General features: G+C 38.2%; 1 protein-coding gene across 2 annotated transcripts; it reads left to right on the forward strand.

Annotated features, from left to right (window-relative positions):
- Positions 1-5,860: 5,860 nt before the first annotated feature.
- On the forward strand, positions 5,861-34,488 carry LOC129921700 (uncharacterized). 2 transcript variants are annotated; one of them, XM_056004185.1, is made up of 5 exons: positions 5,861-6,317; positions 24,599-24,790; positions 26,352-26,523; positions 28,426-28,530; positions 28,789-34,488. In XM_056004185.1, exons 1-5 carry the CDS (start codon positions 6,302-6,304, stop codon positions 28,946-28,948), a joined length of 645 nt encoding a protein of 214 aa, XP_055860160.1. In that variant the 5' UTR covers positions 5,861-6,301; the 3' UTR covers positions 28,949-34,488. The 2 variants fall into 2 exon arrangements, with proteins under 2 accessions (XP_055860160.1, XP_055860150.1); XM_056004175.1 differs by lacking the exon at positions 5,861-6,317 and adding an exon at positions 18,571-18,968.
- The last annotated feature ends 31,532 nt before the right edge of the window (positions 34,489-66,020 follow it).

Here is a 66,020-nt window from a genome sequence, read left to right on the forward strand (position 1 = left end):
AGAGAGGATGTTATTGGAGAGGTTGTTTAGAGAGTTGATGTTGGTGGAGAAGTTGTTTGGCAGAGAGGTTGTTGGGAGAGAGGTTGTTGGGAGAGAGATTGTTGGCAGAGAGGTTGTTTGGCAGAGAGGTAGTTGGCAGAGAGGTTGTTTGGAGAGAGTTTGTTGGGAGAGAGGTTTTTGGCAGAAATGTTGTTGGGAGAGAGGTTGTTTGGCAGAGAGGTTGTTGGGAGAGAGGTTGTTTGGCAGAGAGGTTGTTGGCAGAGAGGTTGTTTGGCAGAGAGGTTGTTTGGCAGAGAGGTTGTTAGGCAGAGAGGTTGTTTGGCAGAGAGGTTGTTGGTAGAGAGGTTGTTTGGCAGAGAGGTAGTTGGCAGAGAGGTTGTTTGGCAGAGAGGTTGTTTGGCAGAGAGGTTGTTTGGCAGAGAGGTTTTTTGGCAGAGAGGTTGTTTGGAGAGAGGTAGTTGGCAGAGAGGTTGTTTGGCAGAGAGGTTTTTTGGCAGAGAGGTTGTTTGGCAGAGAGGTTTTTTGGCAGAGAGGTAGTTGGCAGAGAGGTTGTTTGGCAGAGAGGAAGTTGGCAGAGAGGTTGTTTGGCAGAGAGGTAGTTGGCAGAGAGGTAGTTGGCAGAGAGGTAGTTGGCAGAGAGGTTGTTTGGCAGAGAGGTTGTTTGGCAGAGAGGTAGTTGGCAGAGAGGCTGTTTGGCAGAGAGGTAGTTGGCAGAGAGGTTGTTTGGCAGAGAGGTTGTTTGGCAGAGAGGTTGTTGGCAGAGAGGTTGTTGGCAGAGAGGTTGTTTGGCAGAGAGGTTGTTTGGCAGAGAGGTTGTTAGGCAGAGAGGTTGTTTGGCAGAGAGGTTGTTGGCAGAGAGGTTGTTTGGCAGAGAGGTTGTTTGGCAGAGAGGTTGTTTGGCAGAGAGGTTGTTTGGCAGAGAGGTTTTTTGGCAGAGAGGTTGTTGGGAGAGAGGTTGTTTGGCAGAGAGGTTGTTGGCAGAGAGGTTGTTTGGCAGAGAGGTTGTTTGGCAGAGAGGTTGTTTGGCAGAGAGGTAGTTGGCAGAGAGGCTGTTTGGCAGAGAGGTAGTTGGCAGAGAGGTTGTTTGGCAGAGAGGTTGTTTGGCAGAGAGGTAGTTGGCAGAGAGGTTGTTTGGCAGAGAGGTTGTTTGGCAGAGAGGTAGTTGGCAGAGAGGCTGTTTGGCAGAGAGGTAGTTGGCAGAGAGGTTGTTTGGCAGAGAGGTTGTTTGGCAGAGAGGTTGTTGGCAGAGAGGTTGTTGGCAGAGAGGTTGTTTGGCAGAGAGGTTGTTTGGCAGAGAGGTTGTTAGGCAGAGAGGTTGTTTGGCAGAGAGGTTGTTGGCAGAGAGGTTGTTTGGCAGAGAGGTTGTTTGGCAGAGAGGTTGTTTGGCAGAGAGGTTGTTTGGCAGAGAGGTTTTTTGGCAGAGAGGTTGTTGGGAGAGAGGTTGTTTGGCAGAGAGGTTGTTGGCAGAGAGGTTGTTTGGCAGAGAGGTTGTTTGGCAGAGAGGTTGTTAGGCAGAGAGGTTGTTTGGCAGAGAGGTTGTTGGCAGAGAGGTTGTTTGGCAGAGAGGTAGTTGGCAGAGAGGTTGTTTGGCAGAGAGGTAGTTGGCAGAGAGGTTGTTTGGCAGAGAGGTTGTTTGGCAGAGAGGTTGTTTGGCAGAGAGGTTTTTTAGCAGAGAGGTTGTTGGGAGAGAGGTTGTTTGGCAGAGAGGTTGTTGGCAGAGAGGTTGTTTGGCAGAGAGGTTGTTTGGCAGAGAGGTTGTTAGGCAGAGAGGTTGTTTGGCAGAGAGGTTGTTGGCAGAGAGGTTGTTTGGCAGAGAGGTTGTTGGCAGAGAGGTTGTTTGGCAGAGAGGTAGTTGGCAGAGAGGTTGTTTGGCAGAGAGGTTGTTTGGCAGAGAGGTTGTTTGGCAGAGAGGTTGTTTGGCAGAGAGGTTTTTTGGCAGAGAGGTTGTTGGGAGAGAGGTTGTTTGGCAGAGAGGTTTTTTGGCAGAGAGGTTGTTTGGCAGAGAGGTTTTTTGGCAGTGAGGTAGTTGGCAGAGAGGTTGTTTGGCAGAGAGGAAGTTGGCAGAGAGGTTGTTTGGCAGAGAGGTAGTTGGCAGAGAGGTAGTTGGCAGAGAGGTTGTTTGGCAGAGAGGTTGTTTGGCAGAGAGGTAGTTGGCAGAGAGGTTGTTTGGCAGAGAGGTAGTTGGCAGAGAGGTAGTTGGCAGAGAGGTTGTTTGGCAGAGAGGTTGTTTGGCAGAGAGGTTGTTTGGCAAAGAGGTAGTTGGCAGAGAGGTTGTTTGGCAGAGAGGTTGTTTGGCAGAGAGGTAGTTGGCAGAGAGGTTGTTTGGCAGAGAGGTAGTTGGCAGAGAGGTTGTTTGGCAGAGAGGTTGTTTGGCAGAGAGGTTGTTTGGCAGAGAGGTTGTTTGGCAGAGAGGTAGTTGGCAGAGAGGTTGTTGGCAGAGAGGTTGTTGGCAGAGAGGTTGTTTGGCAGAGAGGTTGTTTGGCAGAGAGGTTGTTAGGCAGAGAGGTTGTTTGGCAGAGAGGTTGTTGGCAGAGAGGTTGTTTGGCAGAGAGGTTGTTTGGCAGAGAGGTTGTTTGGCAGAGAGGTTGTTTGGCAGAGAGGTTTTTTGGCAGAGAGGTTGTTGGGAGAGAGGTTGTTTGGCAGAGAGGTTGTTAGGCAGAGAGGTTGTTTGGCAGAGAGGTTGTTGGCAGAGAGGTTGTTTGGCAGAGAGGTAGTTGGCAGAGAGGTTGTTTGGCAGAGAGGTAGTTGGCAGAGAGGTTGTTTGGCAGAGAGGTTGTTTGGCAGAGAGGTTGTTAGGCAGAGAGGTTGTTTGGCAGAGAGGTTGTTGGCAGAGAGGTTGTTTGGCAGAGAGGTTGTTGGCAGAGAGGTTGTTTGGCAGAGAGGTAGTTGGCAGAGAGGTTGTTTGGCAGAGAAGTTGTTTGGCAGAGAGGTTGTTTGGCAGAGAGGTTGTTGGGAGAGAGGTTGTTTGGCAGAGAGGTTTTTTGGCAGAGAGGTTGTTTGGCAGAGAGGTTTTTTGGCAGTGAGGTAGTTGGCAGAGAGGTTGTTTGGCAGAGAGGAAGTTGGCAGAGAGGTTGTTTGGCAGAGAGGTAGTTGGCAGAGAGGTAGTTGGCAGAGAGGTTGTTTGGCAGAGAGGTTGTTTGGCAGAGAGGTAGTTGGCAGAGAGGTTGTTTGGCAGAGAGGTAGTTGGCAGAGAGGTAGTTGGCAGAGAGGTTGTTTGGCAGAGAGGTTGTTTGGCAGAGAGGTTGTTTGGCAGAGAGGTAGTTGGCAGAGAGGTAGTTTGGCAGAGAGGTTGTTTGGCAGAGAGGTAGTTGGCAGAGAGGTTGTTTGGCAGAGAGGTAGTTGGCAGAGAGGTTGTTTGGCAGAGAGGTTGTTTGGCAGAGAGGTAGTTGGCAGAGAGGTTGTTTGGCAGAGAGGTAGTTGGCAGAGAGGTTGTTTGGCAGAGAGGTTGTTTGGCAGAGAGGTTGTTTGGCAGAGAGGTTGTTTGGCAGAGAGGTAGTTGGCAGAGAGGTTGTTGGCAGAGAGGTTGTTGGCAGAGAGGTTGTTTGGCAGAGAGGTTGTTTGGCAGAGAGGTTGTTAGGCAGAGAGGTTGTTTGGCAGAGAGGTTGTTGGCAGAGAGGTTGTTTGGCAGAGAGGTTGTTTGGCAGAGAGGTTGTTTGGCAGAGAGGTTGTTTGGCAGAGAGGTTTTTTGGCAGAGAGGTTGTTGGGAGAGAGGTTGTTTGGCAGAGAGGTTGTTAGGCAGAGAGGTTGTTTGGCAGAGAGGTTGTTGGCAGAGAGGTTGTTTGGCAGAGAGGTAGTTGGCAGAGAGGTTGTTTGGCAGAGAGGTAGTTGGCAGAGAGGTTGTTTGGCAGAGAGGTTGTTTGGCAGAGAGGTTGTTTGGCAGAGAGGTTTTTTAGCAGAGAGGTTGTTGGGAGAGAGGTTGTTTGGCAGAGAGGTTGTTGGCAGAGAGGTTGTTTGGCAGAGAGGTTGTTTTGCAGAGAGGTTGTTAGGCAGAGAGGTTGTTTGGCAGAGAGGTTGTTGGCAGAGAGGTTGTTTGGCAGAGAGGTTGTTGGCAGAGAGGTTGTTTGGCAGAGAGGTAGTTGGCAGAGAGGTTGTTTGGCAGAGAGGTTGTTTGGCAGAGAGGTTGTTTGGCAGAGAGGTTGTTGGGAGAGAGGTTGTTTGGCAGAGAGGTTTTTTGGCAGAGAGGTTGTTTGGCAGAGAGGTTTTTTGGCAGTGAGGTAGTTGGCAGAGAGGTTGTTTGGCAGAGAGGAAGTTGGCAGAGAGGTTGTTTGGCAGAGAGGTAGTTGGCAGAGAGGTAGTTGGCAGAGAGGTTGTTTGGCAGAGAGGTTGTTTGGCAGAGAGGTAGTTGGCAGAGAGGTTGTTTGGCAGAGAGGTAGTTGGCAGAGAGGTAGTTGGCAGAGAGGTTGTTTGGCAGAGAGGTTGTTTGGCAGAGAGGTTGTTTGGCAGAGAGGTAGTTGGCAGAGAGGTTGTTTGGCAGAGAGGTTGTTTGGCAGAGAGGTAGTTGGCAGAGAGGTTGTTTGGCAGAGAGGTAGTTGGCAGAAAGGTTGTTTGGCAGAGAGGTTGTTTGGCAGAGAGGTTGTTTGGCAGAGAGGTTGTTTGGCAGAGAGGTTGTTGGGAGAGAGGTTGTTTGGCAGAGAGGTTGTTGGCAGAGAGGTTGTTTGGCAGAGAGGTAGTTGGCAGAGAGGTTGTTTAGCAGAGAGGTTGTTTGGCAGAGAGGTTGTTTGGCAGAGAGGTTGTTTGGCAGAGAGGTTTTTTGGCAGAGAGGTTGTTGGGAGAGAGGTTGTTTGGCAGAGAGGTTTTTTGGCAGAGAGGTTGTTTGGCAGAGAGGTTGTTTGGCAGAGAGGTTGTTGGCAGAGAGGTAGTTGGCAGAGAGGTTGTTGGGAGAGAGGTTGTTTGGTAGAGAGGTTGTTGGCAGAGAGGTTGTTTGGCAGAGAGGTAGTTGGCAGAGAGGTTGTTGGGAGAGAGGTTGTTTGGCAGAGAGGATGTTTGGCAGAGAGGTTGTTTGGCAGAGAGGTTGTTGGCAGAGAGGATGTTTGGTAGAGAGGTTGTTGGCAGAGATGTGTTTAATATAAAAGTAGTACGTCTCTTGTGTGTGTGGTGGAGGCAGGCAGAAGAGAAGATTACAAGAAGTGTTTTTTCATACACTATATTAGGGGGCTTCAACCGTAGCGAATCTCTCGTATTTGCTCGTGATATATTGACATTTTAAAACATTGTAACTTGATCCGTATTTATTTATGAATGTATAAACACGGCACATTTTGTAACCTTTAAACAACATCACCAACGTCTTCGCGCCCATGGCCTACATGTTGCGCCCCACTCCGTTCAGAATGACTGGTTAACATTGAACAAGGATAATACTAATTAGCATAGAGCCCGAGATCTTGTTGATTGTGTAATGAATTCTTTCAGGTCTAGCTCTCTCTCATTATGTTTAGACTGTCATGAAGGTAGCAGCAGAGAGAATCATTAATGGATATTTAATTACTTGTTGTTTTTTTCGTTATGAGATTGGGATTCCTCGTGAAGCTCTATGCTATAGATATCTCTCCATTCATCTCTCTCTCTCTCTCTCTCTCTCTCTCATTAAATAATCAGTTTATGTGTACAGACAATTAACAAATAATGGATTGACATGCATACAGAGTGATAGATAGATTGATTGAGAGATAGATAGCAGATCGACAGGCGGACAGACAGACAGAAAGATAGATAGATAGATAGATAGATAGATAGATAGATAGATAGATAGATAGATAGATAGATAGATAGATAGTTAGATAGATAGATAGGTAGAACGGTATTTCATTCTGTTTCATGTATCCTCGATTAGCAATTTTTAACTAAATAATTACTCTAAAACTGTCTCTTAACCAGGACAGTGTCCATCCCAGGCAAGCAGAAGTGAATCAGGTTCTTACAGAAACCTCACAACTAGCAAACGACCCCCCTCGTCACAGCTGATCACAGATTGGTTCAATCACCCCTCTATCCCCTCCCCCCTCTACTCACTGCCCTACCCTACTCTGCTGACTCCCATCGTTGACGCCGTGTGCGCTTCTATTGCGCAAGTGCCCCTCCCTCCCCTCAGACGTCTGATAGAGGTAAGACAGAGAGGTTATTTAAAGACCAGGTCCACTATCCAGGAGAGGACAATCGCAGAGCAAAAGAGACGTTTCGATTTTTTAAAATGGTGTCTACACATGTCGTGGACAATGCATCTCAATTCTGAAACAATCTTTGGGATACTCGGGTCCATTAGCTACACGGAGTTAGCAGTGGATACTTAGGTGCTGCAATCATGCCTTCCGTAACTGGTAAGCACATTTTAGTTTGATAAGAAGTATAACTCTTGTCTGCTGGTATGTCAGATCAGCCAAAAGAGAACAATGTTTATCATATTACTAGAAATAGTATTTAGAAGTCGAAGTGTTGACATTACGTATCCTGTTTCCAATAGGACATTTACAATTTGATTTTATCACTGGACGTATTCAAATAAGCACAACTGTTTCTAATATCGTTTTAATATGGACTCTCTCTCTCTCTCTCTCTCTGCAGTTTTGAAGTCAAATCCACAAATGTCACATGCATTTGTGTGAGAATAATTTTTAAAATAAGATTTAAAAAGCAGCTAGCGTTAAGTAAAAGTTATGTAATAGTCAGGAGATGGTCAACTATACAATATCCTCAACCTTTAATGCTTATAGGTTGTTTTTTTAAAAATCAAATCTGTATATGTTTAGTGAAAAGTTTCTGTACGGCCAGACCACATGTGCCACCTACGAGTTTATGCGCAAGACAAACTCCCTTTATAAATAAAAGCTAATAAAATACTTTGAATGAAACAAAGAGGCACATTTCTTATTCCATATGCTAGGACTAATTCGCACAAGTGCTCCTTATTCCCTAGTGCAATTGGAAAATGGAATAGGTTGCCTGAATCAGCCAGGAAAACCAACGACGTAGCAGATTTTAAGCATGACACATGATTGCGTAGAACCTAATTGTCATCTCTTTTGAAGTAACCTCTGTATATATATGCATGTATGTATATATATATATATATATATATATATATATAAAGAACATGATTTTGCATTTTATTCCTTAATTTTATTTATTATTACAAATCTCTTATTTCAACTCACTCTGTCTGTCTGTCTGTCTGGTAAAAAGTTTGCACACGTTACATCCAATCTCGGATCAAGCTGAAATTTTGCAAAATGTGTGTTTACATGTCAACACAAGAATCAATAAAAAAAAATTAAACAATTAGTTAATTAACTATAGCTAATTAGTTATTTTGTTTGGTATCTTGACTGATAAAGTGGTATAAGTTGAATTAGTCCCATTTATTGTTTGTAGAAAAAACTTTTTCCAATAACTATAAATAACTATAAAACACAATTTCATAAGTTCCCTGTCAACGTGGTTAATGCATTAGCAGAGGAAGCCTTAGCACTCGAGTTCGAGTTTAGGTCGTTTACTTTTAGTTTTTCCTAAATACATTTAAAAAGCGATGACCCAGATACCCCCTTCTTTCTACACCCACCCCAAACAAGTTATTGAATCATGGTGTATTGAAAACGCTAAAAGCATGTAATTGCGCTCAACAGAATCAATAGATCAAAAAATTTTCTAATTTCACCGATTTATTTTGTTGTTAGTTTAAGAGACGTCGTTTCATCTTCTAATATGAGCTTTGTAAAATGTAGAGCGGAGAGGCGCTTGTAGCATAGATTAACTCAAAACTTTGTTTTTTTCAACAAACGTCTCCTATATTTTTTAAATTTATTTTTTAAGTCTTTTTGTTTTGTCAGATTGGTCGAAAGTCTTTTTGTTTTGTCAGATTGGTTGAAAGTCTTTTTGTTTTGTCAGATTGGTCGAAAGTCTTTTTGTTTTGTCAGATTGGTTGAAAGTCTTTTTGTTTTGTCAGATTGGTTGAAAGTCTTTTTGTTTTGTCAGATTGGTTGAAAGTCTTTTTGTTTTGTCAGATTGGTTGAAAGTCTTTTTGTTTTGTCAGATTGGTTGAAAGTCTTTTTGTTTTGTCAGATTGGTCGAAAGTCTTTTTGTTTTGTCAGATTGGTTGAAAGTCTTTTTGTTTTGTCAGATTGGTTGAAAGTCTATTTGTTTTGTCAGATTGGTCGAAAGTCTTTTTGTTTTGTCAGATTGGTTAAAAGTCTTTTTGTTTTGTCAGATTGGTTGAAAGTCTTTTTGTTTTGTCAGATTGGTCGAAAGTCTTTTTGTTTTGTCAGATTGGTTGAAAGTCTTTTTGTTTTGTCAGATTGGTTGAAAGTCTATTTGTTTTGTCAGATTGGTTGAAAGTCTTTTTGTTTTGTCAGATTGGTTGAAAGTCTTTTTGTTTTGTCAGATTGGTTGAAAGTCTTTTTGTTTTGTCAGATTGGTTGAATGTCTTTTTGTTTGTCAGATTGGTTGAAAGTCTATTTGTTTTGTCAGATTGGTTGAATGTCTTTTTGTTTTGTCAGATTGGTTGAATGTCTTTTTGTTTTGTCAGATTGGTTGAAAGTCTTTTTGTTTTGTCAGATTGGTTGAATGTCTTTTTGTTTTGTCAGATTGGTTGAAAGTCTATTTGTTTTGTCAGATTGGTTGAATGTCTTTTTGTTTTGTCAGATTGGTTGAAAGTCTTTTTGTTTTGTCAGATTGGTTGAAAGTCTTTTTGTTTTGTCAGATTGGTTGAAAGTCTATTTGTTTTGTCAGATTGGTTGAAAGTCTTTTTGTTTTGTCAGACTGGTTGAAAGTCTTTTTGTTTTGTCAGACTGGTTGAAAGTCTTTTTGTTTTGTCAGACTGGTTGAAAGTCTTTTTGTTTTGTCAGACTGGTTGAAAGTCTTTTTGTTTTGTCAGATTGGTTGAAAGTCTTTTTGTTTTGTCAGACTGGTTGAAAGTCTTTTTGTTTTGTCAGATTGGTTGAATGTCTTTTTGTTTGTCAGATTGGTTGAAAGTCTATTTGTTTTGTCAGATTGGTTGAATGTCTTTTTGTTTTGTCAGATTGGTTGAAAGTCTATTTGTTTTGTCAGATTGGTTGAAAGTCTTTTTGTTTTGTCAGATTGGTTGAAAGTCTTTTTGTTTTGTCAGATTGGTTGAATGTCTTTTTGTTTTGTCAGATTGGTTGAAAGTCTTTTTGTTTTGTCAGATTGGTTGAAAGTCTTTTTGTTTTGTCAGATTGGTTGAAAGTCTTTTTGTTTTGTCAGATTGGTCGAAAGTCTTTTTGTTTTGTCAGATTGGTTGAAAGTCTTTTTGTTTTGTCAGATTGGTTGAAAGTCTTTTTGTTTTGTCAGATTGGTTGAAAGTCTTTTTGTTTTGTCAGATTGGTTGAAAGTCTTTTTGTTTTGTCAGATTGGTTGAAAGTCTTTTTGTTTTGTCAGATTGGTTGAAAGTCTTTTTGTTTTGTCAGATTGGTTGAATGTCTTTTTGTTTTGTCAGATTGGTTGAAAGTCTTTTTGTTTTGTCAGATTGGTTGAATGTCTTTTTGTTTTGTCAGATTGGTTGAAAGTCTTTTTGTTTTGTCAGATTGGTTGAAAGTCTTTTTGTTTTGTCAGATTGGTTGAATGTCTTTTTGTTTTGTCAGATTGGTTGAAAGTCTTTTTGTTTTGTCAGATTGGTTGAAAGTCTTTTTGTTTTGTCAGATTGGTTGAAAGTCTTTTTGTTTTGTCAGATTGGTTGAAAGTCTTTTTGTTTTGTCAGACTGGTTGAAAGTCTATTTGTTTTGTCAGATTGGTTGAAAGTCTATTTGTTTTGTCAGACTGGTTGAAAGTCTATTTGTTTTGTCAGATTGGTTGAAAGTCTATTTGACCTTGTTACGTTAACGACGCACGACTAGACGTCTGACTTAACACAAAGATCATCTTATGGCGATCACGACCATTGCAGACGTTCTCTACTTGCAATGAGTATGTCCAAAACAGAATATTATTGGCTAGTGCTGCTTCCGAATTTGACCCGAAACTTTTTTTTTTTACTAGGATGAATCGTGCGCCCTGATTTGCCAGAAAATGCACCAACATTTGGCCTTTTTTTTTAGCATTCTCTCTTCTTGCTTCGAGAATAGGCGTTGTGGGCGAAAGAATTGCTGAGACTCGGAACGCCGTAATACATTTAACGCCGGGGCTCCACTCCGGACCCCAAACCCCCTACGGAGGGGAAACTTTCTTCATCTATTTCTCCAGGAAGATTATTTTAGTATTGAAAACACTTTAAAATACTGCAGAAAAGAAAAAAAAAACTTTTTCCGAAATAAACTAAACGGACTAGGTTTTGAGAATAATTTTGTTTTACGTAAGTTGTCATTCTAAATATAGTGTTTGTCTATGTTAATTACGTACCCGTGGCTGCTTAGTGTCACTACTAAAAATGAACAAACGGTAAATGTACGCGCCAAATCTAATCTTATCTCCTAACAGTTCGGAGCAGGTAAGTGTTGTGTTCACTTGTTCACTCAGTTTGTTTGGTAACTTTAGTGTAGTGTAGCTCTCTCCCTTAATTAAACACCGTCGCTTACACTAGGCATGTCTAGAACGTCCTAATAATAGCACTAGACCCATATACTTAGAAATACTATGAATAGCCGAATCTTATCCAAAATTAGAATCTTAGTTTTTGGTTTTAGCAGGGCCTATATAAATATTTTTTTTTTCTTAAAGAGTGTTGAAATATTTGCACTTTGTTTTAATGATTTTTTCACACGTCTGATTTAGTTACGAGACTAAAAGTGCACGCTCTGCTTCTTCTCTTCTCTCTCTCCTCTGACGAGAGTTGTGCGTGAGTGTGGAGGCAGAACGTTAAGAAGATTTATTTCTTGTCCACAATGAGTTCCGGTCAAAGGCTCGAGGCCCTCGAGGGTGTGTATCTAGTTGGGCCTTGAAGGCAAAGAAGAAAAGGGGAGCCGGGGGTCTGAGTGTAGGCAAAAAGTTTTATATACTCGCTTTTCAATGATTTTAACCCATTTATTGTTGAGAGCTCTTTATAAAATACATTTCATGGAAAACTCAGTTCAATTAAAAAAAACAAAAAAACTGCTTGTTACAATGGAATAGTGTGGTGAATACGTCTTGGTATTTTCAGAAGCTAAATCTATGTAGAATCTTAAATCTTCGAGAAGCTTGTGTGTAAGTAAACATCCTGTTTACACTTCTCTTGGCGCGTGCACCACGTGACACTGCCCAAACCCACATTACAATCAAGCAACTCTAGATCTGAATGGAGAGCTCTGTTTCTCTTGCTCAGGGCTTAACATTGAAGATACCAAATATGTGTTTCTATTAGTTTACAGCCATGTTCTCACCAGGTGCACACAAAGATCAACCATGTTCTCACCAGGTGCACACACAGATCAACCATGTTCTCACCAGGTGCACACACAGATCAACCATGTTCTCACCAAGTGCACACACAGATCAACCATGTTACCACCAAGTGCACACAAAGAGTAACCATTTTACCACCAGGTGCACACAAAGATCAACCATGTTCTCACCAGGTGCACACAAAGATCAACCATGTTACCACCAAATGCACACAAAGAGTAACCATTTTACCACCAGGTGCTCACAAAGAGTAACAATTTTACCACCAAGTGCACGCTAAGAGTAACCATGTTACCACCAAGTGCACGCTAAGAGTAACCATGTTACCACCAAGTGCACGCTCTAAGAGTAACCAGTTTACCACCAAGTACACACTCTAAGAGTAACCATGTTACCACCAAGTGCACGCTAAGAGTAACCATGTTACCACCAAGTGCACGCTCTAAGAGTAACCATGTTACCACCAAGTGCACGCTAAGAGTAACCATGTTACCACCAAGTGCACGCTATAAGAGTAACCATGTTACCACCAAGTGCACGCTAAGAGTAACCATGTTACCACCAAGTGCACGCTAAGAGTAACCATGTTACCACCAAGTGCACGCTAAGAGTAACCATGTTACCACCAAGTGCATGCTAAGAGTAACCATGTTACCACCAAGTGCATGCTAAGAGTAACCATGTTACCACCAAGTGCACGCTAAGAGTAACCATATTACCACCAAGTGCACGCTAAGAGTAACCATGTTACCACCAAGTGCACGCTCTAAGAGTAACCAGTTTACCACCAAGTACACACTCTAAGAGTAACCATGTTACCACCAAGTGCACGCTAAGAGTAACCATGTTACCACCAAGTGCACGCTCTAAGAGTAACCATGTTACCACCAAGTGCACGCTAAGAGTAACCATGTTACCACCAAGTGCACGCTATAAGAGTAACCATGTTACCACCAAGTGCACGCTAAGAGTAACCATGTTACCACCAAGTGCACGCTAAGAGTAACCATGTTACCACCAAGTGCACGCTCTAAGAGTAACCAGTTTACCACCAAGTGCACGCTAAGAGTGACCATATTACCACCAAGTGCACGCTAAGAGTAACCATGTTACCACCAAGTGCACGCTAAGATTAACCATGTTACAACCAAGTGCATGCTAAGAGTAACCATGTTACCACCAAGTGCACGCTAAGAGTAACCGTGTTACCACCAAGTGCACGCTAAGAGTAACCATGTTACCACCAAGTGCACGCTAAGAGTAACCATGTTACCACCAAGTGCACTCTAAGAGTAACCATGTTACAACCAAGTGCACGCTAAGAGTGACCATGTTACCACCAAGTGGACGCTAAGAGTAGCCATGTTACCACCAAGTGCACGCTAAGAGTAACCATGTTACCACCAAGTGCACTCTAAGAGTAACCATGTTACAACCAAGTGCACGCTAAGAGTGACCATGTTACCACCAAGTGGACGCTAAGAGTAGCCATGTTACCACCAAGTGCACGCTAAGAGTAACCATGTTACCACCAAGTGCACGCTAAGAGTAACCAGTTTACCATCAAGTGTACGCTCTAAGAGTAACCATGTTACCACCAAGTGCACTCTAAGAGTAACCATGTTACCACCAAGTGCACGCTAAGAGTAATCATGTTACCACCAAGTGCACGCTCTAAGAGTGACCATGTTACCACCAAGTGGACGCTAAGAGTAGCCATGTTACCACCAAGTGCACGCTAAGAGTAACCATGTTACCACCAAGTGCACTCTAAGAGTAACCATGTTACAACCAAGTGCACGCTAAGAGTGACCATGTTACCACCAAGTGGACGCTAAGAGTAGCCATGTTACCACCAAGTGCACGCTAAGAGTAACCATGTTACCACCAAGTGCACGCTAAGAGTAACCAGTTTACCATCAAGTGTACGCTCTAAGAGTAACCAGTTTACCACCAAGTGTACGCTCTAAGAGTAACCAGTTTACCACCAAGTGCACGCTAAGAGTAACCATGTTACCACCAAGTGCACGCTCTAAGAGTAACCAGTTTACCACCAAGTGTACGCTCTAAGAGTAACCAGTTTACCACCAAGTGTACGCTCTAAGAGTAACCAGTTTACCACCAAGTGCACGCTAAGAGTAACCATGTTACCACCAAGTGCACGCTCTAAGAGTAACCATGTTACCACCAAGTGCACGCTAAGAGTGACCATGTTACCACCAAGTGCACGCTAAGAGTAACCATATTACCACCAAGTGCACGCTAAGAGTAACCATGATACCACCAAGTGCACGCTAAGAGTAACCATGTTACCACCAAGTGCACGCTCTAAGAGTAACCAGTTTACCACCAAGTGCACGCTAAGAGTAACCATGTTACCACCAAGTGCACGCTCTAAGAGTAACCATGTTACCACCAAGTGCACACTAAGAGTAACCATGCTACCACCAAGTGCACGCTAAGAGTAACCATGTTACCACCAAGTGCACGCTCTAAGAGTAACCATGTTACCACCAAGTGCACGCTCTAAGAGTAACCATGTTACCACCAAGTGCACGCTCTAAGAGTAACCATGCTACCACCAAGTGCACACTAAGAGTAACCATGTTACCACCAAGTGCACACTAAGAGTAACCATGTTACCACCAAGTGCACGCTCTAAGAGTAACCATGTTACCACCAAGTGCACGCTCTAAGAGTAACCATGCTACCACCAAGTGCACACTAAGAGTAACCATGTTACCACCAAGTGCACACTAAGAGTAACCATGTTACCACCAAGTGCACACTAAGAGTAACCATGTTACCACCAAGTGCACACTAAGAGTAACCATGTTACCACCAAGTGCACACTAAGAGTAACCAGTTTACCACCAAGTGCACGCTCTAAGAGTAACCATGTTACCACCAAGTGCACGCTAAGAGTAACCATGTTACCACCAAGTGCACGCTCTAAGAGTAACCATGTTACCACCAAGTGCACGCTCTAAGAGTAACCATGTTACCACCAAGTGCACGCTCTAAGAGTAACCATGTTACCACCAAGTGCACGCTCTAAGAGTAACCATGCTACCACCAAGTGCACACTAAGAGTAACCATGTTACCACCAAGTGCACGCTCTAAGAGTAACCATGTTACCACCAAGTGCACACTAAGAGTAACCAGTTTACCACCAAGTGCACGCTCTAAGAGTAACCATGTTACCACCAAGTGCACACTAAGAGTAACCATGCTACCACCAAGTGCACACTAAGAGTAACCATGTTACCACCAAGTGCACACTAAGAGTAACCAGTTTACCACCAAGTGCACACTTAGAGTGACCGTGTTACCACCAATCGCACTCACAGACCAACATGTTCCCACGAAGTACACACAAACATCAATCCTGTTCTCCTCAAATGCACAAATAGATCAACCATGTTCCCGCCAAGTGTAAACAAAGTGATACGTAAATGTCCAACCTCGTTCTAAAAACGAAGCTTGAATTTCATTGTTAATATTTAATTTTGTTTTTGGCTACACTTTTGATAAGCTCCAATCACCTGATCTCCTTGTCCACCAACTAATGCATACATTCTATTTTCTCTCGGTCTCAAAGTGAACTGGTACATGAGGCGTCTTTTTTAAACACGTGATAGCTTCTTCTACTTACATATGCTGACAATGCTTAAAGTGACTTTTTTCTTAGACGGCAATGGGTTAACTTGGTTTTCTTTTTTTCTCCTTCTTCGACATTATCACCCAGCGAAATGAAAACATATTAACACGCGTCTCTTAATGACACTATTTCTGTTTACCTTCAATTGCTAGAGCCATACAACTGCTGCTCTTTTCAAAGATTGGGTAGAGTTACTAGATACATTGTCTTGTTGTAGTATACAGCTGCCTTAGACTCGATTGACAGGATAGAAACCTGGCCGAGACTAATGATTACTTTGTCCTCCCACCCCCCCCCCTCCCGCCTTCCCTCACATCTAGCGGTCAAACCACTGCCAAGAAATAACTCCGCCGCTGTTTATCACGTTCCTGTTTGTTTGGGATCCCTTTGATTATAACTGTCGCCTAATTGTCTCAACACATTTCACCAGCTGGTGAAGGGCTTCAAAATTTCCACCAGTATTGAACTTTTGAACGCGAGATCCGGATTTATCTATCCGCGCGTGAAACATTCAAGCTCCGCCAGTCCGATGAATCGAGTTCGAACCTTTTCAAAGACAATCCGAGATAAAATTCACATTGGACTGTTTGACTCGGGATCAATAAAAATATGGCGACGCCTATAAGAATTGTCTACATTACAGTGTTACACCTAACAAGTAATTAAACAATGATATTAGTCTTCTTCCTCGGAGGGGGGGGGGGGGGAAGGTACCACCTCCTACCAAGCAAGATTGAAAAATTGATAGATAGATAGATAGATAGATAGACATACAGACAGACAGACAGATAGATAGATTAGATAGATAGATAGATAGATAGATAGATAGATAGATAGATAGATAGATAGATAGATAGATAGATAGATAGACATACAGACAGACAGACAGATAGATAGATTAGATAGATAGATAGATAGATAGATAGATAGATAGATAGATAGATAGATAGATAGATAGATAGATAGATAGATAGATAGATAGATAGATAGATAGATAAATAGATATTCTCTAAAGTTTATGCAGTGAATATTCAGCCAGTGAAGTTCAACTCATCCCATTTCCTCTGTCCCCTGACTTTCGTAGCAGCAGTGCTGTGACAGCTCACATAACCAAATCCCTCCACTTTTCCCGGCCAGCAGCAGTGCTGTGACAGCTCACATAACCAAATCCCTCCACTTTTCCCGGACAGCAGCAGTGCTGTGACAGCTCACATAACCAAATCCCTCCACTTTTCCAGGCCAGCAGCAGTGCTGTGACAGCTCATATAACCAAATCCCTCCACTTTTCCCGGACAGCAGCAGTGCTGTGACAGCTCACATAACCAAATCCCTCCACTTTTCGCGGACAGCAGCAGTGCTGTGACAGCTCACATAACCAAATCCCTCCACTTTTCCCGGACAGCAGCAGTGCTGTGACAGCTCACATAACCAAATCCCTCCACTTTTCCAGGCCAGCAGCAGTGCTGTGACAGCTCATATAACCAAATCCCTCCACTTTTCCCGGACAGCAGCAGTGCTGTGACAGCTCACATAACCAAATCCCTCCACTTTTCCCGGACAGCAGCAGTGCTGTGACAGCTCACATAACCAAATCCCTCCACTTTTCCCGGACAGCAGCAGTGCTGTGACAGCTCACATAACCAAATCCCTCCACTTTTCCCGGCCAGCAGCAGTGCTGTGACAGCTCACATAACCAAATCCCTCCACTTTTCCCGGACAGCAGTAGTGCTGTGACAGCTCACATAACCAAATCCCTCCACTTTTCCCGGACAGCAGCAGTGCTGTGACAGCTCACATAACCAAATCCCTCCACTTTTCCCGGCCAGCAGCAGTGCTGTGACAGCTCACATAACCAAATCCCTCCACTTTTCGCGGACAGCAGCAGTGCTGTGACAGCTCACATAACCAAATCCCTCCACTTTTCCCGGCCAGCAGTAGTGCTGTGACAGCTCACATAACCAAATCCCTCCACTTTTCCCGGACAGCAGCAGTGCTGTGACAGCTCATATAACCAAATCCCTCCACTTTTCCCGGCCAGCAGCAGTGCTGTGACAGCTCACATAACCAAATCCCTCCACTTTTCCCGGCCAGCAGTAGTGCTGTGACAGCTCACATAACCAAATCCCTCCACTTTTCCCGGCCAGCAGCTGTTCTTATCAAGATATCAAGAGAGAGGTCGGTCCATTGTTTTAAATTGTCCACTCAACTTTTCATTGGAAGACTCCTTCTTACTGCTTCCTCCACTGTACCTTAAAGAATTACTTTGGACAATATGACCAAACCAGCTCAGTTTTCGAATCTTCACAGTATTGAGGAATTTCTCTGCCAGCCAGAGTGTTGACTTGTAACTGTACAGACTTATTTGTCTTCTTTTCCTGGTATCTGAAACCAAAAGCATTTTTCTGTAATGTAATTATGTAAGCACAATTGTATGAACTCGTATTTAAATACAGTAAATAATGAATTTTCTGAAATAGTACGTATCATTTCCATTTTTAAAAATGTTTTAGCTAGCTTAAAAACCCTAGGATGAGATACACCGATATAATTATCATTAGGACACGGTGTACATGTAATATTATTTTAATAATATAGTTCTTATTTCCTTGGTTTCATCCGCTAGCAGCGACCTCTGTTCATTCAGTTTGGTAAGGCCATGTAGACCTCCAGCAGACGTCCATGCAAGACCGTTTGATTTGGCTAAGAAAAAAACAACATAAATTTGTATCTGTGACTTTGTTGTTACTAACAGTTGAGTTCTATCACTAGAAATCGAATACTGTTTAGAAACTCTCCAGGAGAGAGCCAGATCTAGACTTGATAAGACCCTAGGGCCTAGGCTATTTAAGATATGGGTCTCCGTGTTATCAACATAAGGCAACTTTTCTTTGCTTTTTTTTTTCCGAATGATTGCAACTATCCGTGGAAAGATTATTTTTTTTTTGGGGGGGGGGGGGCCCATGAGCAAGTGTGGCGTATTTTGTCACTAGGTAAATCCAGCTCATTGCAGGAGGTATCACTTCACGAGCAGATTATCAAGAGCCCGAGTAAGCTATTCTGCCTCAACGTGGCACTCGGGTGGAAACGATCACTAGAGGAAGTGGTTAGGCACGGTTAGATTGGTAAAACAGGCAAACGGAGGAGGTTCCCGGTGTGCTCGACCTTCGGCCATGTATTCTAGTCCATGCGCCCGGAGTTCCAGATACATGGGAAATAGCAATGTTTTTCATACACATTGACATGGACCTCTTCCAGACAGAACGGTTTGCTCGAGAAGGATTACACGTGTTGGAATAGCCTTCGGCTCAACTCTATTGACAATCACACGCTTGTCAAAAGAACATAGGAGCAAAGTTTTAGAACCACTGGACTAATGAATGAAGCGTCCCACTCTCTTTCTCTCTTCACACATCTTCCTGGGCTGTGTGGTAGCGGCTATAAGTGTAAAAGTAAATTTATCTCCCGAGAAATTAATTTAGCGTTTACAAGGGTCACTCCGGATGTCATTAGTATATACTGAGTGGTCTCCCTTCATACCGTTACTGTCCCCTGTTTTTTTCTCATTTGCCATCTTCACACTTCTTTTTTTGTGAGGGTAGTTGGCGGGAAATGTTAAATAGCTGGCAGACGACGACACGTTTTTGAGGCTGGAAACACGCTGAAGAGGGATGGAGAAAGAGAAGGGAAAGAGGATGTGGAAAGAGAAGGAGGAATCGGGAAGAGAAAGAGTGAAGAAAAGACCAGAAAGTGTGAGGATGAAACGAAGAAATAAAAAGAAGAGCTTGTGATATTTATAGCACGGCTACTGGAGGTAAAATATGGTGTTTGAAGCAAAATAACAACAATGTGAAAGAAAAAAATGAACATACCATTTCCAATGACTGTTTAAGTCTATTTGTTGCTACGCCTTCACACACTTGTGGATTACAAACAGGCAGGTTATTGATTCAAGGATGCCAGGGAGTGCTGTCAAAATTACAGGTGAAGTTAATTACAATTTATTTATTTTTTTTTTTTTTTTGGCTTTTTATTTCAGTGTGTCGGGAGTTAGTGTTATGTGTTAAATAATTCTCAAAGTTGTCTGCTGTCCCTGATTTCTAATAGCGCACTGTGTTATATTATTCGTAGTCTATGTTTACACCATATTCACAGACATTCGGGAAAATAGTTTTTGTTTAAGTTAATACTGTCGTTAAGTTCTATACAATGTATTTCTTCTTCAGTTCACATCTACTTGGGTCAAAAGAATTAATATAATAACATTCGATCTTTTCTAGCTCATATTATGTAAATGTGGAGTCAAAGATACATTTATTTAAAAATCAAGTTATGTAAACGTCCAACTACCTTTTCTGATGTTTCAATTCCTTGCTCATAAACAATATCTGAACATGACAGAACCACACAGAGAGCACTCTATATAATACGTCATCCCATGAACCAGTTAAAGCAAAATATATTTCGATTAAACCGAGACCAATCGTCATTGTAGGCCTGAATACTGACCTGTGACGTGACAACGAGTTATTGATCTCCACTGACCACAGGGTGCCATGTCACAGGTCATTATTCAGGCCTACAAAGACGATTGGACTCAGTTGAACTGGACAGGCGAGTCAAACATTCATGTTCTCCTTTATTTTATTCTAATTTTGGACCCACTCGTCTGTCCAGTTTAGCTGAGAACAATCGTCATGGTAGGCCTGGACATTGGCCAGTGACGTGACAACTAGTTATTGGTCTCCACTGACCACAGGCTACCATGTCAAAAAACACAACAGTGAAAGTCATAGCAACCCAGTTTAGTAGCCTTGGTCTCATGAGCTGAACACAACAGTGAAAGAAAGACAAACTCAAGATAATCTTCAAGGAATGCGGACATTCAAATTTATGATCGACTCTCTTGGTGTGGAGCTGTCATGGTTGCTGTCTTGGACTACTAGGCAAAGAGGAAAGCCAACAGCATAAAAAAAAATCAAGAAACTCGGAACTAATGCAAACAAGACTGCTAAAGGCCCTACCTAACTCTTGGAATATTGAAGCTTGCCTTCATCTGCCTATCTGAACAAACTTCTGTCTGAGAAAGATCCAAGCACAAGTAAATTATTACATCTCTATTAACGATGGCTCGTATCCCAGGACGCTCAGATTAGATGCAAGGCCAAAGGCCGAGCATACCGGAGAAACTCGCTTTATTTATTCCTTTTCTGTACCACATCATCCGTGCAGGTGTCTATCATAATATACGGTCTCATGAGGAACGGTGTGTGGATAGTGACATTTTTGTTGGGGCTTTCTTCCATTCCAGCGTGTGCAATGAACTCAATCCCTAGGCACCCCAATGGGGTTCTTTTTTGCTTCCATAGTGGCCTAATATAATTCTCTAAAGCCCTTAACTATAAGCATTCTTAGTGCAACATGCTTAGAAATAAAGTCAAAGCATATCACACATTTTGATTCTTTACATTTCTTTGTGGCAAGTAAATTATGCTTCACACTTTAACATTGGAATAGTTAGTTCCAAGTTGTTTCCCTTTTTAAACTAGTGCTCTGCACATTGCCTCTCTCCTTGGCCTTGAATATTACGTAATTTGTTGTTGAGCCATGTCCAATTAGCCAACTCTGTGCGTTCTTATTAGTAAATGGATTTATTTTGGACTGAAAACATCACGTGGTCAAATTAAAGGCGTCTGCTAAGTCACGTGGTGAGTTTTTTTCTTTATGGCTTGTCTCGAGACTCTCTGGTACAGGTGAATTGCGGTTGGATAAAAATCCCTGGTGTTATTCATTGTAATTAATTAGTCAGTTCAGATGTGATGAAAAGTTATTGCCCTTGTTGGAACTTCCCCGTTCTCGAAAATTGATTTGACTAAACGTTTATTCTTTGACGAGCATGGATATAGCTATAGTGTATAGTACTTTAGTTGTAGCTATAGTGTATAGTACTTTAGTTGTAGCTATAGTGTATAGTACTTTAGTTGTAGCTATAGTGTATAGTACTTTAGTTGTAGCTATAGTGTATAGTACTTTAGTTGTAGCTATAGTGTATAGTACTTTAGTTGTAGCTATAGTGTATAGTACTTTAGTTGTAGCTATAGTGTATAGTACTTTAGTTGTAGCTATAGTGTGTAGTACTTTAGTTGTAGCTATAGTGTGTAGTACTTTAGTTGTAGCTATAGTGTGTAGTACTTTAGTTGTAGCTATAGTGTGTAGTACTTTAGTTGTAGCTATAGTGTGTAGTACTTTAGTTGTAGCTATAGTGTATAGTACTTAAGTTGTAGCTATAGTTTATAGTACTTTAGTTGTAGCTATAGTGTATAATACTTTAGTTGTAGCTATAGTGTATAGTACTTTAGTTGTAGCTATAGTGTATAGTACTTATGCTGTAGCTATAGTGTATAGTACTTATGTTGTAGCTATAGTGTATAGTACTTTAGTTGTAGCTATAGTGTATAGTACTTTAGTTGTAGCTATAGTGTATAGTACTTTAGTTGTAGCTATAGTGTATAGTTCTTATGCTGTAGCTATAGTGTATAGTACTTATGTTGTAGCTATAGTGTATAGTACTTTAGTTGTAGCTATAGTTTATAATACTTTGGATAAACTATAGTCTATAGTACTCTAGATATAGCTAAAGTATACAATACTTTAAATATAGCTATAGTTTATAGAATTTTTTTATTAGCCATAGTTTATATCGCTTTATATATGGCTATAATTTTTAGTACTTTAATATTAAACTATAATACTCTGTATATAGCTATAGTTTATAGTACTTTGAATACAGCTATGGTAAATATAGCTATAGTTGTTTTTTTTTTTGTGTGGATATTGCCATAGTTTATAGTGCTTTTGATAAGACTATAGCTTATAGCGCTGTGTATATAGCTATAGTTTAGAGCTCTCTGGTTATAACTACAGCTAATAGCCTTTTTGATATAGGTATATTTATATCTAGCTAAATTGTATAGCATTTTTGAAACAGCAATATATATAGTTCACACTATATTTGTGTTAGAGCTTTAGCTCCGAGCTATTTGTTTTTTGTAACACTTCGGATGTAATTATATTTCAAGGCTGCATGCCAGTAGCGTAAGCACAGGTTGAAGATCAAAGTGTTACTTCTGGCTGGATGGAAGACTTCATAGTAATTGGCTTCTTTGTTTGTTATTACGTAACTTAAGAGTGTGACTCATGACAGCGTACTATACATTACAGCAGACGTGACTGTTACGTGACTATCGCTGAGTTATGTGCCTTGTAGTTGTTTGTTTGTATCTCACGTCTGCGTGCTATTTCTGGGTCTTAGAATGCATGACTAAGAACAGGCGATCCAGAGGGTTTGGGGGAAATATTATTGAGCAGAAATTACAGAATTTGTGTAAATAATTTGTTACTAATGTAACGTGGGGGCTAAGCGGTAAGGCGATTGACTTCTGAACATGGGGTTCCGGGTTCGAATCCTGGTGAAGACTGGGATTTTTATTTTCGGGATCTTTGGGCGCCTCTGAGTCCACCCAACTCTAATGGGTACCTGACATTAGTTGGGGAAAGTAATGGCGGTTGGTCGTTAACCATAGGCCACAGAAGCAGGTGACCTTTACTTCCTTAAGATCTGGAAGGGGAACTTTACTAAGGTTAATAAAATATGTTATTGAATGAATTACGTATTGACGTTCATCTCCAGCTTGCTAACCCAAAACGTAATCACGAGTAGGTATGATGCGAAGAAGTAGGTCAATACCTTTGTGGTTGCATTGTTCGTTATGTTTATCAAAATATTCGATATCAAATGCAGATATCTGCACCTAACAAAGATGTTATCTGATTGGTCAGTGTGAATTTAGAGAAATTTCCCCAATTATTTGTTTGAAATACACTTGTAAGAAGAACTGTTCACAGATTAAAAAATCTATTTTCTTACAGTTGTAAAGTTCACTGAGGATGTTGACTACTACCGTCCAGCAGAGTAATTAGTCCAGAGTTATATGTACACGTGATCAGTTCTTGGTCAGATCAATAGATCTACCTACACAAAATGAATTGGTTTCATTAATTGGTTTAATGACTGCATTATTGAGTGAAATCATTATGCAATAAACAAGATGTATACATAACTCTACCCTCCACTCTCTTTACTCTTTGCGTCTCCCTCTCTCATTCCACATATATGGTATATATATATATATATATATATCTTTCTCTTCTAGAAAATCATGTGAGATATTTTTCAGCTTCCAAATTCTTCTGAGACATTCTCCTCAAGAAAGTTAATGCACCTCGCAATAAAACGATCTCATAAAATCACAATTTTCTCTGAATTCTCATATTTTTTCGTTTGAGACTAATTTGATTTTATTTCTTTGTAAATTGCGTCTAAATGCTCAGCAGAATATTTTATTTCTAATTCATTTATTTTCACGCATTATCTCCCTTCTCCCATACCTTCCAAACATAAATACACTAAAACACACACACACACACAGCACGGCTATTTTTTTTTTTACCTGTTTCTGTTGTCCTGGATGAGTGTCAGCACTTTAAGTTAGTCTACTTCTACTTCTGCTGGAGAACTTTAGTCCTAGTCACGTGTCTTTATTGAGATAGTTTTCTCTGGGATGTGTTATAGCGTTTTGTTTTATTTTAATTACTAAATCATCTTCTACTAACAATAGTTGTTTAAATAGATGTCTACATAGATGTCTAAATAGATGTCTACATAGATGTTTAAATAGATGTCTACATAGATGTTTAAATAGATGTCTAAATAGATGTTAAAAATTATATAGAATTGTTGAAAACTCAGAAAATAATTCACGTATATATTCTTTGATATTTAGTTTAACCTCAACTTCACCAACTGATTTCTAGAAATTCAAAGTTATTTTTTAAAATGTGAAAAGTCTATATTCTTTATTCAAATACAATTCACTAAAGGTTCTACGCTATCTGTTGGTGTAATTAGACACATTCAGTTCACTTTGTCTAGCTCTGACCCTTGATCTCTTCTCTATATTTTGCCTTTCATTTTGACTGAAGATATATATGAGACCAATAATTGATTTTTTTTTTTCAAAGAAGCAACCAGCCAATATAATTTATAAACAACTACAGCTTATACACCCTTAAGTTTCAATAAAAGTTTAATCAATTGAGCAATTACTATAGTCTATAATATACAATAGTGAGTAGCGAGGATTCACAAGTATTTATTGCACCTTGGAAATAAATTTAAAATATATCATTATAATACATAATTTGGGCAAGATCTGGTTGTACAATTTAAAACAGTATTTGAAGCACAAGACACAATATTGTTTTTACACAATATCAGCATTTACCATTGTCTTATAATAATATAACAAAATAAGTAATTTTAATAATAATAATAATAATAATATCTTTAAGCTATAAATAGAGTCATTTAACATAATCATCCTGTCAGTTTAGTGTTCCATTAAGCATTACATTTTTTAAAACAAGTTTAAAAGACTCTACTTTTTTAAAACAGATATTTAGCACTTGATTCACATTCAAGTCATAAGTAATAGTCACTAACAGTCAGTCATAACGAATCACCATGACAACTACTGTGTTGTTTGTACTTTCAGACAGAGTCACTCCATTTTGTATTCTACTGACTGTGATAGCGTGTGCTCTGGGCAACCACAACAAATGGTGGACCTGCAACAGCGAGTGTGCCAGGTGTGTCCGCCGGGTGACGCCCATGGAGGAGCTCATCGTCCAGTTCTACCCCGGTCTGTTCAGTCAAACTCCACCAGAGAACATGTTCTATTCAAGTGGTCAGTAGTTGCCTACTGTTATTAACTAATTATCATTTAGTAGACTTGTAGTTCCCTACTGTTATTAACTAATTATCAATTAGTAGACTTGTAGTTGCCTACTGTTATTAACTAATTATTATTTAGTAGACTTGTAGCTCCCTAGTGTTATTAACCCATTATCATTTAGTAGACTTGTAGTTCCCAACTGTTGTTAACCCATTATCATTTAGTAGACTTGTGTGATTACTTCTTGAAAGTTATTTGGACAGGCCGTCTTGCGTTATATAAACAACAATGGCAACATTAGAAGCCGTGAATGTATCATTATAGTTTAGTAGGATATGGATAAAGAATCACCATTATAACAATAGATTTAAATTGATAATAAAATCCTAAATCACAGAATTTTTTTTTAAAGATGAAAGAGTTCTGTAAGGAACATCGCATACAAGATTTTTTGAGACAATATTTAATTTATGTTTTTACCCTTTTTGAAGTTGGCAAGCCTAACTCTTCAGTCTTTCGTCGTCTTGAAGTTTAATAGTCAGCGTCTTTCTTATAGATTTCTGCAGGTAAATTACCTCTTTTACACTTACTGATCTGCTGAGGCAGATGATGGCATCTAATGATGTCAGCCCAACGACCAATCGCCAGTACTTCCATTAGGCTCAGGGGCGATTTGAACTCGATACCTCTCGGTTCTGAAGCAAGGCTTTACCATTCGACCACCACGACCCATTATAAAATCAAAATGTTTAGCGCTGTTCACTATAGCGATGTCCAGACAGCTGTACTAGTTGTGCTTATATTTTCAATACTGGATGCGAAACTAGTATATGGCCAGCTGGGGCCTACCTCAAAGTCCCCTGCGCTTTAGGATAGTATGGATTACATTAGAGTACATCGATACAATATCCGACAACAGTAAGGTGTCGCACACTGCTAACCTGTTTAATGACATCTTTATTTATTGTGTCTCTAATGACAGACACGCCTTTGAGATGAATCTTCTTCTTGCAAACATTACAAAACATTACGTTAAAAAACTAATAGTTCAAAAAAACATTGTAGTGTCTGCTAATCTTCCTGCGTGTGTAAGCAGCAGCCTTGACACACACAAAATGAATGAAAAAATTTACATTATTCTAGTATGTGTGTGCACACGAATGTGGCTGCGTGTGTGTGTGTTTGTGTATGTGTTGAAGTGTCTTTCAAGACAGCCAAGCCGGACTTGCCATTAAAAGTACACCGTCTAGCTGGTAAATGTCATGTCAATGTCTCTATGACAAGACGAGATGTCACTCTTCTGACATATGACAGACTTTAAGGTCAGCACCGCTTACACTCTAGTCAAAAGTATCTACATTTAAGCCGCAATGTCCTGGGCTTGTGGAGGCTATGGATTCCGAAGTAAAGTGAATGCTACATAATTTTAGTTCAGTTAATAAAAGTTCAGTTAATAGAACAATTCGCTGAAACTTCTCCCCCCTCTCCTTTTTTTTTCTCTGAATTATTGTGAAAGATGTCATTTAAAATATTTATCCCCTGTCTCATACTGTAGATTGAATGTTCTTTTCAGAGTCTACTGGACCAGGAGTGTCAATGGTCAACAGTGGGACAGCTGAAATTCCTTCACTTGGCGATGGTTCGGGTGGTAACCGTACTTTAGGAACTTTGGGCGGCCTAAGAGAAATGGAAACAAATCGTTCGCATGTAGCGTACCACCCCTCAACGTCTGGCTGTTGTGAGACGTGAGTGAATTAGTTCATCAGCTAAATAGTTTATCAGTTAAATAGTTCATCAGTTAAATAGTTCATCAGCTAAATAGTTCATCAGCTAAATAGTTCATCAGCTAAATAGTTCATCAGCTAATTAGTTCATCAGCTAAATAGTTCATCAGCTAATTAGTTCATCAGCTAAATAGTTCATCAGCTAAACAGTTCATCAGCTAAACAGTTCATCAGCTAAATAGTTCATCAGCTAAATAGTTCATCAGCTAAATAGTTCATCAGCTAAATAGTTCATCAGCTAAATAGTTCATCAGCTAAATAGTTCATCAGCTAAATAGTTCATTTACTCTTCGTTACGTATGTCATGTAATTGTCCATTCATCTATTCATTCATTCATTCATTTATCTGTTCACAAATTATCCAGTTCTCTCTCTCTCTCTATCCCCCCTCTCTCTCTCTCTCTCTCTGTCTGTCTCTCTCTCTTTCTCTCATTTTCACACACACACACACATAATACTACACAGCGTTTAAGGTGTTTCGTTCACATCAACTCAACTTCTAAAAGAACGAATAATTTGCTGTGGCACGAAGTTAGATATAAACATTTTCTAATTAGACTTAGCCTATTCTGTACAATATTAGCTGTAGGTCTAGTTCTAGAACTAGGTCTAGCCTAAAGCCTTGTTCTAAATCTAGGTGTAGCTGAAATACTAGTTCTAGATCTAGTTCTAGTTGAAAGTCTAGGTCTAGGTCTATCTAGGATTAATCCTAAGTCTACTTCTAGTTCTGGGTCTAAAACTTGACATAATGTCTAGGTCGAAATCTAGGTGTAGTTCTAGGTATAATTTTAGGTATTCATCTAAATCTAGGTCTAGGTCGGTCAATGTTCCATATGCTAGGATTAATTTGTACATATACTCCTTCTTCGCTAGTGTTATTAGAGCTTGGAATGGGTTTGTTGAGGCAGCCAGGAAAACCAATGACTTGGCAGAATTGAAGTCATTGATTAACATGCATGCCTAGATAGGCCTTTTGTAAGTAAGGTCTGCATTTTATAAGATAAGATAAGGTGTCTAGGCCCCCACATCCGTTCGTATTTATGTCTAATATAGTGGCGACTTTTCAGCTAACTGAAAGTCTAGTCTTAGGTGTGTGTCTTGGTCGATTTTATAATGGTTTCTACTAAATGAATAAAACAAGGGGAAAAAATAACAAAAATATAAAATAATAATGATAATAAAGCTGATAATAAGTGTGGTGGTATCAATTAGTTTGGATTAGTCATGTAATTAAGTTTGTAATATATTTAGACTAACAATAATAAATCTTGGCCATTAGAAATATTTTTACCAGTTGGTTTTGTTTCGCGCAATTTCCTGTTTTAGCTTTCTCTATGCACTATGATCCTATCACTTGTTGGGAGGGGCGGAGCGAGAAGGGAGTATCATCGTGGCAAAGGTTACACAGTTATAGTTATAAGTTGTTCGACTTGAATTTTGTAATGGAAGCCTCCTCGAGCCAATACACTTATCAATGTGCCATCGAAGTGCTTATGAAAATAGATTGATTCCTAGCTATCTAGTGTTAGTTTCCATCTTTTCACTGACGACCTAATTCTCTACACAAAGAATAAAAGGGAATAATTCAACGTATACTGCCTACCTGTCAAGTACAATTTCTTTCCCTTGTTCGATGCCAAACAAAATAATTTTTACCAATAATTAATGAACTAATTTTTTTTTTTTTAATTGGCTCTTGTTTTGTTTGGTAAAAGAAATAATTGTGCAAAATTTCAAATCGATCCGAGATTGGGTGTGGCAGAAATAACGTGCACAAACATTTTACCAGATAGACAGATAGACACATAGACAGATAGACAGAGTTTATATAAGCTTTGTAATTACTCTATGTTTTGTCTTCAGAGTCACCGAGTACCTGACTCCTCCAAACGTCACTATCAAAGGTCAAGTGTACAGGGTAGTTCATCTCAGACACGCCTTTCAGTTTATACCTATTGGGAAATGTCGGTAAGTTGTATAGAGTAGTTCAGTCACTGGGCTACATGACTAGATTTTAGACGGACTGACAGATTCAGTGGACATTCGGACGGAGGATAAATGAGTGGCTGGAGGAATAGATATATAGATAGAAAGATAGAGAGAGAGATGCGGACGGACAGACGGATAGATAGATAGATAGATAGATAGATAGATAGATAGATAGATAGATAGATAGATACTGTATAGATACTGTATCACTGATGCCTGCTATGTTTCTGTCCCCAGAAAGGGCAGCACCTGCCAAGAAGGTCAGTGCGTGGAGCAGTACAGGGCTCACTGGGTGTTAGTCTACAATACCACCACCGCCGTGGTGGGCCCCCCGGTCAGCTTCTCGCCCATCGAGGTGCCCTCTCACTGTGAATGTATGAACGTAGGACGTTCTTGATCTCTGACTGACGCCATGATTTTTTTTCGCACCGAAAACGATGACGTCAGCCTCTTCTTTTGTTCTGCCTGTGACATTATTGCATGTTTGACTCTTAAAAATAAATTGTAAACCTGTACAGCATGTAACCTGCAACTATAGAAAGTACTTGTTTTGTTGTGGATGTCGACCTGCAGAGTTTATGAATCACTGCGTTATGAGAAGCTGTTTTACTCTGTGTACAAATGAAATCATTCGATGGATCTCAAGATGTTACAGTGTATGTATTGGGCAAATCTATTACTTGCTGGGCTTTCCTTGGGCGATAATAATTTAAGAGCTAATTCTGTAAAATATGGCCAGAACACTTAAATCTCACAACAGATTGCAAGCATATATAAAATCGAACAGCAAAATCCATTATAAAATCATAGTAAACATAATAAGCCGATCAAATGTGTATCAAACTTAGCAAATTTAATTGAATACTTTTGCACACGTCTGATCGGGATTGCTCTTCTTGCACACGTCTGATCGGGATTGCTCTTCTTGCACACGTCTGATCGGGATTGCTCTCTTTTGCACACGTCTGATCGGGATTGCTCTCTTTTGCACACGTCTGATCGGGATTGCTCTCTTTTGCACACGTCTGATCGGGATTGCTCTCTTTTGCACACGTCTGATCGGGATTGCTCTCTTTTGCACACGTCTGATCGGGATTGCTCTCTTTTGCACACGTCTGATCGGGATTGCTCTCTTTTGCACACGTCTGATCGGGATTGCTCTTCTTGCACACGTCTGATCGGGATTGCTCTTCTTGCACACGTCTGATCGGGATTGCTCTCTTCTTGCACACGTTTGATCGGGATTGCTCTCTTCTTGCACACGTCTGATCGGGATTGCTCTCTTCTTGCACACGTCTGATCGGGATTGCTCTCTTCTTGCACACGTCTGATCGGGATTGCTCTTCTTGCACACGTCTGATCGGGATTGCTCTTCTTGCACACGTCTGATCGGGATTGCTCTTCTTGCACACGTCTGATCGGGATTGCTCTCTTTTGCACACGTCTGATCGGGATTGCTCTCTTTTGCACACGTCTGATCGGGATTGCTCTCTTTTGCACACGTCTGATCGGGATTGCTCTCTTTTGCACACGTCTGATCGGGATTGCTCTCTTTTGCACACGTCTGATCGGGATTGCTCTTCTTGCACACGTCTGATCGGGATTGCTCTTCTTGCACACGTTTGATCGGGATTGCTCTCTTCTTGCACACGTCTGATCGGGATTGCTCTCTTCTTGCACACGTCTGATCGGGATTGCTCTCTTCTTGCACACGTCTGATCGGGATTGCTCTCTTCTTGCACACGTCTGATCGGGATTGCTCTTCTTGCACACGTCTGATCGGGATTGCTCTCTTCTTGCACACGTCTGATCGGGATTGCTCTTCTTGCACACGTCTGATCGGGATTGCTCTCTTCTTGCACACGTCTGATCTGGATTGCTCTCTTCTTGCACACGTCTGATCGGGATTGCTCTCTTATTGCACACGTCTGATCGGGATTGCTCTCTTCTTGCACACGTCTGATCGGGATTGCTCTTCTTGCACACGTCTGATCGGGATTGCTCTTCTTGCACACGTCTGATCGGGATTGCTCTTCTTGCACACGTCTGATCGGGATTGCTCTCTTCTTGCACACGTCTGATCGGGATTGCTCTCTTCTTGCACACGTCTGATCGGGATTGCTCTTCTTGCAGTGTGTAACAGAGATATTAGAACACATTCACTTTGACGACAATCTCATGGATACGTTACACTTGCGGTGTACATTTAGTCACGTGATTTATTTACTACGGCAGTGGACCTTAGGTCAAACATATAGAGTAGAGTCACTATTGCGGAACAGTTTGCAGCTACTTTTAGTTTTAATTTTTTTGCTCCGAAATGGCTAGACCTATGGAAAAACTAAAAGTATCTAGGCGTTGCCCATCCATTTTCCGATAAAAATAGACGCTTTGTTTAGTTTTTCAACACATATTTAAATTGTACATTCAAATCGACTGAGATATGGTCAGTCACAATAACGGAACAGGATTTTTTAAGAAGTCACAATTGCGGAACACGGTAAAAATGTCGGAACAAAGCCTATATAAAGCATATATTAATATTAGTCTTATATAATACGAAGTAATTATCCTTTAAATTAATTTTATTTTATTAAAGCTTAAGAAAACACATTGTCACTTTTTGATCCTTTATCTCTTCTTTAATTTAATGGGCGTCACACTACACTGATTTTCCTTACAAGGTTTTATTTTCCATTCTATTTTTTTTAAAATATTATCTATAAGATATTATTTGATATTTTGATTTGTCCTCTTTTTGCAGGACGTCTGGTAATCATAAATTCTATATTAGGCCTATATGTAATATTATTCTCTAAATGTTTTTAAATTTATATTACTCATAAACTAATATTTAAACTCCAATATAATCTAAATCACTATGTAAATGCGCAGGTCAAATAAATAACTTCTATAGTGTTCCACAAGTGTGACTATCTTTAAAAAGGTAAAAACTGGGTAAACATCTCCCAATTTTTTTTTTATTGAATTCCTGGTATAAGGCTATGAAATGAAGTGTTTTCACATCCATTTATAAACCGAAAATTAGGTGTATCATGCAGGTGATGGGTCATTATCATTTTTAAAAAGCCTTAAGCCCTGACCCTTGCGGTTCTCCTGGTACGTGAAAAATAATGGACGATTCCACACCTGTCAACTTTAACCTGGAGTCAAAATTAATTTTCTGCTGTAAAAGGAAAACCCTTATATTGGTAATGTAGAGAAATGGACCATGCGCAGTACCGTTAAAGTAGTTTAGCAGAAAATTACAAAATAAAGTAGATTTTAACTAATTTCGACGAGCTGTTCCGCAAACTTGCCTGTTCCGCAATAGTGACTCTACTCTACATCAATATACAACAATAACACAAAATTACACATCAATGTATTATAATTGTTTTAAGTGTATTTTGTTAGACTAATTCAGTGCTACAAGGGAGGTAAACGATCTGGACTGATTTGGTTATATTGTATCTTATTCTGGAGATATATTCACTTAACCAGTGGCGTCACTGTGGGGGGGGGGGTGAGGTCCGCACCGGGTGACACCCATCAGGGGGTGACACCCAAATAGAAATTTATTTTTTTTTAAAGGAGACAACTTATAAATAAATAGGTGACTGGAGCTAGTTACCCAAATATACTTATGTATATTTAATAGACTGAACTATATCTAAATATCCAGCATTGTATTAAATACACATGAATAAACTATCCTTTTACACTTGTCAGACACATTCAATAAATGTTGGTCATTAACTTGATATTATAGTTCAACAAAAGAACATTAGTTTTTTTTTTGTTGTTTTTTTTTTTTGCATTGTCAGGGGGGGGGGGAATTGCTGTATAAAAGAAGAGAGGGTGGTGATACCCTGAGCTAGTGACGCTGTTGCAGATAACTCTATTTAATAAGCCTTTATCTTTTCTTTTCTGGTTGAAAATCGTTTGTTTGTGTTTGTCGTTTTCATATCGAAATTCGTTGCCAACTTGAAAACTTCATCGCAACTCTATTTCCTATTCCGTCTTGGTCTTATTAGAAAAAGAACATGTTCTTAAAGTTATGTTCATGTAAATATCACAAAAAAAGATCTTCACTTTGATCCTTTTAATAAATCCACTTCTGAATGTTGCCATGCCAACAGTGCAGTGTTCATTCTTTGATCTCACGTCCGGTCACTCAATGTACTCTCAAAGTTCAAGGACTCACGTAGCTACTCATTGATTTGTTTCATTGTGAAGTTGTTGTTTTTTAATCTAATTCTATTCTAAAAACAAGAAATACACCGAGCGTGTCTTTGTATGAGTGGACACACAAATTATATTGTTTCTTGAACTTTTCTGTTCAGTTTTTGTTGAAGTGTCTGGTAATTATCAACAATCACAAATATATGCCATGAAATTATGTACGTATATACGAATATTTATGATCATATCATTTTGTTATATAAATGTCAAATGACTTTTTTTTCACCTCGTCACTAGTTTGGAATTTAACAGCTAGTTTGACATTAGTAGACTTCTATAGTGTGACTTTCTAGCACGTAACTATAACATTTTAATTATATTTCGAAGACAATTGTATAACTACTTATATATGTGATTATTGCTGTTACTAGGCCAACTGTTAATCTTTGTATTGTATTTTTATTATGTTTTTATATATGCCAATGTAATACATCAAATTTGAATGTCATTTCAGAATGTTCTATTTGAATGCTTTTTAAGAATGCCAAAGGGGGCCATTTGGATATCTCTCTTTTCTCTTTCTTTATATATGGGGATTGCTAGATTTGGGTCAAGGATTTTAATTTTATTCAACTTTTCGCCCTAGGTCAGAGCGCCATAAGCAAACATTTTCTAAAGGACTTTTATTGTTGTCGTTACATAAAGCTCAGGAAGAAAAGAAGGGAGTTAAGCACTTTAAGGGAACAGGATAATTCTTGCGAAAGATATAAAAAAAAACCTCAACGCTATATATTTAATTTTATGAAGTGGTCCACAGATTCTCTTGTCATAAAAGGCTTATAATACATTTAAAGACTTGTATTTGTAGAGATTTACTTATATTGCTAGCGCGTTTGGCGATCTCTGAACATTCTCAAAAGCCGGCCCTCTACAGTCGGAAAACTGAAATGTGTATATATGCTAGAGTGGTTGTGTGTGTGTGTGTGTGTCGGTATGATCTATGTAAAAGAGAGAGAGAAAGAGAGAGAGAGAGAGAGGGGAGGGGAGTGATTTGTTTACGTACGTCACTGAATGCATTAAGTCGAAAGTGACTTTAATGAATTAAAAGAATTAAATGATTGAAATGCGAAGGTCCAATGAAGCGAGTGAAATGAAAAATATGAAATGAATCGAAATGAAGAGAATGAATCTTTCAACCAAAGCCTATCACTGTATCACATCAATACTTTATTTCTGGCCAACTACAAATCATTGTATTTGTGTTGTGACATTTAGACATGTCTGAATTGCTTGTATCTTACTGTACTTCATATTGAATCTATTATTGTTTTTTTTGTTTTCAAACAAGCAACCATTTATGTGTGCAAGTACTTCTTGTGAGAGTGTGTGGCAGCATGGTGTAGAAACTGTCTCCACGAAATGATGTCGCAAAGATGTGGCATATGTATTCTGTGATGTCATGTACGACTCTGTTCTCCGAATTCGCCTGCTAACTTAACCTATTCCTATGTGTATTCTGTGATGTCATGTACGACTCTGTTCTCCGAATTCGCCTGCTAACTTAATCTATTCCTATGTGTATTCTGTGATGTCATGTACGACTCTGTTCTCCGAATTCGCCTGCTAACTTAATCTATTCCTATGTGTATGTTTGTGATGATGCGTTTGGTCCTATGTGGCCTATAACATGTTGAACTTGAACCACTAAAATGGCTTAACTATTAAATCAAAGTGAACTTTTGACACGAGTTATTTTTGTGTGTGTGTTTCTTTATTTGTTTTCGAAGAAATGATTTTTCAATGTAGTCATTACGTCATCTATATCTGCTTCATTGTAGTTTCGAACTTTTCCCTATGCAACATCTCCTATGACTAAAGAAGTTAATCTTTGTTCCACGTTGCTGTGTAAGACTTATATAACACACATGCGAGTCCACACAACAGCTCGGCTTTTCAGGCGCTCTTTAAAGAACTGGATAACGCTTTAGTCAACCTTTAAAACGTTGATTTACAGGGAAACGTGGTCGTCGAGTCTTCTACCCTAAGCGTCTCTAAACATGTCATACTTCCTGTCTAATTCTATCTCCTCTTTTGGTCCTGGGATCGCTACACGAATAGCTATTAAATATGTCTCCTAACAACGTGCAATGTCACAATTCGCTCTTCAGCCATTTTCTTGTCCCTGGAGTGTTCACCCACAGCACTCTGGGACACCTTACCCTCCATGTGAGTCTAGGCTTTGATGTTATTCTCCTAACTGTTGATCTCAAGTCTTCAACTCTTCCCATGTTTAGTTTGTTTCTCATTTGGTTCTTACGCGCCGTTCGGAAGGCTCTCTTTAGAGATCGGTCACAGCCTCGTCCCGGCTGGTGTCCTCGGATTTCGGGTCTTTTATAAGGTTGCGACCCATTTTAGACGTGGATGGCCTTGGATTCGCTTCCTCTTTTCGAATTTCATGTTAAGGCAGACATTTATTTTATTAATTTTTTAATATTAAATTTTGCATGTCTTTCAAGTTTTTAGTAGTACTCCCAAGAACAAATGGTAATAATTCAGCATTTAAAATTTACAATTTCATGATTTTCTTCAAGTAGACATAAAGATGCATAAATTTCTTGTAGCTCCATACGGCACCAGCAAATGAACAATCTGCCCCAACTCCTGTTTTAAGTCTTGCGGTAAGTGCTTTGGACTGTCGTCACAGTAATTCCGTGTTCGAACCTCCTGCAAGAGGCTTGACCTAGGACGTAATAATCTTCAGGTCTGAGGCTTGACCTAGGACGTAATAATCTTCAGGTCTGAGGCTTGACCTAGGACGTAATAATCTTCAGGTCTGAGGCTTGACCTAGGACGTAATAATCTTCAGGTCTGATGCTTGACCTAGGACGTAATAATCTTCAGGGATGAGGCTTGACCTAGGACGTAATAATCTTCAGGGATGAGGCTTGACCTAGGACGTAATAATCTTCAGGTCTGAGGCTTGACCTAGGACGTAATAATCTTCAGGTCTGAGGCTACGGGGGAAGCTTACAAAACACACACACATACACACATACACACCATGAAAAAATAGCGCCAGGAGAAAGTGTCTTGCAGACACAAGAAAGGCAAGAGATAGTACACGATAGATGTGCCCCGTGTTTGGGATGAAGAGTGGGATGGTAGACCAAGTCTTTACTCATGTAAACACAGATGCACACACACACACTTTCGCAAAAACATATTAGGACATATTAAGGTAAAGAAAAATAAGCACGAACACACACAAAATATTATGTAGATTAAGATCGTATAGGACTCAACAAAATTGTATATGTGTGAGAGAGAGAGAGAGAGAGAGCGTGAGAAAATTTAAGTATGTGGGGGCCCTGGGGCAGAAATTGAGGCCATTACACTTTTTCAAAAGCTTTAATGAAATCCACTTATACTTATAAAACTTAGATCTAAAAAGCATGTGATATTTTAGAAGAAAGAAACAGAATACTTATAAATTTAATCTACAGCAGTGATTCCCAAAGTGGTCTATATAGACCCCCAGGGGTCTACGAAGACTTCCAAGGGGTCTACGAAAGTGAAAAAATAAACTGGGGGTCTATGAGATATCCACGGGGGTCTACAATAATGGATTTCATTTAAGCAGGTCGTGACTTTAATTTTTACATTCCATTAATGTAACTCTTTCATACACTAATATATGATTTGTACCTCAGTTAAACCTTTAAATATTTATCCTGCAATTCAAAAAGAAAATCGTTGTATTTAATTTCAATACTTAATTATAGAGCTTAATTTAGTCTTCATGTAACTGATGTTTAACAAAACAAAATGTAGACCGTACAGCGAAGACAATTTCCTTCCTTGTCAAACAAGCTGTTACCTAACTACCCTTTAATTATGATATGAAATTAATTACGCTGGAGGATCGATCATTTGAGACAAAGCCTACCTTACAAAATAGATGGAGATTTGAAAAACTTTCGAACACTCAAAGATAAAGTTCACAAAATCCACACAATCTCTCTTCAAAATCATATAGAGAAAACGGTTTGTGAGCGTCTTAAAAGATCTCTTTACTTACAGCAAAATACGGAACACACTATAGATAAAACATTGATTTTACCAGCCTTTGTAGTTTTAAAAACTATTTTACACAAATCTACATCTGATATTATTAAAAGAATTTCTATAAGCAACAATACATCAGTGGCATGAGTTATAAAATTAAAAGCTTCTTATGCAATTCCTTGCAAACAACATATACCCAGAAAGATAAGATACAGTTTGAGATCAGCGGCGTCATAGGTTCTGGCAGGGTGTAGTGTTGTGTGCTGCAAACAGCCTAATGATCGTTGGCTCCTTACTTTTCCTCAGAGTTTACCTTCATAACCTGTAGTGTAACTGAGTTGATTTTCTGCGTGCGTCCAGCGTGTCTGAAGGTCATGGCCATTGTGTGTGTTTCATGTCCAGTGTGTGTGTGTGTGTGTATAGACTGCATCAGTGGTATGCTAGACGTGCTGGTTTCATTCACTGTTTACTGTAGTCTAATTTTGTCGAATAAAGCCATGTTATTGGTATTCTAGTCGTTATCATTTCATTACATAACCTTTCCCACATTTTGGTGTACCTTCAAGGCAGAAGAGGTTTGAATTCAGTTTTCCTTCTGCTTGGTGGGTAGCAAGCCAAGGCTAATGACCCATTCCTGCTCGAAGCTTACTGGTTTAGGCGCCAGTTACTCGCCCCCTCCCCTTTTTCTCCTGTTAGTGAAAACATTTCTTCGGACCCAATATTTGAACCGCATGTGAAACTGCTCTTGGCGAAAACTTTTACAATGATATTAAAGGCAAATTAATTAATATTTAATGTTTGAAGGAATACTTCATAGAACTACAAATTCCTATATGAAACATAATATCTGTAGCAACGTATAATTATAAAAAAAAATTCCATTGTTAAAATCTGAATTTTATCAATAAAAAGATAGATCTCTATAAATTTTAATGTAGCTTTAAATGACTTTTTCAATATTCAACTCACTACAGTCAAAAATTGATTTAAAAAAAAAATATTGATGAATTTGCAAAAATGCAGGGGGTCTACCGAAAACCAGAAAACATGGCAAGGGGTCTACGAGACAAAAAAGTTTGGGAACCACTGATCTACAGGATGTCTCCCACCCCCATATCAACTTTATCCACTTTTCCCATAGGAATTCATTTCGTTAAACCAATACAGTAAGCTGATTACCTATTTTCGCCAATGTATTGCAGAAATGTAAAATGAGTCAATTATAAATAAATATCCCATTGTTTATGACATTTTTCAATAGTTTTGCATATGTATATTTATTAAAATCACCTAAAAATGTTTCCTTTGTTAGATTTTTAGATGGAAACGGTATAACATTTGTCTATGTTATTTAAACTTTTACTACCATCTAAAGGGGAAAATGTAAGTATGCCGCTATCTTAGTCATCAATTGGTCTCTGTGAGCGTTTAAAGATCACCTATCGACGTCCTGGGCGAAGCCCCGAGCACCAAGTATTTTTCAGCATTTTTAAGCTTTAGAAACTCATTTTTACTAAGTCTGTCATGTACTATTTCTACTAGAAAGAAGTTGGCAGGTCAAATAACATTCAATTAAGAAGAGATGAAAAGACCGTATCTGAAGTGCGAGAGACATTCGAGCCAGTGTTTCTCAAACTTTTACCGTTGGCGTACCCGCCCGCTAAACGTTTTTTTTTTCAGAAATCGTGCTATGTATATAATTTTAGACAGTTTTGTATAACCGAAAAAGTTCTTTCTGGAGATAGTAATAGAGAGGCATCAGGTTCCCTATCCATCCAGCAATGTGGTCTGTTGAAGCGCCATTAGCTCCTCCAAGCGTTTTCCTTCGTTCTCAGCGTGTGTCGTCTTCAACACATTTTTAACTTTTTAAACATCGGTGATGTCATTTCACTGGGTCAATATACACAAATTGTGATCGATAACTATAATGAACAGACAAAGTTTTAATTATACCCCTGAAAAATATTTTGAACTGCTTCACCCTCTCCCCATTGGTCAGCGCGTCACGCCCTCCTATGAAAACGTTGGCCCCCAAGGGTTGCCCCCCCCCCAGCTAGTGGAAGGCTGCAGTAGTTCATGGGAGTCTGTAATGGGCTTGTTGTCCAAAGATTATCCTCATATTTAGAAAGGCGTCCTGTAGCGGGCCCCGCAATAAAACGTCAACATTACGATGTTACGTTAGTGGAGTGAAATTGGTTTGTACTGCCGTAAAAAACGGGGTAGACTCTAGAATCACGTGGTTGAAGAGGCATTAATGTGTTTTGTTTAAAAAACACTTTTGAATCGATCTTGAGCTAACGTAGAGAGGTTTTACTTGGACGATCAAACGACGTCACACAATTATTAATTTTTAATTTGTCTTAAAATATAGTAATGAAGTCTCTTTCGCCTAATTAATACTAAAATATAAAATAACTACAATGCAACTACAAACAATGTTTGTTCTTTAAAAAAAAAATTGTCTTTGCATCCCCCCTTTGTTATCACGTAACTTTTTGGACATTTGTACCAAAGAAAATAAAATATCTACAATAAGGCCTAAAATAAAATAGATAGATCTAGATTAGTACAGTAGATATGCCTAAACATATTTTGGTATATATCTAGAGATTTATTTATTTTTTAATCTGCTAGTTTTTGCCGATATTCAATATCTTTATTTTGTAGTTTTTGCCAATATTTTTTTTTCCATTCCCGTGTCACCCTGTGCGGACCGCACCCCCTAGTGACGCCACTGTGTTTGTGTAAATATAATAATAATGAGACTTGTTTTCGAGTCTAAAGATTAATGATTTTCTTTTGGTCTCCAATGTGTATCCCGCGGCCTTTTTGAGTGACTTCCAGCTGTCTCGTTCTGAGGTCGCACGCATACAGATATAAATCTATACTATAAAGTAGAGTGTGAGGTGTATGTATGTATGTTACTTATAAACATCAAAACCGCTTGACCAATCTTGATAAAACTTGGCAGGAATGTTTCTTGGGTAACAACTTAGACCTTAGTGTATGTATCGTAGCCCTAAAACAAACTTAAGACCCTAAAAAAAAATAAAGTTGTCCGACTCTATTAAAGCTATAGTATTTTATGGATCTAGGCCATGTCTACAATGTTGACATGAGAAAAGATTCTAATTCAACACTAAGATGATAAAACTTCTCTTTGCACAGATAGTTTTATACTTTAACACATGAACATACTAATTATAGTCCATTCATTTCATATTTTGATCAAATAAACATTCAAATTTGGTTTTCTAAAGCATTTTTAAGAGACTACATTCGTTTACGAAAGCTGCGAAGCCGAGTTGAGATAGGCCTAGATCTATATTCATTCATGAATCGCGTACTAAAAATTATTTCGTTTAATTGTTCACTTTATAATCCCATTCATTTAACAAAGCTATCGCTCTTTTCGTTTTTAATAGATATGAATGTATCGGCTTCGGATAAACCCATTTTCGCAAAACTAATTTTATTTTCGTAGCAAAAGAGAAAAAACTTGAAAGGATCATTAGCTAAGTTTAACATACATCTAAATCCAATCCACTAGATTAGTAAACACAAACTTAGACCCGCAGGCCACGTGTAATGTCAGGCTAGTATGAATATAAAAATAATATCTTACCAAACTAAACTCTATTTTTATACATTGGTATATCAGTGTCTAAAAGAGGTTAGGGTTTACTGGGTGTTAGGGTTAGGATTTGGAGAAAAAAATAACCCCTCCCCCCAAGTTCTGTATCCGCTATTGAATGAGACACGACTCATCGTCAAAATCATTCTTAATAAATGTATATTAACTCTTTGACTGCTGTGTTTTTTTTTTCAAAAGAATGCTACTTTTTAAAAAAAAAAAAGAAAATGTTCCAAATATGGCTAAAACAAAAATTTATTGCTTAAGTACCAATGATGCTATAATAGCATATTTGGTATCAAAGTAAAGGTAAATGAATGGAGAATGTGAAAATGTAAACATCTTTCTATTTAAATATAAGATACAAATTATAATCTAAATAATATGACACTCAGAAAAAAAAATGGATGCCAACTTTTGATTTTTTGAGACCTAAATTTAGATTTTGTTCTTTGTATTACTGTTGAAACAGCATATTTAGACTATTTACAGCATTTTCAAAAAGAAATGTGATAAAACAGTCAATAAAAGATGATGAATCATTGATTATATTATTATTTTTACCTGGTTTTTTAGTCAGAAAAAAAGTGAAAATTATTGCGCTTTTCATTACTACCAATAACAATAGATACCAGTACTAAATCTATCAACCAAATGCACTCAAATATTATGTACATTTGAATCAATGGGATATAGATCTAGATTTGTCTTCTTTTTATTTGCCTAGAACATCTTTCATTCTAATACTAGACCAGTGCAAGACATAGGCTAGCGAGAGATCAAAGCCTAAATCTCTAACTAGATGAAGGACAATAAAAATCCTAATTCATTTTATCTAAGATTTAGACATCTAATAGATCATTATTACTGTTCCTTTGAGATAAATTATGGATTTAGAATAGTTTTATATTTTACTTTTATTTAGTAGTAAACCTTTTGGAGTGCAACTTGAACCAGTATAGTGATGGTGATGATTTTTACCAAAAAATGATTCTAAAAAAAATGCTAGAAAATATACCAAGAAAAGGCCCAGCATGGTGGATGAATACTGGATTTAGATCTGCCATTTCTGTTGTTTTCATTTATCTTAGGCTTAGATCTATAGGAATCTACAAAGGTTTATAGATAAAAGCATAGATCTAGTCAACCTTGATCTACATTCAAGACCTAGCCCTAGTCTAAGGCTAAGGCCTAAGCATATAATAAGGTAATACTAGATCTAAATCTAAATGCTAATAATGTCCAAGTCTGCTTCATCCTATGCTAAATCTTGATCAAGATCTTCATTATCACAATTCATAGAAGTATAAATAAAACAATAATAAAGCTTCTTCAGTAGTAAACATTGTGGGTGTGTCTTGGACAAGCATAGCCATGATGTTGTAGATTTTTACAGATAAACAATACTAAAAAAAAAAAAAAAAGAAAATGGGGAAAAAATGCCCACAGAGGATGATTATTTGATGTAGATCTACCATTTCCTTTCTTTTTATTTACCAGAAGCTTAGATCTAAAGATATATCTAGATCTAGAGTCCAAGTCTAGAGATAAAAGCTTAGATCTAGTCAATCTCGATCTACAGACTACACCTAGCCTACTGACAATAATAGATTTAGATCTAAATACTAATAATATAGATATAAATACGCTAAATTTAGACCTACCTGAATCTAATCTATACATCTAGATCAAATTCTTCATTATTACTATTTATTTGTGATAAATTTTAGAATAATTATAAAGTCTCTTTGGTAGTCAACATTGTGGGTGTGTCTTGGACTAGCGTAGTCATGGCGACGTTTTTTTACATTGTAAAAAAAGTAATAAATAAATGTCTAAATAAAGCCAAAAGCTTCTAATTTCTATGTAAACAAAGGATGAAGAACTCTTTTATAAAGTAAAAATAGTTCCACTGTTGTTAGTTAAAAATTTTAATTTAAAAATGCAACGAAACAAAGGTAGGGTAAGAACGTCTATGGGATAGACGTCTATGGGATAGACGTTCCGTGCGTTTAGGGCAGACAGACCGTCTATGGGATAGACGCTCCGCACTCATTGAGTTAAAAAATGACATAGAAAAACTAGATGATCGACGCCAATGAATTGACAGTCCTTTCTCTAGATTGTTCCCTAAGGATAGCTGATAACTTCGAGGAATGAACGTATTGTTACGTTAACTCCAGCGACTAATGAGGATCAAAGTAGTGATTATAGATAAGTAACAGATATATGCTGTCAAGTTTGTAATTATCAGTTTATCTTTGTACAATTATTTATTTATCGGAGGTGTACTAGTCTATTCATTTAAAAAAAAAACGATTTCCGTATAGGGAATCGAACTCTGTACCTTTGACTTAGTAATCAAATATTCTATGTAATAGCCACAGGACAAAGAAAAATTACTTACCCTAGGATTATTTATACATGCTTTAAAGTAAATTTCTTTCTAAAAGATAAATCTGTCATTTTTGAATTCAGTATTATGCAAATAATGTTTCAAAATGTTGAACTTTAATAGAATTAAAACACGTTATATGTTTTAAAACATTATTGGTAAAAATAAAGAGTATTTCAAATGTTGAAACAATGTATTTTTAAAATTTATAATTCTAAATTTAGTAGTGCATATATAAATTTAAAAAAGAAGACATCTTTTCCAACAGTTATCTACCATTATAGGAACGACCTTTCTGTTTTTTTATTTTCGTAGTACAACATCATAGAGAACTCTATTTGTGTTTAAATAAGAAAATTTTGCATTTTATTTCAAAATAATTGCAACAAATAGTAAAAATGATATAAAATTACTGAAATATTTTATAAAATTATTATTAAAAAAAATTTACAACAAATAAATATTACGTTTTTTAATTTATTTGAATAATTTTTATTTTTTTTAAATAGTACTTTTCACTTCTAAACCAAATTTGTTTTAAACATTTTTTTTTATGATGTATTCGATAAGACACATTACACACAGGGCACCAGTCACATTGTCTTGTTCAGGTTTGTTTTCACTAAGACTCAGGTGACCACCCATAAAGGGGACTACTTCAGATTATACCAACACTTTAGTCAATTACAATTTCCTTCCACTGTTCAAGGTACAAAACAAAATAATTTATTACATATTGTTAATTAACTAATTGAATAATTTCTATTCATTGATTCTTGTGATGTCAGGTAAAGGAAATAATTGTGCAAAATTTCATCTTGATCCGAGAGTGGTTTGTGGGAGAAATAAAGTGTACAGACTTTTGACCAGACAGACAGACAGAGTTCATATAAGATGTGTAAAAATTGCATCTGCTTTGTAGACTAGCGGACTGATGCTAATTCTTTTATTCAAAGAGAAACAACCCATGATGTTCTTTTTACTTTTTTTAAATCACTGTATTACTTCCCTTAGACATGACGTGCATACAATAGTATATCTCTATTGGCAACCGTCCTAGTCCACTCTTTACATCTTAAATTTGTATTTTGTCAATCCCAGATCTAGATCTAGAGAGGAACTTTATTTAGAATAACCCCCACGTACCTACACTTACACTTTTAGTAGCCTTTATGTCCAATGTGACAATTTTGTTTAGGACTTTCAATTTTTGCTTTAGAATAGAGAACAACTTGTAGATCTAAGTCTAGTCGTTTTAAAATTGTTCTACAGTTGCTTTTATACAAATGTAAAAACACATTTGATAATCCCACTGATCTAAGGATAATCTGTCCCATTCTGTACATCTAGATGAGAATTATTTTAAAAGAGAGGAGCCTACATAAATAACAAATAGGAAAGTTACGCACCAAAAAAAAAGTGCTTGAGCGGAAGGATATATTGTTTTGTACTTTAGACACTGAAAGAATGAGTTCTCAGCGTCCTCGGCAGCGTTCAGAGGCAGGAATTTTAACTCAGATCTATATCTCTATCTTATCTTATCTTACATAATACAGACGTTACTTCAAAAAAGAAGATGATACGTCTTACGCGTCATGCATTTAGTCATGCATATTAACCAATGACTTAAATTTTGCCAAGTCACTGGTTTTACTGGCTAGCTCAGGCAACCCATTCCATGCTCTAATAGCACTAGGGAAGAAGGAGTATTTCTACAAATTTGTCCTAGCATATGGGACGAGAAATGTGTCTTAATCTTTGTGTCTTTCAGAGTATTTTATTAAATTTTGTTTTTGTATTTGAAGATTATGGTTCAGTGTTTTATGTATAATTGCTACTTTACTTTTGAGTCTTCTGTCCTGAAGGCTTTCTAAATTTAGTGATTTTACTAAGGGTGTTACTCTAGTCAAATGTGAATATTCATTTGTTATGAATCTCACTGCTCTATTTTGTGTATGTTCCAGTTTCTTAATGTTTTCTTGAGTTGAGGGGTCCCAAACGGAGGATGCATATTCTATTATTGGCCTAACCAAGGTTAAATAACATTTTAGTTTTATGTTCTTATTTGATTTATAGAAATTTCTTTTAATAAACCCTAATGCTTTGTTGAATTTTTTATAGTTTCATCAATATGTGGATTCCATGACAGTTTTTCATTTATTATAACACCTAGGTATTTTGCGTTTTTAGTCTGTGTTACTGGTTTGCCATGAATAAGATAAGTGGAATTAATTTGTTTTAGTTTTTTTTTTTTGTTACTCTTAACAACTGACATTTTTCTTGGTGGAAAGACATGCTCCAATTTGATTCCCATTTCTGTAATTCATCTAATTCTCTTTGTAAATTATCTGAGTCTTGTGTTGTTTTTATTGTTCTATATATTATACAATCGTCTGCAAATAATCTGACTTTTGTTCCTGAAGTAATGCAATTTGGTAAATCATTTAAGTAAATTAAAAATAGTAGTGGACCTAAGACTGTTCCTTGAGGTCCACCTGAGTTGACTGTTATCGGTGTTGGTTTAGAGCCATTTATTAGTACAGTTTGTTCTCTCCCTAACTAGATCCAGTCTTCTAGTCTTAGAATAAAATTTGTTAATGTCTCTCAGTCTTGATCTTTATGACCTGCTAGAATTGTCTATACTATAAGTAGATGTATAGAAGGCAGTAGCAGATACAGTACTTTTGAGAGAGGGGGAGGGGGCGATTGTTTTCCAAATCCTAACCTTAGGTGTATATACCATAACTAAATAAAACAATGTTTCTTAACTGACGCAAAGTGTTTGCTTGCATTCTTGCATGCTCAAACGCATTTTCTTGACGTCTGCAATTCACTATCCAACCAATTAAAAAAGGGAATTTCAAATCACGTGAAATAGCGAAATGTGAGATAAGTATAGGTTATAAAGTGAGTGACACTCGAGGCATAGGTAGCGTAAGTATTTGCCTTTTTCATCTTACGATTAAATAATGGTATGCAAAACCTCTTGTAAAAGCCCTGTTTTTGGTCAGCAGAAGACGTCAACAGAAGTTAAACACTCAGCAGATATTCGACCATTATAATGCGCGCCAAAACGGGGTAGAATGGGTTTGGCGGATATGTAATTAAAAAAAATTTTGAATAAAGCTTTTACTTGATTAAATATTCAAATGGGAATTTGTAGGTGCTAACTACATTGCAAACAATACAAACAATTTTTTACCCTATGTTGACCCCAGTTAGCAAAATTCGCCCCACATTCTGAGAAAAGCTGATTTAGATTAAAGAGAGTTGAAGTGTCGCCGCCGAAACAATAAACGTGTTTATTTTTAAAAGACAAGAATATTTTAGTTCGGGTTTGTCTTGCAAAAGTCTAAAAAAAACAACGAAGCAGAACTATATACTTTCAGGGGGGGGGGGGGTATAAGCAGTTTAAACCAGGGGCGTAGCTTGGGATTTGGGGGGGGGGCTTGACCTTTTTAGATGTTCCTGCATTTTGACATTCGCCATTATGACATGAGATAATGTACTTAATAAATATATAAGTCTAAATTCCAGTTCGTGTAGTATATAAGTAAATAAAAAAAAATATTAAGACTTTTTTAATGAATAATACCATTGTTTGTTGGCGAGCTAATGCACAAGTGACAAATCTCAATTCATAGCGCCTAAAGTCGTACTTTCTGTGCAACAAAGGTCATCTATAACATCATGAATCTCAATGCTGTCTTGTACCTTTGACTTTGAATAGCAAGATGACATGGCAGTGGACTAATATTTAATGTAAAAAAAAAAAATTAAGGACATTCAAGGGGGAGAGGGCCAGGGGGATTATCGAATTTGGGAAAAGGCGACAATCAGAAAAATATTTGGTCTCAACAATCTCATTTGTTCTACTTACACAAGATTCTTGTGAATTCTAAATTTTCCAAAACAAAATCTTTCTTTACACAATGGACATAATTCACAAATCGTAAATAAACACATTTAGCCACGTCATAATATTGATAAAACAATGAAAAATACGTATCACGTGACAGCCACTATGGCTTACATCATTTGAATAGAAGATATATAGAATCACGTGACTAAATGTTGTTTGTTTACGATTGGTGAATGAGGTCCATCGCAACAAGTTCAAGACAGAGAGTAGGGCCTGATGAGTTACACATAAACTGTCGCCATCTTTGACTGTTCTGTTTGCGTTGAGCTCTACAGGTTCCAACTCAAATGAAATGTCTCTATTACTCTCTATGTAATTCGGAGACAGTAACAGACCCTTACTCTTCATTCGTTTTAAAACTTTAGATTTTTCTGACGTAAGCCTAATGGAAATGATAATTGGTCATTTTCAAGTTCAGCAAAACAATGTCAAGGACGCTCAATGACACTTTACTGTTGCCAACTGAATGAAAACGAATTGTGCTTCAATTTGAATAATATCTACATTCGTGAGAGATAAGCTTCGTATCAATTTGTTCATTATTACCGCTAGTTAATGGCCTTTTAGTTTTAATGAAGTCGGAAGTCAGAGAGGGAAAGTCTTTCCCCTTTTTCAACATTTTGTGTGTAACAAACTCAAAAGTTCAGAAATGTTAGTCTGCAATATTAAAAAGTGCACACAAACCACTGGCGGATCCAGGGGGGGGGGGCGGTAGGGGCGATCGCCCCCCCCACTCGGCCGACCCCCCCCCCCCCGAAGGGGGGGGGCGGACGAACTTTAGTATAGGATTCACACAATTTGTATACAAATTTATTACTTATTTTAAAAATATATACTAATTATTTATATTTCAACCTATTTTTAGATTATTTCGCCCCCCCCCCTCTAGTATGTTGGCCGATTTGGTGGGGTCGGGAGGGGGCGATGGTATCAATCCCGCCCCCCCCTACACTTTCGAGTGGGGGGGGGCGGTCCAATTAATTGGTAGAAATCACAGCCTGCTAACAAAATCAATTAAATATCTATATCCTTGTAACTTGTTATTGATATTTTAATCGATCTTTATATTATGTCGTTCCCTGTTTGCCGATTGGTGGGGGGGGGGGACGAATACCTCTTCTGCCCTTCCCACCTAAACCCTTTGAGTGGGGGGGGGGGGCGGTCCGTTTTTATGGAGAAATCATAGTTTGTGAACAAAATAATTAATATATACATTTTATATTATGTCGCTCCCTTTCTGGTATTTTGGCCGATTCGGTGGGGTGAGGGGGGGGCGATTGCATGTACTGCCCTCCCCACTCTAGCCCTCTGAGTGCTGGGGGGGGGGCGGTCCTATTTTTGTGGAGAATCATAGTTTGTGAATAAAATTAGTTGAATATCTATTTAATATAAACTACGTATTGATATGTGACCCATTTTAAATATGTCGTACCACACTCTAATCTCAAATTGTATCATTAGTAAATTTAAATGAAAAAGGGTTGTACCAGGTGGGAGGGGCGATACATGCAATCGCATTTCCCCCATCGGACAAATCAATACTTTTTCTTTTTGTATTATAGTTAAGAAATTACAAAATTAAAAAACTCTGTCACTAATATAATTAATATATACTATAAATTAAATTCTTATATCGAGTCGCCCCATACCTATTCTTTAATGCCAAATGCAATCTTTAGCAGAAATTAGTAAAGGAGCGAGGATTAATCGTTTTCACTCTATCGCCATTCCCATTTCCAGACAGAGTTTTTGTAATTTCACATGAAGTTATCATAAGTATTTTAAGAAAGACTTTGCATTGGAAAAGTTAGAATTCAAACGAAATTTTTCAGTATAAGAGTCATGATTGAGATGAGTTCTAAACTCAAATAACGTTTTCATAGTCGCCTTTTCCCAACCTTTACTCAATCTGATATTTTTCTAGCTAAATAAATTTGGGACTATTACTCACAATTTATACTAGAGCTTTCTTGAATACTATTTATCGAATAAGTTTTTTTTCGGCGGCGATCCTCAAAGCAAAAATCTAAATACGTGGGGTATCCTATCTTTTCAAGGAACAAATCGGTTTTATTTGCAATGTATTATGGGCCTATAAATTCAAATTAGAATATTTTTCAAGTACAACATTATTCGAAAGGTCGTTTTTTAATAGTATGAATAATGAGCTTCAGGTCAAGAGAATGCGTTTCTGCAGTGAAGAATGCAAGAAAACGCTTTTGGCGTCGGGGCTTCGCCCCGAACTCCATTTCTGAGTAATGAGTTGTAGATGTCAGGAGAATGCGTTTCTGCAGAGAAGAATGCAAGAAAACGCTTTTGGCGTCGGGGCTTCGCCCCGAACTTCATTTATGGGTAATGAGTTGTAGATGTCAGGAGAATGCGTTTCTGCAATGAAGAATGCAAGAAAACGCTTTTGGCGTCGGGGCTTCGCCCCGAACTCCATTGATGAATAATGAGCTGTACTTATCAGGAGAATGCATTTCTGCAGTCAAAAAAGCAAGAAAACGCTTTTGGCGTCGGGGCTTCGCCCCGAACTGCATTGTGAAGAATAATGAGCTGTACTTGTCAGGAGAATGCGTTTCTGCAGTCAAAAAGCAAGAAAACGCTTTTGGCGTCGGGGCTTCGCCCCGAACTACATTGTGAAGTATAAGCTGTACTTGTCAGGAGAATGCGTTTCTGCAGTCAAAAAGCAAGAAAACGCTTATGGCGTCGGGGCTTCGCCACGAACTTCACCAGAGAACCTTATAGCGCTGCCACAGTTGTTTTGTTTTTCGCCGAAGGTTGAGAAATGCTGCTTTTTTTATTCTCATATATATATATATATATATATATATATATATATATATATATATATACATATATGTGTGTGTGTGTGTGCATGCGTGTGTGTGTGTGTGCGTGCGCGCGCGCTGTATGCACGTTTATGCGTAGGGTTAGGGTTTACTGGGCGTTAGGGTTAGGGTTTGGAAAAAAATCGCCCCCCCACTCCAAAGTTCTGGATCCGCTAGTGACACAAACATTATCTTGAACATTATCTTGAACATTATCTTGAACATTATCTTGAACATTATCTTGAACATTATCTTGAACATTATCTTGAACATTAAAAAAAAAAAAAAACTTATCACCATCGGAGACACCAAACAGCGAGTTATTGTTTGTTCCGGCCTGTATGAAAATCTCCAATGTTTGTCCTATCACTGACTGAGTTGCTGAATAACTGTAATTATAATGTAAGAACATAAGTTATGTTAAATTAACTGGGAAATGAAAACTAGTAGATTTTGTCTATAACAAAGATCGTTGTCAGTTGTTTTTTTTTTTTAAAGGCTGTCAGTAATAAAATTAACATATTAGGCAGCTTTGAATCAGTTTTTACAGTCATGGCTAAGTACTGTGTTTAGCTGCCAACTACAGCCACTTCCTGAAACACTTGATTTTAAACCGACCTCTATCTACCCGGAAGTTTGTCAATGGGATGAACTTCAAGCAAACGAATGGACTGACCTTAACTGTCATCTGCTGGAGAGTCAAGACTTACAAGATGGCACCTAAAATAACCACAGATTGGTAGTGTGAAATAAATTAATACATACATAATTGTGTACCCGTTTAAAGGGCTATTATACCCAAATATTAAAAAATTACGTGTATATAAAAAGGAATAAATAGTTTATACTTTAAGGAAACTTATCTTAATTTTAATTAACACTGTTTGTTTATTTATTATTATTAATTAACAGCAGGCTCTAAACCCAACTTTTGGATGTGCTAGGTGTTTTTCTGTTATTCCTCTATGAGCTCACAAAATTAGCAACAAATAAAAATGTTCAATTCGCTGACTTTCATGGTGTTCAAATCAAAATCAAGTTTATGCACAAATTCCGTTGACTGTATTTAAACACATCGTATAAAGTCCGATTTTCTTTTTTCTTTTTGAAAAAAAAAGACAGACGCAAATGGTAAATGGTGTCAGAAAAGATGAACTTGCAACATTCAACTGGGAACACTGAGTTCAGATGTTCAAAGAAATGCTGTCAGAAAAGATGAACTTGCAACATTCAACTGGGAACACTGAGCTCAGATGTTCAAAGAAATGGTGTCAGAAAAGATGAACTTGCAACATTCAACTGGGAACACTGAGCTCAGATGTTATAAGAAATGCTGTCAGAAAAAATGAACTTGCAACATTCAACTGGGAACACTGAGCTCAGATGTTCAAAGAAATGGTGTCAGAAAAGATGAACTTGCAACATTCAACTGGGAACACTGAGCTCAGATGTTCAAAGAAATGCTGTCAGAAAAGATGAACTTGCAACATTCAAGTGGGAACACTGAGCTCAGATGTTATAAGAAATGCTGTCAGAAAAGATGAACTTGCAACATTCAACTGGGAACACTGAGCTCAGATGTTCAAAGAAATGCTGTCAGAAAAGATGAACTTGCAACATTCAAGTGGGAACACTGAGCTCAGATGTTATAAGAAATGCTGTCAGAAAAGATGAACTTGCAACATTCAAGTGGGAACACTGAGCTCAGATGTTCAAAGAAATGCTGTCAGAAAAGATGAACTTGCAACATTCAACTGGGAACACTGAGCTCAGATGTTCAAAGAAATGCTGTCAGAAAAGATGAACTTGCAACATTCAACTGGGAACACTGAGCTCAGATGTTCAAAGAAATGGTGTCAGAAAAGATGAACTTGCAACATTCAACTGGGAACACTGAGCTCAGATGTTATAAGAAATGCTGTCAGAAAAAATGAACTTGCAACATTCAACTGGGAACACTGAGCTCAGATGTTCAAAGAAATGGTGTCAGAAAAGATGAACTTGCAACATTCAACTGGGAACACTGAGCTCAGATGTTCAAAGAAATGCTGTCAGAAAAGATGAACTTGCAACATTCAAGTGGGAACACTGAGCTCAGATGTTATAAGAAATGCTGTCAGAAAAGATGAACTTGCAACATTCAACTGGGAACACTGAGCTCAGATGTTCAAAGAAATGCTGTCAGAAAAGATGAACTTGCAACATTCAACTGGGAACACTGAGCTCAGATGTTCAAAGAAATGCTGTCAGAAAAGATGAACTTGCAACATTCAAGTGGGAACACTGAGCTCAGATGTTCAAAGAAATGCTGTCAGAAAAGATGAACTTGCAACATTCAACTGGGAACACTGAGCTCAGATGTTATAAGAAATGCTGTCAGAAAAGATGAACTTGCAACATTCAACTGGGAACACTGAGCTCAGATGTTCAAAGAAATGGTGTCAGAAAAGATGAACTTGCAACATTCAACTGGGAACACTGAGCTCAGATGTTCAAAGAAATGCTGTCAGAAAAGATGAACTTGCAACATTCAAGTGGGAACACTGAGCTCAGATGTTATAAGAAATGCTGTCAGAAAAGATGAACTTGCAACATTCAACTGGGAACACTGAGCTCAGATGTTCAAAGAAATGCTGTCAGAAAAGATGAACTTGCAACATTCAACTGGGAACACTGAGCTCAGATGTTCAAAGAAATGCTGTCAGAAAAGATGAACTTGCAACATTCAACTGGGAACACTGAGCTCAGATGTTCAAAGAAATGGTGTCAGAAAAGATGAACTTGCAACATTCAACTGGGAACACTGAGCTCAGATGTTATAAGAAATGCTGTCAGAAAAAATGAACTTGCAACATTCAACTGGGAACACTGAGCTCAGATGTTCAAAGAAATGGTGTCAGAAAAGATGAACTTGCAACATTCAACTGGGAACACTGAGCTCAGATGTTCAAAGAAATGCTGTCAGAAAAGATGAACTTGCAACATTCAAGTGGGAACACTGAGCTCAGATGTTATAAGAAATGCTGTCAGAAAAGATGAACTTGCAACATTCAACTGGGAACACTGAGCTCAGATGTTCAAAGAAATGCTGTCAGAAAAGATGAACTTGCAACATTCAACTGGGAACACTGAGCTCAGATGTTCAAAGAAATGCTGTCAGAAAAGATGAACTTGCAACATTCAAGTGGGAACACTGAGCTCAGATGTTCAAAGAAATGCTGTCAGAAAAGATGAACTTGCAACATTCAACTGGGAACACTGAGCTCAGATGTTCAAAGAAATGCTGTCAGAAAAGATGAACTTGCAACATTCAACTGGGAACACTGAGCTCAGATGTTCAAAGAAATGGTGTCAGAAAAGATGAACTTGCAACATTCAACTGGGAACACTGAGCTCAGATGTTATAAGAAATGCTGTCAGAAAAAATGAACTTGCAACATTCAACTGGGAACACTGAGCTCAGATGTTCAAAGAAATGGTGTCAGAAAAGATGAACTTGCAACATTCAACTGGGAACACTGAGCTCAGATGTTCAAAGAAATGCTGTCAGAAAAGATGAACTTGCAACATTCAAGTGGGAACACTGAGCTCAGATGTTATAAGAAATGCTGTCAGAAAAGATGAACTTGCAACATTCAACTGGGAACACTGAGCTCAGATGTTCAAAGAAATGGTGTCAGAAAAGATGAACTTGCAACATTCAACTGGGAACACTGAGCTCAGATGTTCAAAGAAATGCTGTCAGAAAAGATGAACTTGCAACATTCAAGTGGGAACACTGAGCTCAGATGTTCAAAGAAATGCTGTCAGAAAAGATGAACTTGCAACATTCAACTGGGAACACTGAGCTCAGATGTTATAAGAAATGCTGTCAGAAAAGATGAACTTGCAACATTCAACTGGGAACACTGAGCTCAGATTAAAATGTTGACAAGCTACTACAGAGCACGAACCCTGGACCCTCGAGCCCCGACCCCCGACTCTAGCCTCGTGCCCTGGTTGAGGACTTTGATCTCTATATTGTATTCACTGTCTTCTGTTCAGTTTCGATGTTGATACAATCACTTTATTTTATAATATATTCATTTATAGAACTATGGGACTACATGAATAAATTTGGATCCAGTGGAGATGCTGTAGATATAAATAAATGTAAAAATAAACGAATAACCTAGGCAACTGAGATTTAAACAAAAAATATCTGCGGGTTTATGCAGTGTCCAATTTTTGTTTATGAACATCTTCTCAAACCAATGAGGGCGAATAACAGGCTACTAAATGAGAGCAGTGCGGGAATGGGGCGCCTCATAGCCTTGTCACGCCACGAGTCTATCCATTCAAACTTCCTCCCCCCTTTAAATAATTACAAGGGATTAATCCCTATCCTGTGTATGTTTTTAGAGAGAAAATGGGGGGAAATTTGGACGTGAGTCGTTGCCCCAGCGACAGTAGCAAATAAATCAACCGGGCCAACGGAAATTCCTTCTTCCGATTGGCTGTAATTGCTAGGGTTTAACAGTGGGCCGAGGAACACTGCCGCTTGTATTAAAAAAAAAAAAGAGAGGGAGAGAGAAATCGGGTGCCAAAGATTGGTTGACCGATTTTTAACCAATTTTCTCCCCGCGTTTGTCAGTTAACTGTTATAGACTTTAAATGTAGAGGACGGTATCGATTCCGCTCTTGTCACTTGATTACCGATCATTATGGGATGTGCCGAAATTCGATTTTTTTAGGGTAAAGAGGGGCGGGTGGGCGCTCTAAAGATAACTAGAAAGGTACAGATTTTTAGGCGTTTGATTTTTGCTGTAGCCCAACTCACATTGGGTCCAATTTATCAATTATCAGAGCAACTACATTCTTATTTCTAATACTCTTTTTAAAAAACAACATTAATTTAAAGACAATGAAAACTTATCGTGACACATGGAGCATTGATTAGCTTGAAGATTAAAGATAGAGACATATAAAGAACACACTAATATCACCTTTGTCATTAATTGCGGAAATTTAACTAAACTTAAGGGTTTAACTTTTTTTTTAATGGCCAGAGTGTTCTTGTATAATGAGCTTTTATAGTAATAATAATAAACTTTTTTTTTAAAATGTGCCTTTTGGGCGACGAATAATTAACACGTATGCTAAATATAATTGCACAGAGCGTGTAGGCCTAAGCCGATTGTTAAAGACGCCTCTGAGTCCACCCAACACTCAACTCTGATTGTTTCCTGACATACGTCTGTGACGTAAATGTTGGTCAGTGTGTTGGTCACGTGACATCCTAGACCTTTGAAAGAGATGAGCTTCACATCATCTGCACACCTAGACTGCACGGCTTGAAACTAGTTCAACACGCTTGAGATACAGGAGTAGATCAAATACAATTATAGAACCATTATAACTAACGACTTTTGTTTATCTGCTTGTGATTCGCAGTTTAGACATTAAGTATAGAAGAAACATACGAACACACACACAAACAGTAAGCTTTCTATTTTTCATGGAAACACACACACACACACACACACACGCACACTAGGTTATGTTTCTCGTACATAAATCAATTTCACTTCTTTATTTGATATCAACACAAACAACACCAGAATTAATTTAGTCCTTTATCTACAGCTTCCTTCTACTGTGTTTATTTTATTTTACTTGATCGGATTAGGGACCCTGCTCTTCTGAAGCCTCTTGTGTAGCTGTATATAGACCATGGATACCCATGTGGCTTTTTTTGTTTTTTGTTTTTTGTTTTTAATTCAGACCGCAACTCTTGCAGTTCAAGGAATACATTTAAAAATAACGACACGATTTTGAGATTGAAAGTCTAATGAGTCTGATAAACCAACTCCATGTTTGGTTTCAACGTCATTTATGGGACATATCTTTAGATCACGAAGCAAGTAATCTAATGATCAATGTTTGGGTTATTGTGAGTGTGGGATAGAACTAAGTTACTAGTAACAATGCTTGGTTATTGTGAGTGGGATAGAACTAAGTTACTAGTAAAAATGTTTGGGTTATTGTGAGTGTGGGATAGAACTAAGCTACTAGTAAAAATGTTTGGTTATTGTGAGTGGGATAGAACTAAGTTACTAGTAACAATGATTGGTTATTGTGAGTGGGATAGAACTAAGTTACTAGTAACAATGCTTGGGTTATTGTGAGTGAGATAGAACTTAGTTACTAGTAACAATGTTTGGGTTATTGTGAGTGTGGGATAGAACTAAGTTACTAGTAACAATGTTTGGTTATTGTGAGTGTGGGATAGAACTAAGTTACTAGTAACAATGTTTGGTTATTGTGAGTGGGATAGAACTAAGTTACTAGTAACAATGATTGGTTATTGTGAGTGGGATAGAACTAAGTTACTAGTAACAATGCTTGGGTTATTGTGAGTGGGATAGAACTAAGTTACTAGTAACAATGTTTGGTTATTGTGAGTGGGATAGAACTAAGTTACTAGTAACAATGTTTGGTTATTGTGAGTGGGATAGAACTAAGTTACTAGTAACAATGATTGGTTATTGTGAGTGTGGGATAGAACTAAGTTACTAGCACCTATGCTATAAGGGCCAACAACTTTCTACACCAATCCTGATATAATGTTTTGACTTATTTCGTTCCGAGCTGAAATACTTTTTAAATTAATCATTACAAAAAAAAAGTAAAATATTTTTTTTTAATTTTATTTATTGTAATAAAATTTAGATTTCAGGAATGTAGTTCATTTTATTGTAAACCAATATTACCTTTAATATTTTATTTATATAAATAGAAAAAATATATAGCTAATGTTCTGCAGGGTAAATGTGTTATATTGAAAAACCTATCACATAGAACATCTTGAAACAAAGAATGTAAGTCATAGAAATAAAAAAAATATATTTCGGGACCAATGGGGCGCCCCCGAGTCCACCCAACTCTAACTGGGAAAGCAAACGCGGCTGGTCATTGTGTTGCTTGTTAACCATTGGCCAAAGAAATATGACACAAACACGGTCTAACAGGGGAATTTTACTTTACTCTCAAGGTCAAATACTGCTTTCTCAATAACCTAGAAACCCAGTTTGACTTGTTAGCATCTTAGAGCTTGCTACTCACACAACAGTCCACTTGTTTGAAGGTAATTTAATATACTTACGTTCAGTAAAACTAATGCTGTCAAGATAATCTCATATTTTAGCAAATAAAATAATATGATTCGATGATTATGTGCTCCTTTCTTGGCATTTAACTTCTGTTACAAAGCTTATATCTAGTCACCCTGTCTGTCTGTCTGTCTGGTAAAAAGCTTGTACACGTTAGTGTGCACGCCCAATCTCGGATCAACCTGAAATTAAATCTTTGATCAGACAAAACAAGAATCCTAAAAAAAGAAATACATATTAGTTGATTAACTCTTGGTAAGTATTTATTCTCCTTGGTATCGTACAAGTGAAAGAAATTATATTTGACTGAAGTGGTTTAAGCTGAATTATTTTTCTTTACAGGTCACGGTTTTAAAGTAAATTTGAAAAAAAAAAAAAAAAAAACAATAGATAGCTTTACAATCTCCTCTTGTTCAAAACATGTCGCTAGCCTAGGGTTAGTGTGTCGGCTCGTGGAGGCTTGAACCATCCGTTTGTACTCAGGTCGTTCCCGATCCTTTTCTTTACATTTTGTTTAGCTGCCTTTAAAAAGCTATTTACGGTACAATTTACCCAGAGTTCTCTCTCCCTCTCCCTCCATGTTCCCAACTGGTCCAGAAAACTGATAGGATAATAGAGTAGTGAGAAAGCTAAAAGCATGAAACAATTGGTAAAAATATTATTAGTCACACAGATTTATTGCTGTTGGGATTGATCTATTACAAATTTAATCACTTGACTAACCAATACTAATTAACGTAATTACACTTCATATAAATTTTGTTTTTTATTTAAAGTATCCGCACCACATCCATTATGTCGGTATTGTACAGTTCGTTTGCAACTTCTTGTGTGACTAAATAGTCAAGTCCTTGCTATACGGCTGTGGTTACAGGCTGGGCATCTGTAATCACCAGGCCCACGTTGCATTTTCACCCTTCATTATAGCTGCAACAAAATATAATAAATTATTTTTACAAGGTAAGAAATCGATTCTAAATGCTATTTTCTTTAAAAACTTTTTTTTAACTAGGCTTTTAAATTATTTGTTTAATAAAGCCAGATCACGATAGAGACAACTCTGGTAGAAAAGCCCACACACACACACACAAGGAGATAACTCTGGTAGAAAAGCCCACACACACACACACAAGGAAATAACTCTGGTTGAAAAGCCCCCACACACACACACAAGGAGATAACTCTGGTAGAAAAGCCCACACACACACACAAGGTTTTTCATTGTTTCCCTTATTTGAATGGATCCAGAAACCAGGAGCTCCAAAATGCTGACTAAAAAGAAGCAGGCTGCAACCAAGCCATGATACGGGCTGACCACTAGGGCCGGGCCATTTCCTCTGTCCATCCATCAAACATCGAAGAAACCGGGCCGTGCGACAGGCTACTTTTCTGGACGATTAAGGGCAACCCAATCTTTCTTTTGGTCCGCCATTGTAAAAAAAGAAAAAAAAAAGAAGTATTGACCTTTTCTCTCCTCTTCAAACGACTAATGACAATTTAAGGAGTGTAATTAGAAGAGAGACAGCGGTTTGGCCATTTTGCTCCGCGTTATTCAAATAAGGGCCACGGTAATCGAATATCTCAGGTCACGCGATGTGATCACGTGACATGAGCTGTCGCGCACGGCATGCTGGGTAGAAGAATATAGACTGAATCTTTTACAAGTGAAATGGGTAACGAACGTAGAGAGGGTGAGCAAGAGAGAGAGAGAGAGAGTTAGAAAGAGAAAGAGAGAGAGAGTGAGAGAGTTAGAAAGAGAGAAGAGAAAATAAAAACAAAACACGGAGATGACCTTAAGCCTCTCACCTAAATATCATAAGCTGGTGATCGATGGGGCACAGGAACCCTGGGAAATAATCAATTTTAATGATATAAAAGGAACATTACCAGTAATTGTTTGATGAGATTTTGTTTTCACAGAGGAAAAAAAAACAATAACATAATTCTACTTTTAGAACTCCCATCCTAGCAATACCAAATACTAATAATATTAATAATAATCTTCATTTTCCGTAAGGAAATTTGTCTTACAATTTGTGCATTACACCAAACAAAAAACAGTATAACTATAAGAAACCAAAATGTACATTCACACCAGACTCACTCATAATTTACATGTGACAAAGTTTATACCAGATTGTTCTTATTTAATGATTTGATTGCCAGGGGAACAAAAGAGTGTTTGTGTCTGTTTGTCTTTGCTATCGGTGTCTTGTATCTCTTTTGTGATGGTAAAATCACAAAATTCTGACACAAAGGGTGATTCTTTATTTCGAGGATCTTGTTAGCTTTTTTATAGATATTTGTCTCAAACAACTGCCCAAATGGGGTTTGTTTTTTGCCAATCATTTTGCCAGCAGCATTTAGGATTCTATGAAGTTTATTTTTATTTTTAATGCTCAGATTGCCATACCAGGCAGTGATATTGAAACTTAAAATATTGCAGATGTGAGCGTGATAAAACATAGCCAAGGCCTTTTCGCTAACATTAAACGAGGACAGTTTTCTTAGTAATCGTAATCTTTGCTGCCCATTTTTGCTGATATAATCAGTATTTGCAGTAAAATTTAGTTTATTGTCTAGGATAGTACCAAGGTATTTAAAGGTTTGCACAATTTCAATAGTCTCTCCAGCTACAGAAACAATATCATTTTCCTTCTTGTCCCTACGAAAATCGATTATCATTTCTTTGTTTTTTTTTACATTTAATAATAAAAAATTATCTTTACAATATTTTTCAATTTGTTCTATTTCTTTGAAATACTCATACAAGTATTGTACAAAAAAGTTGTTGTTTTTTTATTTATTTAAAAAACATTGTCTACAACCAAAAATTCAAACATAGTCAACACAAATACGGAAAGTGCGACATACAGACGTTAAAAGTCGATACCATTACCGGAAGTGCCGACATCAGTACGAAAACAGACAATCTTATTGAAGATTATACAACTTAAAATATAATAAAATATATATATTTTTTTATTTTAATGTTCAGTACAAACCGGGTGATTTAGACACCGTCAGCTGCTTGAATGAGCAATGTTACCCATTCAGTCAGCGGGCAGTGATTGAGCAAAGTTACCCATTCAGTCAGCGGGCAATGATTGAGCAATGTTACCCATTCAGTCAGCGGGCAATGATTGAGCAATGTTACCCATTCAGTCAGCGGGCAATGATTGAGCAATGTTACCCATTCAGTCAGCGGGCAATGATTGAGCAATGTTACCCATTCAGTCAGCGGGCAATGCAAACTTGTGTAATTATTTATTGGTACTTTCATTATATGGACAAATAGCTCTAGAACTAGACTTCTGATTTAGAACTCTACAGATCTACTCTAGATCTAAATCTAGATCTACTTCTACTTCTATTACAAATTTAATTACAAACCCACCTGCGACCTACATATTCTTCCACAACGCGTGCAGACAAAGCCGTTATCCACCAGCGGTCTATTTAAGTTTTCTTTCAGTTTTCTGCGCCTGTCTTCAATAATGTCTTTCCTTTTGTGTCTCAAATCTGTGTAGCGCAGACTTTTTGAGAGCCCTCCAACTGTCTCGTTCAATCTTTCAATAAACTTACACAAAAAAAAAACATAAAAAAACAAACAAACAACTAATTACTCACCATTAGTTAATTAACTAATTGGTTAATTTTATTTATTGATTCTTGTTATTTCAGGTACAAGAAATAATTGTACAAAATTTCAGCTTGATCCGAGATTGGGTTTGGGAGAAATAACGTGTACACACTTTTGACCAGATAGACAGAGGGATCTGGTATAACCTTTGTATAAAACAAACGCCACCTGGGCAGCTTTTGAAGAGAAACATTCATAAGAAAGCTAAAGAGATGTTAGAAATAAAAAAAATCACCCTCTGGGTGTCAGGTTTTGGTGATTTGACCATCACAATGAAGATAAAAGACATTGACAACAAAGACAGACACAGAAAACTCTTTTGTTCCCCTGGCAAACAAATAATTCAATACAATGTTCTATCTATATAATATAAACATTTCACTTGTAAATTTTACGTGAATCTTTGTTTGAATGTATATTTTGTTTTTTATAGTTATATATGTTTTGTTTGGTGTAATACACAAAATGGTAGGACAAATTTCCTTATGGATAATAAAGATTATTATTAGTATTATCATTATTATAAGTAGTAGTTATTTAGTAGTAATAGTATTAGTATTATCATTATTATTAGTAGTAGTGTTATTATTATTATTATTATTATTATGTTAGAAAAGAACGAGTATGCATTCTCTGGCGAAGCCAGGGTCGAGTTTCGTTAAAGAGAAACAAAATTCATCGTAGTCCCTTTATCAGTTTCCACCGAAGAATTTTCTGGTGGCAGGTCTGCAGAAGTACCGCCCTCTGACAGGCAACGAAAATGTCCAAGGAATGCTAAGGGCTTTGAAGGTATCTGTGAGGTCAGTTGTTATTACCCCCTCGGTTGATATAACAATGGGGTATATTGTTGTTTTAGATAATTTCCATAAACGCTTAATCTCCAAGCCAAGGTTCCCATATTTTCGTTGTTTTTTCAGCTCAGTTTTTTTAATTATGAGATAGTGGTACGGCGATATTATTATTATTATTATTAGTATTAGTATTATCATTATTAGTATTATTAGTATTATTAGTATTATTATAAAATCTTCAACAAGTTTTGTGAACGTTTTGAGTGAGTTGTACTATATTGAAAAATATTATCTGTGTTAAACTCTACAATTTTGTTTACATCGACTGATCCAATTATCAAGGGATGGATGATCAGCAGAATCACGTGATTGTAGTAAAGAGTATTTGAAATAAGAAAATGTGTTGTTATTAGATATAGGAATCGAACCTAACTTTTAATGTTCAGGTTCGGTCAGATTTAAGTTCGAGTTCTGATAGGTGGCGTATTTTTCGCTCTTAATTCTTGTTTTTCGATTATTATTTGGGGGGTGGGGGTGCACCCTATGTATTTCGCCTAGGGTATACCTATTCGCTTCTACTAGGCTATCCAATTACCTAAGGCCGGCCCTGATGTATTTAGTCGAAACGAAAAGTTCCCCAGATTCAATGATACATAGCTAGATCTAGATTCATTTTGGCTTGCTGGCTTTAGTATCTTCTTAAAATAATATTTAGCTTCGACAAATAAATACTTGTGTGGTTAGGTGTGTGGGGTCTTGTGTGGGATTCGTGTGTGAATGACAGTTGTGTGAAGGATGTTTGTGAGTTGACGGTTCACCTTAACATATGTGAGAACTTTAGCAAGAATGCCATTTAATTTTTCTTAGGAAATTAAATTGAAAGACCACAAACAGACCCCAGACAGACCTCAGACAAACCTGTTACTTCAAAATATAATAATAATAATAATAATATAATCGTAAAGACCGGTCATTTAATTATAATCGTGGCGCTAAAAGCACCCTCTGGGGCGGCCGCTAAACGTTACCCAAGCGGACGTGTCCATTAATTTACAATATGGCAGAGAGAAAGATGTATCAGAGGCGAGATCAATGTGTCTCCCCCAGCAGCCCCAACACACACACACACACACACACACACACCTCTTTTAGCCTATTGAGATCGGCTGATAGCACCCTAAAAACTGGCAAGTTACGCCCTTGAGGGTAGCATTACACGCCGTGTGGATCGCCCCCATCATTGTTGTCTATTGTCTGCCTGACTTTTTAACTTGCCCCGTTTCATGAGGGCCCCCGCGAGGGACAAAAGCGAGCGAAGGGCGGGCTGTAAAGAAAGATAATCATAACTCGGCATTGACAAAATACATTAAGAGTTGATACCCCTTGCTAGATGTCACAATAAGCTTGAGACATAGGATATAATAAAAAAAAAATGGCGTCGCGATTTAAGTGAAGTGGGTAGCATTTATTTGCCTGTGCACGAGAGGGGGGGGGGTATTGTCGGATATGTTATCAATTGGAAAGATACATTATAAATACATTGCTAATGTAAGAACTTGTACATGACATTTTGTACATTTGAAAAGGTGTATTCATTCAAAAGAAGTTCTCAAATGTGTTGAGGTCATGTGAAATAATTGATTCTTTCTTTCTCTCTCTCTCTCTCTCTCTCTGTTTCGTTTTATGTTTCCCAGTACCCCAGGCGACGTCATCATGACCACTGTCATTTCCCCAGGTTTTCGATACATCCTCAATGAGTTATCCCTATTCTCATCGGAATGTGGCCTTACCGGTAACGTGCGTTCCGAACCGCAAATGACGTGTCCGAACCTACCCGGACAATGGACAGGCCAGACATATCACACGGTAAACTATAGTTTCCATAAATCACTACATCACTTACAGTGTTATAACATAGTTAGTAGGGGGGGGGGGGTGGAGGGCGCTGAACACCACTGAAGTATAACGGGTTGATGAATGGGGAACGAGAGGTGGTAGAGGGGGGTACGTTTGAGAATGGGGGGTGTTTAATGTACGAGCGGTGGTAGAGGGGGATACGTTTGAGGGTTGGGAGGGGGGGTGTGGGGTTAGGGTGACATCTTGTTACCCAGTTCAGTTCATAAAAGAACACAATCACTTTCAGCAAGTCATAAAAAATCTTTCGTGTCATGGGTCACTCTCTGCAGATATCATCATTGGTGCCCCACCCGATTCCCACTGGCTCCACTCTGACCAACGTGGCTGGACTGTCACTAAAGTTGGGTCTTATTCTAGTTGTCACACTCAATCTATCTGATCTGGTCACAGCAACAAGTGACGTGTAGGCAGATGTCAATATTATTTGGCTTGCTATCGAAATCCACTATCTAGATATGAAAGAGCCTTACAATCTGACCTGCATATTCACTTAATTGAACTGACTCACTTCCTGGCAGCTCTTATGTCAGAGATTTTGTAACTAGCAGGTTTGAAAAAAAAAAAACAGAACTCCCAGACATAAGCAGAAAAAAAAAGATATTTTGTAGGTCACTTGTAGTCTAACAGTCACCAGTCTCTGAGGGACTATTATAATGAGAATGATTTTAAAATGGAGGCCAGTATTTTGGTGTTCCGGTGTAAGAAGTATTTCTAATGGAAGTATTATAATAAATGACATAATAGTTTTTTCATTACTTTTCAACACTGGGAATCAAATTTCTTAAGCTTTTCGCTGTTGTGACCTTTCAATATGGCGTCTTTGGATAATGTTCATTTGTTTATAAAGTTTTCTCACAATCTTCATCTTGACATTTTTTTTACATTGTTATTTCGTTTTCCTTACATCGCCTCCGCTTGCCTTCTTATCGCTTTCTCTTCTTTTTTTTTCTTTGCTCTAAATGTATTTTATTGCTTAAATGAGATTCTAAAACGTTAAAGCGCGCAAATAGAGCAGCTGACGTGACTTAAAGTGCGAAAATCTGAATGTTTTTCTTTATTTATGACATAGCTTACATCACTCACTCTGTCTGTAAGATTGTCCGGTAAAAGTTAATTAATTGTTGGTGATTAATTATTTTTTTTTGTTTCGAAATAATGGAATACATTCTTCTTATTGAGAGATGTGGATCTCTCTCTCTCTCTCTCTCTCTCTCTCTCTCTCTCTCTCTCTCTCTCTCTCTCTCTCTCTCCCTCTCTCTCTCTCTCTCTCTCTCTCTCTCTCTCCCTCTCTCTCTCTCTCTCTCTCTCTCTCTCTCTCTCTCTCTCCCTCTCTCTCTCTCTCTCTCTCTCTCTCTCTCTCTCTCTCACTCTCTCTCTCTCTCTCTCTCTCTCTCTCTCTCTCTCTCTCTCTCTCTCTCTCTCTCTCTCTCTCTCACTCTCTCTCTCTCTCTCTCTCTCTCTCTCTCTCTCTCTCTCTCTCTCACTATATATATATGTAGTCCACTTATTACATTCTGACACTTTTTTCTTCCACGTCCCATTTTAGGATCAAGTTGAAATTGTACAGAATTTTTCATAGTCGCTAACAATACAGGAATAAATCCAAACAATGAAACAATTCGTTTATCGTTTAGTACTAATGAATATTAATTTTAATTTATGTAACAGAAACGTATATCTAAGAAGACAAAGAAAACCCTTTACAAAACCATTCTCAGACCTGTAGTCATATATGCAAGTGAAACCTGGAGGCTACAAAGACCGCAGAAAATCTGCTAAATACTTGGGAAAGAAAAATACTCAGAAAAATTGATGCTACAATACACGAGGAAACCGGATGGAGGATTCGCACCAACCAGGAACTATAGCAGCTCTCCCCTTCATCATAGTGACGGAAATAATAGGGAACAGATGACTTTGGTCAGGTCACCTCGAGAAAATGTCAGAAAACAGAGAAGCAAAGACTGTTCAGCTAAAAGTCCAGGCATGGAGACGAAAGCACAGGATAAATCAGAATGGAGAGATGTGCTAAAGCAGGCCAGGACCCTCCGTGGGCTGTAGCACCACTAAGATGGATGATGATAACCGAAAGGAAGTATGTATCATAACATTCTGGTTTCAGTGTAAGAAAGGTAAGGTAAGGTATTCCATTCAGACCTTGCGATCTGTATATGTTATCTGTTTCCGTAGCCCACGATTAACGAAGGTGCCATTAACGATCAATCCGCCTTTACTTTTTTTCCAAAATAAAGTCAGGTACTTAGGAGCGCCCTAAAAATCCCGAAATTCAGAATCCCAGTCTTAACTGCGATTCCAACCTGGGAGTCGAAAAAATAATATACCCATCTCTCTCTGTCTCTCTCTCTCTCTATCAGACTCTCTGTCTGTGTCTCTCTGACTGTCTCTCTAACTATGTCTTTGTCCCTCCCACGGTCTCTCTGTATTTGTCTCTCTGTCTCTCTCTGTTTGTCTATGTCTCTGTCTCTCTCTGTCTGTCTATGTCTCTGTCTCTCTCTGTCTGTCTATGTCTCTGTCTCTCTGTGTCTGTCTATGTCTCTGTCTCTCTGTGTCTGTCTATGTCTCTGTCTCTCTCTGTCTGTCTATGTCTCTGTCTCTCTCTGTCTGTTTATGTCTCTGTCTCTCTCTGTCTGTCTATGTCTCTGTCTCTCTCTGTCTGTCTATGTCTCTGTCTCTCTTTGTCTGTCTATGTCTCTGTCTCTCTCTCTGTCTATGTCTCTGTCTCTCTGTCTGTCTATGTCTCTGTCTCTCTCTGTCTGTCTCTATCTCTGTCTCTCTCTTTCTGTCTATGTCTCTGTCTCTCTCTGTCTGTCTATGTCTCTGTCTCTCTCTGTCTGTCTATGTCTATGTCTCTCTCTGTCTGTCTATGTCTCTGTCTCTCTCTGTCTGTCTATGTCTCTGTCTCTCTCTTTCTGTC

Source organism: Biomphalaria glabrata, chromosome 1 (genome assembly GCF_947242115.1).
Source record: "Biomphalaria glabrata chromosome 1, xgBioGlab47.1, whole genome shotgun sequence".
Taxonomy (NCBI): domain Eukaryota; kingdom Metazoa; phylum Mollusca; class Gastropoda; family Planorbidae; genus Biomphalaria; species Biomphalaria glabrata.

Coding starts and splice junctions, on each gene's coding strand:
- LOC129921700 (XM_056004175.1), top strand. CDS start 18,941: ATGCCAGGGAGTGCTGTCAAAATTACAG. Junction 18,969..24,598: donor GAGTGCTGTCAAAATTACAG/GTGAAGTTAATT, acceptor TTGTACTTTCAG/ACAGAGTCACTCCATTTTGT. Junction 24,791..26,351: donor GAACATGTTCTATTCAAGTG/GTCAGTAGTTGC, acceptor TGTTCTTTTCAG/AGTCTACTGGACCAGGAGTG.